Source organism: Sorex araneus, chromosome 3 (genome assembly GCF_027595985.1).
Source record: "Sorex araneus isolate mSorAra2 chromosome 3, mSorAra2.pri, whole genome shotgun sequence".
Taxonomy (NCBI): Eukaryota; Metazoa; Chordata; class Mammalia; order Eulipotyphla; family Soricidae; genus Sorex; species Sorex araneus.
Window position 1 is genome coordinate 110190024 of NC_073304.1, and position 72089 is coordinate 110262112.

Below are 72089 nucleotides of genomic sequence, written 5' to 3' on the forward strand. Positions count from 1 at the left end.
TTTAAGATAAAAGGATGAAAGTGAAGAGTACAACTACAAAATAAAGGGAAAGTTGTGGGGCCATGCTTCAGACAGCGGTTCAGAAGGACAGAAACTGCCTCCGGAGCCTCAGCAGCCCGGTAGCAGCAGTGTAACGGGACTCGGAGGGGGAGCGTTGCTCCGTGGGGGATGCAGGTCCTGCAGCTGACGGGGGAGCCAGAGAGGGCTCCTGCACCCTGAGTCTTCCACAGTAATTATGAGATTGCCAAAGAGGCAGTGTTGTCTTTTAAGGTTTGGCCACAAAAAGAAAAAAGCAGTGAATTTCTGAGGCTCCTTTCCTTTTTCTTTTCTTTTTTTCCTTTTTGAGTCAGACCCGGCGATGCACAGGGGTTACTCCTGGCTCAAGCACTCAGGAATTATTCCTGGCGGTGCTCAGGGGACCATGTGGGATGCTGGGGATTTAACTTCAGTTGGCCACATGCAAGGCAAACGCCCTATCACTCCAGCCTCTCCTTTCCTTTTTCAATTAATTTTTGAGAGGAGGGGGTAGGTCACACCCAATAGTGCTCCAGGGGATGCTCCATGCTCAGGAATGAGTCTTGACCATGCATGGGAGACCAGACACACTGGGCATGAGTCAGGATTGGCTGCATGCAAGACAAAGGCCCTAACCCCTAGACTATCTCTCCGGCCCATTATTTGGGCTCCCCAGACCTTTGACCTTGGAAACCGTTTGTGCTATCATGTGTGCTCTCAGGAAGCCCTGGGGAGAGACAGGCAGAAAGATTAGGCTGAATTGGATATGTTTTCCCAAATACATGCCCTTCTCTGTGCCTTTATTTGGACAGAGGGTCCTTGCAGATAGATAGATAGATAGATAGATAGATAGATAGATAGATAGATAGATAGATAGATAGATCTCATCTATTTAAGATGAGATCTTTGCAGAGAAGGGTAGGACCTGGCCGCAGCGATTGGGGTGCTTAAAAGAGGAGGCACACAGAAGGAAACGGGCACAGAATGATGTCTCTTCATATGTGGAATATAAAGAATATAGTCAGAGAATAACAAATGGCCAAAAGCAACAGGTCCTGGAACTTGTCTACAGAACTTGGCTGATCACAGCAGTGAGATTGGGGTGCGAAAGGGGAGAGGAGACAGCTGAGGGGTATGGTGGGAGGGAACCCTGGGACAATGGGGGAGGAGAAAGGGCACTCTTGTGGGGAGTGTTGTGCTGGAATGTTATGTGCATGAAGCCCTAACACTGATGCTGAAAAACTTGTAAAAATTGAAAAAAATTAAAACTGTAAACAGGACTGGAGAGAATACAGCAGGGAAAGTGCCTGCCTTGCATATAGCCAGTTGGGGTTTGATCCCTGCACCTCCTCTGGTTCTGAGCCTTCCCAGGAGTGGCCCTTGAGCACAGAGCCAGGAGTAAGCCTGAAGATCCCCAGGTGTGGCCAAAATAAAAACAAAACAAAACAACAACAACACCAACAACAAAAACCGAAGGAGCAGAGCCATAGTCCAGCAGGTTTGCCTTGCACATGTCGGCCCAGGTTTGATCCTCGGCATCCAAATGGACGTCAGTACCAGTAGGAGTAATTCCTGAGTGCAGACCCAGGAGTAACCACTGAGCATTTCCAGGTATGACCCAAAAAGCCAAAAATACAAAAACAAAAACCAAAAGAAAGCACTTTCCAGCTCCGTAAGACTTTTCATTCAGCTTCATGAGGCCCCGGAGCTAGAGCTGCCCAGCTCAATTACTTCTGAATTTTCATTCCATGGAAATAGACATGTGTACTGGTATTTCAACTCACATATCACAAGCAGTGTGATAATTTGTTAGGTAGATCACTAATACTGCAAGGGTATTTGGGGAATTCCACAGTAAAATGATGAACAAATTTACTTATTTATGTGCTTTGGTAGGGCTTTGATGTGGTTTTAGATCCTTGACTTAAGATCTCGTTAGAGATTGTCAGTAGACATAGTGCAACCTTGTGTGACTACGAGACATATCCCCCATCAGGGCTGGTCTGAGCATGTCTGGCCCTTGTCCTGGATGCACTGCTTTACTTCCGCTTCTTCCAGGAAATGTGGCTCCTGCCTGCTTTCCCTTCTTGCCTAAGACCCAGTCCTTCCCAGCTGGTTTCCCATCACCCTTTCCAGACTGTTGCCTTTCTTTACCTCCAAACTCAAATTTCCATTAGAGAAAATTTCAAAACTCCAAGAGAACAGAGATTAGGATACTGAGCACTTAAGAGCCAGCAGTGAGCATCAATGAGTTCAGGGAGCAGGGGAGAGGGACTGGGGGTCCTGGCACCACCAGTAGAACAGTGATATTGGCAGTACTGTACAAAAAACAAAACAAAATGTAGTAACTGATCCACAGCTCAATGGAACAGGAAGGGCAAGACAGCTGTTTGAGTTGTACTTGTAAGTTTGCTTCACTCTGACCTGCTGGCTGGGTGCTCACACCATTCAAGTCTCTGTTCTTGAATGATTTTGTGCAAGTGTCACTGCGGCACAGTCTCCCTCCCAGCTTGTTCTTCACAGCAACATTTCTAACCAAGTTCATCTCCTTCTCCCTGGCTTCCCACTATCATCTATCTCTCAATCTTTCCGCTCCCCAGTTGCCCACATCAAGTCACCCCAGCTCAGCCTTGCACCCAGAGCAATGGATGTTCCAGAATCAGATTAGCCTAAGCAGCAGCTGCTCCTATGGTTGCCTCCCAGCCTCTGAGAATGGTGGGGTCACTGACTCCTCACCCCAAATCACAGCTACCTCTGGTGACCTCCAACAATACAAATTCCCCGACCAACCCATTTAAGCAGAGAATGACATCCACCTTCTAAATCTGTGGCTTTGTATGATCGCTTGGTTCCAAGATGATGCTTTTGAAATGGATGGTCCTGGAAAAGAACACGTAAGTAAAATGGGCCCTCAAAGGCCCTGAGATACCGGCCACAGAAAACACTATTCTGTGCACATTCTAAAATGGAAAGCAACTCTAAAATCAGTGTTAATTTTGTTCCTTGTCACATCAAGACTGATAGTCACCTGGTTACTGAAACAGATTTGGAGATGAGAAAATGACCTTCAGGAACATCTGTGTTTCACACCTGAGACTGTGATGGGAACTGTGCTGGGGTGAGGCACCTGCAAACCTGAGACATTTCTGATGATCCTCTGGGTCACAACACGCAGTTAACAGGAGTGTAAAGGCACATGTGTGCCATCTAGAGTGTTGGCTTTGGGTCATGAACTTCTTGGCAACTTAATAAGCATTTCTAAGCTCACAGCCCAGAGAAGTTAGATAACTTCCCCAGGGTCTAATAGTTGACAAATAGAATGGGCTCCAACTCTAATCCAACCAACTCTAAAGCCCATGTTCTAGGCTGTATTTTCACCATGGCATACATCTTACTTAACGTTCTCTTAGTCCATTCATTACTGACTGAACAGCATTGGGAAAAATTTTACACTCTCTTTGTCCCTCAGTTTATTTTTAAAAGTAATAATTATACCTTATTATATTCATTCGGACAAGCCTCACGCGTGAAGGAACCAGCAGAGGAACCCAGGTGTGTGGGACCCGGAACCGAGATCTCCAAGACTGCTCAGATCGGCACTGGGCCTCTTCCACCCAGATTCCCCATTTTCCAGTAGTTGGGCGGTCACAGCCAGAAACTGCCCCCACCCCCCCCCACCTCCCGGCACCGTGTAATCCCATCAATAGCCAATATCCAGAGACTATAAAACCAAGCTCCCAGAAGACATCTTATAGCCTAGTTCTCCCTCTCGGAGAACATGGCAAGCTACCGAGTTTCCTGCCCCCACGGGGGAGAGTCTGGCAAGCTCCCTGTGGCATATTAATATGCCCAATACAGTAACAATGATGGGTCTCATTCCCCTGACCCTGAAGAGCCTCTAATGCAGCACCATTGGAAAGGACGAGTAAAGAGAGGCTGCTAAAATCTCATGACTAGGATGGAGACAATACTGGGCCTACTGAAGCAAATCAATGATCAACAGGATGACAGTGATACAGTGACAGTACAAAAATTATTTTTAAAAACAATAATGATTTTGTGACCAAATTCTGTTTCAGCCTGAGACAGCTCTGTATTCTCAGCCTCTTTCCTGGTCTATTTTGAAGCAAATATGGACATTTCATTTATAATTATTTCAGCAAGTAACATTTCACATTTAATTCAAATTAACCAAAAAAATTGTTTTTAAAAAATGTTTCTCTTTCGACTAGCACACATCCAAAAGAACAAAAGCAACCGCTGTTGGAGAGGATGTGGGGAGAAAGGGACCCTTCTATACTGCTGGTGGGAATGCCGACTGGTTCAGCCCTTCTGGAAAACAATTTGGACGACTCTCAAAAAATTAGAGGTTGAGCTCCCATTTGACCCAGCAATACCACTGCTGGGAATATATCCCAGAGAGGCAAAAAAGTATAATCAAAACAACATCTGCACATGTATGTTCATCGCAGCACTATTTACAATAGCCAGAATCTGGAAAAAACCCGAATGCCCTAGAACGGATGACTGGTTGAGGAAACTTTGGTACATCTATATAATGGAATACTATGCAGCTGTTAGAAAAAAGGAGGTCAAGAATTTTGTAGTTAAGTGGATGGGCATGAAAAGTTTCATGCTGAGTGAAATGAGTCAGAAAGAGAGAGACAGACATAGAAAGATTGCACTCATCTAGGGTATATAGAATAACAGAGTGGGAGACTAACACCCAAGAACTGTAGAAATAAGTACCAGGAGGTTGACTCCATGGCTTCGAGGCTGCCTCACGTTCTGGGGAAAGGGCAACTCAGAGAAGGGATCACCAACTATAATGTAGTCAAAGGCCATGTGGGGGAAGGGAGTTGCGGGCTGAATGAGGGCTAGAGACTGAGCACAGTGGCCACTCAACACCTTTATTGCAAACCACAACAGCTAATTAGAGAGAGAGAACAGAAGGGAATGCCCTGCCACAGTGGCAGGTCGGGGTGGGGGGAGATGGGATCGGGGAGGGTGGGAGGGATGCTGGGTTTACTGGTGGTGGAGAATGGGCACTGGTGAAGCGATGGGTTCCCGAACTTTGTATGAGGGAAGCATAAGCACAAAAGTGTATAAATCTGTAAATGTGCCCTCATGGTGATTCACGAATTAAAAATAAATAAATTAATAAAAAAAATGTTTCTCTTTCCCTGTTTTCTCCCTTCTCTACTCCATCCCCATGACCAGTGATGTCACAGTCTGACACTTGCCGTCTGCATCTCCATCACAAAATTCAATATCTTCTGTTTACATGGACTTCCTATAAGTTGGTAGTTATTAAAGCTTGGTCAAATTCCATTCTTCTACTTTGATTTGAAGGTCATAGGGTATAGCTCATGAAAGTGCTCACAAGAAAGGCCTAGTTGTCACCAGATAGCCAATGATAATCATGACTCGAGCTCACTGCCAAAGTACCATGCTTATTTAAGGTACACACACGAGCACTCTGGCTGCTCAGATTTTGAGCTTATTTTCCCACTGCTGCTTTGCTGTCCCTGTCCATTGAGCTGAGATGACATGCCATCAGTTTGCTGCTCTCTCTGGTGCTTTATCTCTTTATCTTCTCCCACTACCCTCGCCTCTCAGAGAGAATGGAAAACTGTTCTATTTTTATCTTTGACCTTGAAGCCTAGATTCAGGCCTCTGACTCTGTCCAGCATCTTACTGGCACATGGCCTTGGGCATCCTCCCTGGCTGGTCCTCTGCCAGACAGAAGCATGGTGCCTCGGCACAGGCTTTGTGAGAACCACAAAGAATGGAATTCCAGGGTAATCATCAAGAGTTCCTCCCTGTGCCTGTTTCGATAAATGGTTGAAATTATGACTACACCTCAGAAATGAAATGCACTTGAGTGGCTAAACATAGCGAATGTATGAGAACGCAGAGTAAAGAGAATAATGACCCCTGGTGCTCTACCCCCTGATGGGCCACTGGGAACAACGCTGGTGACCAAGAGGAGCTGCAGCGTCTGCTCCCCAGGGCCCCGTGACTCTGGAAGAAACAGCAAAGAGTGACTGGGCCTTGTGGGGCTGGGGGCAGAGCTCAGGAAAGCAGAAAATTGTGTGTGTGTGTGTGTGTGTGAATGTGTGAGTATGTGAGAGTGTGTGTGTGTGTGTGAGTGTGAAAGTGAATGTGTGGAAGTGAGTGTCCGTATGTTGAGTATGTGTGAATGTGTATGTCAGTGTGTGTGTGTGAATGTGTGAAAGTCTGTGTTGAGTGTCTGTGAATGTGTGTGTCTGTGTGTGTGAAAGTGTGAGTGTGTGTGTGAGACAGACTTCATGCAGGGGGACGGGGCTTGTTTCACAGCCCTATAGCAGATCCCAACCCTCTCCCTCTCCTTACTTCCCCAGCGCTCTGACTTCTCACCCTGCTTGCCCTTGGAGTTCTCTTCTTCCAGAGAAGATAGTTAAAACAGTTGAGAAGCTACTATGCCACAAATCCTGACCGTTTTTCATTATGACTTTCTTCCCTTGACAGAAGAGAAGTCAGGCTTTTCATGAGACAAGATCATATGTTAGCAATCTCAGTTGAGTGAGGAAATCTCCCACAAGCAGGGCTGTGAGAGGGCTGGGGGCGGGGGGGGCTCAGTGTTCCTCTATGAGTGCTCCACTTGTCTGTGATGGCAATGGAGGGAAGTGAGGTGTCAGTCCTGCTCTGTCCATGACACGGCGGGCGACACTATCTCCAGAAAATCACCGACATGAAAGGCCCATGGGGCTCAGCAGTATCGGGTCACTCCCTGGCACGGAAGCCCAGCTCAGAGTCCCTCGAATGTGGGTGGAGCCCCATGATAAACAGATACTTGGCGGGGGAACCACATCTGGACGCCAAGCCCTGGACAAGCAGGGCAGAGGGGAGAGGCCAGGTGAGTGTCAGGACCCTGCGCCCCCCGTAGGCAGAGGGCTGGCAGCACCCAGCTCTCCAGGGCCGGCTAGGAGTTGGCAAGAGTCGGGCAGACTAGTCTGCAGAGACCCTCAGCTCCCGCACGCAGCCGCACAGTCCTCCTCTCAGGACAAAACCAGATGCTTCTTTTCTGGAGCGAGCTCTGGTATTAGCTCTAGTTGGTCCAGGCCAGCCGTGAAGGTGATGCCCGGCTCACTGCCTGGCTCTCCAGTGCCACCTGCAGGCGATGCCCACTCCCAGGATCCTTGGTGATCTCGCATCTGCTCCAGGAGGGGATGCGCCGCATCGTTAGTAGGACTGAAATGTGACGGACTGAAAATCAGTTTCGAAGAACAGGGCCGGAGAGGTACAGTTGGAAGGTGCTGGCTTGCACGCAGCCGACCTGGGTTCCATCCCTGACACCCTGGACGATTCCCCGAGCCCTGTCAGGAGTGCTCCCTGAACACAGAGCCAGGAGCACGCCCTGAGCACTACTAGGCGCAGTCCTCGAACAAAACACAAAGCAAAGTCGGGAAGAACAACTTTTTTCCAACTTGCTTTCCAGCGAGCTGGGTGAGCTGGGTGTGGCTGCTGAGCTTCGCCCCCGCGGCCCTCCCTCATGTCCCGGCTCTTCGCGGCCCTGGCGCGGGCAGCAACGCAGGTCCCTGCAGCCAGAAGGGCACCAAAGAGCCAGGGGAGAGCCAACGGTGTGTGCTCCTGCGGGTGGGGACCCTCGCCCCAGAGCATGCGTGCCAGCCCGGACTCGCTGGCAATAAGCCACACTGGGCGGCAGTCTGCTCCCCACGCCCCCACCGGACACGCCTCTGCTCTCCAGCACCCCGCCCCCATCTCCAGCTGGCAGATGCTGCCTCCCTCCCCACTTCACTAGGAAAGAGCAAGAGGCAGGAGAGGAGTCCCACAGCTCCCTACCCCCGCCTCCCACTCGCCAACTCCTGTCCTGGAAGCCCGGGCTCCGGGCTCCCCTGCCCCTTCTAGAGGCGCCTGACAGCACTTTCTCTTCCCTCCCACGGAGGCAAGCCCCTTCACTGGCCATTTGTTCCAAGACAGAATACATAATTTTCTTTCTGGACTTTATTTCCCTGACACCATCTGTTTCTTTTCTTTGGCAAACTCCCTCAAAGTGTGTCATCGCTGCAGACAGTTTCATCAAAGACCTCCAGCTGCTCAATCTCTCAGGCTTCTTTTTGCAGAAACACCATAAAGTGCTGATCCCTCCTTTCTCCTCTCACCTCCGTTTCCAGGAAAACACATCCCTGCCCCAGAGAGGCGTCTGGCGTCTTCTCACCCTCCTTTGCCGACTTCCTGCACCAACACGTTGTCAGCTCGAAAAGGCTCTGCTGTGCCGCCCCCCCCCCCCCAACAGCCTTTATTCTCTCAGCAAACTCAGTGGGTCTGATGCCATTTGCCTGCACTTCAAACTCCCTCCATGTCAGAGCAGCTTAAGACATTAAGACAGATCCATGTGCTGGAGCCGGAGCACACGCACTTAAACCCAACACTGCCAATTCTGGGTTCTCCTCTCAGAGAACTCAGAGAACCCCCAAGGACTGCCAGGAGTGATGGCTGAGAGCAGAGCGCTGAGGAAGCCCTAAAACTGGGTGTGGCCCTGAAATAAAAGAACCCCCTCAAATCCCCCCCCAAAAAGAAAAACTGTCCCTGACCTGTAGGATAACATTGGGTTTGTCCTTTCAGCCTTGCCACAGGGTACTTAGTTTACCTTAGAGCAATGGCCTTTCTGTATGGACACAGGAAGACAGTTATTAATATTATGCTTTGTAACTTTGGAGCTGATTGACTCAATAATATTTACTCCTGGGCATCTCCTTTCTCGACTCAGTTGCCCTTAGTTTCTAGCACCCCAAAAGCAGGGTCCCGATGAGGGATGGAAATGACCCAGGGCAAGCTGTGAGCTACCCTGGAATCGAAATGGGCCAGGCCAAAGCGCCACGATACTCAACTGTAAGTTGAGAGCGTGGTCATAGACAAATGTTGTCATGATCCAAAAGTAACGATGAGACTAGGACCCTGCTGGGGTTAGGAAGACTAACCTGACCTGAGGACTGTGGTCTGGAATATATAGTGAATGTCCTCAGAAAGAACCAAACTTTAAGTTTGATACATCTCTTACTGTGCTCATACAGAATGACGTTGTTAGAAATATTTGAAGTAGATTTACTACAACTAATTAAGTGGATTATTAGCTGAGGAAGGAAGGGACACACCCTGACACACCCTTGTTTGGACCCCACCCTTGAGCGGATCTCCTAGTAATCTGGAGTAATCTCCTTAGATGAGATTTTGTTAATCTCCTGGAGAAATGGTCTTACCCTTCTTTGCTGATTTGTTAATGTTCAACTACCTTTGTGTCACCATCCTATGTAGTTGCTATATAAACTAAGACTGTGGGGTAAGAGAAGGAGACAGCAGAGATAGATGAGGAGACAGCAGAGACAGAAGAGGCAGCAGGACACAGAAAGAAAAAGATACAGCAAGGAGAAGACACAGAAGTGAGGGAGAAAGAGGCAAGACAGAAACAGCAGAGAAGACACAGAGGTGGAGAGAGAAGACACAGAGGCAGAGACAGAGAGAGGTCGGGGGAGACCAGAGGAGAGACTACAGAGACAGAGAGACAGACAGAAGAGAGCACAGCGGCACACACAGAAGCAGATTACAAGGAGGAGCCATCCCGATCCGGTCCATACACGGCAGCTCGAGAGCACGGAATGCAAGTCGTGCACGCGAGAGAGAACCGCCCCGAGAGCCCATGAACAACAGAACACAACAGCACATATCATCACCCCCCCCCCCGCGTGCGCGCTTTTGTAATTTTTACACTGACCCACCCGCCTGACTTGCCCACCCACTCGAGTACTGCCCTTCTGTAAAGGGGTTTCAGCTGCTTTGCCCGTGGCTGGATCTGAAGTGTCGAGGACTGTCTGGTGTAGAATAAGCATTTAGCGGGTTTTTGTTGATTTGTTTTCTGTGTGTAGAGTGCAACAAGAGGCCCTGAACTCACTCACTCCAGCACTGCAGACATACAGGCAGTGACAGGCACTCCAGGCTGTCCCAAGGCACTGCTGGCTGGTTTCAGAGGGAGGGTCTGAGATTTAAACAAAGAGAGAGAAAATATAATAGCACACATGGAGGCCTTCAGTCTGCATCCTGATAAACTGGTTCTAACTGCCTGTTCGCAGCTGCCCCCTTTCAAGTGGGGACGCCATCTTCTGAGAGCGACCGGGGCCCCATGCAGTGCCACTCACGCATCAGGCGAGAGCAAAGGAAGATGCCACAAGCTTCACCACACATAGTCCTTTACTAACAAGACCAAAGCACCTAAAAGATTTTTTTATTGACATCAACTTCTTTCAAATGTCAAAATGTGTAAACTCTGGAACCATTTTGAGGACAAGCAAATCACTGCTGTTCATTCTGAGCATGTCGGCTGTGAGGCTTGGGTCCAGACACCACATTTCTGGACAACTCCTCCTTGGAAGCTCAGTTCAATTTCTCTGCCGGGGGCGGGGTGGGGACTGAGATGGAATGGTGGTTGCTTAGAGCCTGAAACAGACACTAGGAAGCGGGTGAGATCACAGAACTGCACATCTGTTAACACCTGGTGGGGGAGGGAAGGTGCCATGTGGCTGGTTAGAAGAGAAACAACTAGATGACTCCTCCCTTTTCTCTCCTCTCACCAGCCCTTAGTTTCTCCCTGCATGTTAGCTGGGGGCCTGACGAACAGGAAGTGATCTTGCTGCTGCTGGTCTGGAGACAGCTGGCCCACACAGGGTATCCGTGAGCCACCACTGGGGACGGGAAGGACTCAGTGACTCTCTGCAGCACCACTTGCTTCATTTCAGATATTCAGCCTGTGTGGAACCAGGAGGGTGGCAGGCCCGGCCCCGGGGGAAGGGAGGGGAGGGTGAGGCTGGGGGAAGGCGGAGGAGGAGGAAGAGCTGCTGCTGGGCTGTGACACATGAGACCCTCAGCTCATCGAGGGGAATCTGGGCTGTCCAGGCGGGCCTAGACATAACCACTGGGCTCTGTACCTACAGAGATCTCCTGACTTCAGGCAATCGTGACTTAAAAACACACGTCCCACGAAGCGCCATCTCCTAGAAATAGAATGCCAAGGAGAGCCAGCCCTACAAGGAAGGCTCACACAGCCGAGCAAGTTGCATAAAGGAGGGGATTTGTCACCCACATCAATATTTTTCTTTCCCCATTATGGGAGGAGTGAAACCAGCGCTAATAAATGATTAGACAAGAAACAGCTCTGGAGACCTATCTTGTCTCTTTTGACAAAAGCCTGAGCTCCCAGCATGAGAACAAGGTTACCCACGCACCTTGTATGCTGGTAAGAGCCACCATCTCTACAACAGAGAACAGAGAGAGCTACTCCTGATCGATGCCCGTTTTAAAAAATAAGCCGTTAGGTCAGAGACTATTATGACCTTCTTGGTTGGAACGATACATTTCCCATGTAAAACACACTCCAGTATTTCTGTGCTTAAGGCAGTTCATCGTATATGAGATGTATCACCCAAACAGTGGGCAAAAATTAAGAACTCTACAGCCCAAATTTATGCTCTGCTGTGGGTCTAGTTAAGCCACCTTTTTGCTTCCCACCCATCTGGAACTGGATCCACTGAACTCAGGACAACAAATTCAGGGTAGTCTGTTTTCATCGTACATGCCCAGGTATGCATTCTAGAATCATTCAACTTCTTCAGTGCTTTGCTACTCGATCCTGAAAGTCTCCCTGGAATGTCATTTCTCCCAGGCGGCAGCTGCTTAGAATCAGGGAGCCTTTGAACTCACCCCCCAGCTGTAAACATTCTGCTGAGTGCAAACTGCCCCAGGCACGGCAGTGGTTCTGAGAGCCTAAATGACTCCGCTGTGCATAGAGGGGGCATCCAGCTAAGTGCGAGCACCCGTTCTCCCAAAACATCTGCACAAGCCCCTCAACCCTCCAGCTCTCCCCCCAGGTTTGGAACTGTCTTTCTGTCACACGTATCTGAAAGGCAGCCAAAGGAAATTCTGTGAAGGTACTAGACTAGGGTGTTATGGAGAATCTTTCTGACCTGTGAGAGAAGCCACCTGCAGATTCCTGCTGGTCAGCCGTTAAAACGACACTCACCTGGAATATTATGTACAGAGAGGTGGCTGCTGCCGTAACCATGCACGGCTGGCTCCCCTCAGAAAACTGACACTTAACAGACAACACCAAGTCACATGCAAAACGACAGAGGTTCTGAGTGTGATGAATTCCTATTTACACCAGGGGTCACTGTTACAAAAACCGGTCATCACTCATGCTCTGACTGGAAGGTCTCCATAACAAAGGGAGCTAAGAAGGTGTCCACGCTTTCCCCTCTCTTGCAGGATTCAGTTGGTTCTTTGTCAGACACAAAGCATTCTGGTGGTGTCAGGTCCAAATAGGTTTCTCAGTAGTCTTCTGACACCTTTTTGCCTCTCTTTGAACAGCCAAGTTCAAGTGCGGGAAACCGTGATGTCTCTGGGACCAGGATGTCAGAGAGAAAGTGAATTGTTCCAGCCATGCCTGCAATTAAATAAGAATCCTTTATAAACCTGGGGGAGTGTCAGAAATAGTGTCATTTCATAATTTCTGTGCTGTAAAGATTTGGGAAGGGGAGATTTATTTTTTTATTACTTATTAAGGCACCATGATTTATAGTTATTTCCAATATAGATTCAACCATACAATGTTCCAACACCAGTCCTACTACCAGTGTCAATTTATATCCACCAATGTCCCCAGGTTCCTTTCCTGAGAGCTAATAATTTAAAAATAACTCCTGGACGGTACCAAATTAAGAAGTTCTGCACTGTGTGTGTGGGGAGGGGGGTGAGGATGAGAGGGGGGAATGGGGACATTGGTGGTGGTAAATGTACTGAAATCCATCAATAAACAACTCTGTAACTGTGTATCTCACTGTAATTCAATTAAAAAATAATTTTTTTTTTTTTTTTTTTTTTTTTGCTTTTTGGGTCACACCCAGCGATGCTCAGGGGTTACTCCTGGCTTTGCACTCAGGAACTACTCCTGGTGGTGCTTGGGGGACCATATGGGATGCCAGGGATCAAACCCGGGTCGGCCGCGTGCAAGGCAAACGCCCTACCCGCTGTGCTATCGCTCCGGCCCCCTAAAAAATAATTTTTTAAAAAAATTAAAAATTAATGTGTTTGTTTTGCACCACAAAAGAATGACCAGAATGAAAAGACACCCCACAGACTGGGAGAAAATAATTTCCTACCATCCATATGGCAAAGGGTTAGTTGTCAAGATACACAAAGCACTGGTAAACCTTAACAAGAAAGAAAAAACAATCTAGGAAAATATGCAGAGAAAAGATGAACAAAAATTTCCTCAAAGGAGACATACAGATAGTCAAGAGAAAATGAAAACACATTCGCATCACCAGAAAAATGCAAATCAAAGCAATAATGATTTATCACACGAGTGAGCCTGGCAAACATTAAAATGACTGCCGCCTGGGAACATCGGTGGTGCAGAATGGGCACTGGTGGAGGGATGGGTACTTGATCATTGTATGACTGAAACATAAGCACAAAAGTTTGTAAGTCTGAAACTGTATCTCACAGTGATTCATTAAAAAATAAATTAAAGAGTGAAGAATCCTGGCTGGCAGGCACCACTTGACACCAGAGAATGCTCCGGGCCCCTGAGCGAGCCAATATCACCAGGGTGCCCCAGATGGAGCAGGTACAGTCTCCCCATCTACCCCAGATGGAATCCCGGCGACCATGAGCCTCTAAAAACACGGTTCCAGTCTGTGGGGACCAGGACTATTTCTCCAAACTGCATGGGGGCACTGGAACTGGGCAGTTCCGTCCCAGCTTCCAGCTTGCCCCTGACCCACACCCTCAACCCACCCCCAGCACCATCGTGCCGCACTCAGCAGTGAAGAATCCTGGCTGGGGGGCACCACAACGCCAGAGAATGCTCCGAACCCCAAATCGAGCTGTTATCACCAGGGTATCCTAGAAGGAGCAGGCGCAGTCTCCCCGCCTTCTCCCGATGGAATCCTGGCGACTATGAGCCTCTACAAGCATGGCTCCAGTATGTGGGGACCAGGACTATTTCTCCGACCATTCCTGATAAACAAAGTGAGCATGGAAAATAGATGAAAGTATTCAATATTTCAACACCAAACCCACCATTATTGTTTGGGATTTTACCCCAACACTCAGATCTGCCGAAGAGGCAGCATTAGACAATTTGCTTTTTATTGTTGATTATGAATTGCATGTGATGATGTGTGGCCGTTATTGCTCCTAGGAGGCAGGCTTGAATGGTGGTGGGAATATCCAAGCAAATTAAATGCCCCAAACTATAGAGAGAGTATCTGAACAACTGTCTGCCGTAGAGGCAGGGTAAGGACTGAAGTGGAGGAGGGGATAACGGGGATATTGGTGGTGGAAAGTTTGCACTGGTGGAGGGATGGGTGATAGATCATTGTATTGCTGAACACCAAACATGAGGCTTTTGGCAGAAATGCGTCCGAAATATGCATTAGGTTTCTGGCACTGGGCAGCCCAGGTAGGAATGGGTTTTGTGCCTTGGCCAGTTTCCCCTGGTGGTTCGGTTGCCACCACCATTTTCCAGAGGCCTAGAAACAGCCAGTGAGGGGCCCACAGTGATTAGGAATGCAGGGCCTCATGGGATGGGGGGAACCGACTCTTCCCCCACCCCCATCCCTAAGAGACCCCGAGTTGTCACCCACGAACGAGCCCTCTGGCTGCTGATCAAGCTGCTTACCGGCCATGATCCCAGAGACTCAGAAAAAAGCGCTCGGAACACAGCAGCTTTTGGCAGAAATCCCTCCAGATTTAATTATTAAAACTTCTGTCACTGTCACTGTCATCCAGTTGCTCACTGATTTGTTCGAGCGGGCACCAGTAACGTCTCTCATTGTGAGACTTATTGTTACTGTTTTTGGCATATCCAATACGCCACAGCAGCTTGCCAGGCTCTGCCGTGTGGGCTCGATACTCTCGGTAGCTTGCCGGGCTCTCCGAGAGGGGCGGAGGAATCGAACTTGTGTCGGCTGTGTGAAAGGCTAAGGCCCAACCGCTGTGCTATCGCTCCAGCCCATTAAAACGTCAGAATTCCAAAATCACACAGCCACAATAATGGCCACGCATCATCAAATTGTCTAATATTGCCTTTTTTGGCAGATCTGAGTGTTGGGGTAAAGTCCCAAATAATAATGGTGGGTTTGGTGTTGAAATATTGAATATAATCAAAGTAGAGAGAGAGTAATGTAGAAATCATCTGCCACACAGGTAGGGGGAGGGTGTGGGATGGGGAGGGAATACTGGGGCTTTTGGTGGTGGAAAATGTGCACTGGTGAACGGTTGGATGTTTCATCATTGTATGAATGAGACTTAAACCAAAAACTTTGTAACTGCTGTCATGGTGTTTCAATAAAATTAATAAATAAATTTTTAAAAGTAAGTAAGTTAAAAAAAAAAGAGAGACATTATAAAAATAAAACCTAGAAAAAAATTAATAAAATGATTGCCAGTGCTGGCATGGATATAGGGAAAAAGGAATCCTTATCCAGAGCTCGTAGGAACGGCTACTGGTTCAACCTCTTTAGAAAACAACATGGCACTTCTGAAAAAGCTATCAGTTGAGTTTCTGCAGCACCCAGCAATCCTACTTCTGCACATCTACCCGAGGGCACCAAAACTCCATTCGGAAATGGCCCCCCACACTCCTCTGCTCACTGCAGCACGTGCACAATAGCCCAAATCTGGAAACAACCCAAGAGCCCAAGAAAGATGGTAAGAAAGCATGGTATGTCTACATGAGAGCACAAGCTGGCTGTAAGATGAAGTCCCACAGTCTGCTGCTGCCGGAGTGGAGCTGGCGGCGAGCCGGGCGGAGGGGCACAGCGTGCTTCCTCTCACAGATGGGACTTAAAAACCTGGCACGGGAACGAGAAATGGTGCAAGTCACCAGCATCTAAGCTCTACAGAATGGAGCTTACCAGGGCATGGGGCTGGGGGTGTGGGATGAGGAGGGGGGGTGGGACAGGAGGGCTCTGAGCCAAGGATGGAGGGACTCGGGCACCAGGGTGTGGGTCTGCTTCGGAGACACTGTCTGCAGGAATTCCTACTGCTGACAGGACGGTAAAACTTCCAATCACTGGGGCTAAAAATACTCTCCCCCCACCCAATTTTTGTTTTATAATTTCATTAGCAAACAAATTCTTATATTAGTACCAAGCAGGTTTTCAAATCACTCTTTTATTCCTGGTTCATTGCTGGCGAGTGTCCGGGGGGCTGAGTGTACACCGTACACTGGACCCCGTCTGGAGATCCCTGGGTGTCCCCACCCCCCACCAGGAGGGGCTCCTGAGCACTTCCAACAACAGCCCCAAACAACAACAAAAGCAAACTTTTTTTTGTTATTTGGTGTTGGTTTTTACATCTTTAAGATGATCTCACATTTTCACCATCAAAAGTTATGGATGCTGCTATTACAGCATTTCAGCATATAAAATTTCTTCTCTCTGAGCCTTTCTATCTCATCCTTATTGCAAAGCCATAGTTCGTATTTTCTTGAAGTTTTAAGAATGTTACTTTGAGGCAGCATTATTTGCCTTGGCTAAAACCCCTCCCGCAGTTCACAGCAGTAATGGGGCTTCTGGCTGCTGAGAGCCAGGAGTTTCTGAAGAGGGGGCAATGCAGACTGCTCCCAGCCCACCTCCCCCCTCAGCTCCTTCCGAGAAGGCTGTGTGGTTACAGCGTTCATTTGGATGTACGACTTACATAAAACAAAACACACCTATTTTCAGTGCACTTCTCTGAGTTCTGACAAATGTCTACGCCTGTATAAACCAGGCCTCCCAACTGCCTCCTCCAGAAGCCCCATCTGCCTCTCCCTCAGCAAGGGTGCAGCACAAGAACGAGCCAATCACAGAACGGTGGCTCGACCTGTGGCTTCTTCCTTTGGGTTTTCATGATCCATTTACGTTCTTTTTCTTTCCCCTCTGGCATTTTGGGTCACACCCAGCCATGCTCAGGGGTCACTCTTGGCTCTTGGGGGACCATATGGGACACCGGGGATTGAACCTGGGTCAGCTGAATGGAAGGCAAGTGCTCTCACCGCTGTGCTACTGCTCCGGCCATTGATTACATCTGACGTGTGCTAGTGGCTGTTCTCCTATCCGTGCTATCCCCACTCTACTCTTCTGCATTTTCAAAAAGGTCCCAGGCACTTATTTGAAAGCCACAGTGCATTCCGGAAGGGCAGCAGCTGTAATGCTCTCAGAGGGCTCTAGCCAAGGGTAGCAGCATCTTCTGATCCAGAGAGCCTCGGTCCCTCTGGGTGGAGGGAGGAAGGGGGCAAAGCTCCTCTGAAGGCAGCACACGTGAAATTCGCTCTTCAATTCTCACATGGAATAAGCCAAGCTGTCACTCCCATGGGTGTTCTGTTAACGGCCCTCTGTCCAGCCAGCCGGAATCGAGTCAGTGCCCGCTGCCGTTTCATTCTGCCAGGCACCCACAAGGCACCCACGAGGCACAGCAGAGCCGCCACATCTGAGAACTGTCCAGCCCACAGGGAATGCTAGGGTCAAAGGGCTCTGAAGTTGATACTATGAACTTGAAATAATTCCATTTAATTTATGTATTAATAGTTACGCCTGATGAAAATACATTGTTTTTATGAATGCAAAGAATAAAGTATTTCATCTATCTATACACAATATAAACATCAAAGAATAAAAGAAAAAAGATCCTATATATGAAACAGAAGAGTCTCTCAAAAAATGCAAAGTGCTTAAACTCACTTGAAAGTAAAGAGATAACCTGAACAGTCTTAGAACCTATCACATGGGCCGGAGCAATAGCACAATGGATAGAACATTTGTTTTGCACACAGCTGACTGGGGTTCAATTCCCAGTATCCCATATGGTCCCCTGAACAGCGCCAGGAGTGATTCCTTGGTACAGAGCCAGGAGGAACCCCTGAGCATTGCTAGGTGTGACCTAAAAAGCTGAAAAACAAACAAAAGCCCTATCACATATTGAGTGTGTAATTTAAAAATTCCTGAAAAAGGCATCTTTTAGCCCCAAAGGCTAGAGAAGTCTTTCAAACACTCTCTCTCTCTCTCTCTCCATAAAAACACAAGAAAGGAGGATACTTCCCAGTACAGTCGATTAAGTTAGTATTACCCTAGTGCCAAAAGGACATAGAAACAAACAAAAACAAAAGGGGGAAGTTTTGAGCACAGATGTAAATATACTCAAAAGTTTAGCCACTACATTTCTGCAATACATAGAAAGAACTGTATGTCGTAACTGTATGAACACAGAAAAACAGTTAAAAGATAAGTTTGAAACTGGATCTTCTCTTCCTCTTACCTTCAAAGAGCGAATACGGCCTGTCAGGGATACGGCATCCGTGAGTGCCATAGTCTAGACACCACTCTGCAAACTGAGAAGAGAGACATTTCTTTACAGGGTGAACGTTTCACTTGGTGAAAGGGCAACAAATAAGACACTGCGATCAATTCACCATGCATCAGAGAAAGAAGATTCTGGACAAGAGAGAAGCTAGGAAATGGCTTAGCCGAGTGTCTCCTGCAGCAAGGGGTGTCACCGCCCTCCACCGCCTGCTCCGCTACCCTGCAGCTGCTTGGAGGGAGATGGAAGTACAAAACCAACAATTTCACAACCTCTGTCCTTCCCAGGCCCAGGCCTCTTGCTCCTCCAGCTGACAATTCCAGCTTCAAACAAACGGTTCTATCAGCCCTCAAAGCCTACCTCCCTCCCTCCCTCCCTCCCTCCCTCCCTCACTCACTCACTCACTCACTCACTCACTCACCCACTCACTCACACAATCATCATTCACTCACTCATCATTCAGTAACTCAGCACTCACATTTACACACTCACCGCTCACTTACTCTTGCACATGACACACATTCATCACCATCCGTTTCCTCATCATGCCCATCCTTACATACTCACACTCACTCATCCACTCACACTCACCTATTCCTAACTGCCCTCCTGAGCACTGTCTGTACCTCCGCCTCCTCACTCTCCCCTTCCTTCCTCAGAGCTCCCAGATCCCTGGCCACACAGTGGTGCTTCAATGGGGCCTTTTTTGTCTAAGCTAATTGTCATCCGTAAACAAGCACAGGTGGGGAATAAGCAAATGGAATACCACATCTGGCACGCAGAAGACACTCTACTGTCTATCCTCCAAAACCAGCTCACTCTCACAGCATGTCACGGACTTAGTCTTCTCAAGAAAATAGGGAGACATTCAGGGACTTATGTCTTCTCCACATCCACGAAACATTCCATTTCACGGGTGTGACATCCTAAGTCTTTCTTAGTCTCTTTATTGTCACACTCAATAAAGCAAATACCTTGCTCTATAACCCACCATTTCACTGAGCAACAAGCTGGGGAAATTCAACTGCAACCGCATCTGTCCCTGGCACCAGAGACTGTTTTCTAAGAAAGGAGACTGTGGATTATAACCCTCTCATCTCCCTCTGGCAGATCAGAACCAACACAGGCCAGTGAGCACCATCTGAGGAGTCCAGAAAACAGTGCCAGCTCTCATCCTTGTGGGTTACTCTGACGTCATGGCCAGAGCCAGGTTGTGGTGTGGCCCTCCACCATATTACTGGAATACTAGAAAGACATCAGCAATTTAAACCATCATCAAGGCGGCCAACCGCTCACTCAAAGGGAAGGACTTCCTTTGGTCTTTGCCCTCCGACCTCACAGGTCACCATATCTGAGGCATTCCCCCAACACTGTCCCACTGCAGGAACACACTTGCTATCTGTGTCAGTGTCCTCATCGGGATGCACCCACGGCCACACCAACCCTGCCTGGGCTACCTGAAGGGTTTCGTATCCAAGAAGCCAGCTGACTCTCAGTCTTCAGTCTCCCCAGTCCCACTCGTAAGGATCCTCTAGTTATCAAAAGCCCAGCAGCCCCCACTCCCGGGTCTCTCCGGCTCTGCTCTGACAGTGAATGTCACAAAACTGGGCCTTTGTGTGCAGTTTCCTCCTTGTAACATAACATCTCCCCAACCCTATGAGTTTCCTCCTGGTAACACCCCCGACCCCCGACCTTTCATTTCCTGTCCAGTTGCCCAGCAGGTCTTGGCCCAGACATCATGCATGCGCTCTCCGTGCCTCACACACCCTCAGTGCACCCCGGCTCCTGTGTATGTCTGGCTGCCAGCAGGGAAGAACTCTACTGTGTCTGGATTGAGAAAACATTTCCTAACAACAGTAGATGTTCATTTTCCAAAAAAATGAAAAGATGTTATCAACTTGAATGCTGCCATCTAGAAAATGTCATTGTAAGCATTTTTGTATATTTCTTTCCAATTTTGTCATCCATCTCTTTTGCAGCATATATACAGTAATCACAAACATTAGAAAACCATTTTTTATCAAGGCTGGCTTTGTGTCATTCAGGTATATTAATTTTTATCCTCGGAATTATAGTTTCTGCTCAGTTCCAGTTGGAGGTGCTGGTGCACGGCAGCGCAGCCCAGTGAGGAAGGTCCTACCTTGCAAGCACGGTAGAGGTACTTTTTATCCTGTGTCAGACGGTAAAGGGACAGGAAAGAATAGCCGTTTCCTGCAGTCCCATGGCAAATGCCATAGCCTTTACGGAGTAAGCCCCGCTGCCAAATCACATCGCTACACTCCATGGCATCTTTTAAGTATTTTTCCTCCTTAAATACCTGGGTAATGAAAAACACAACAATGTTAAAAATATATTTCAAGTGAAAATAGCAAAATATTTTCCACTGTGGGTTAGACTATTACATGATATTAGAGAACCTCAAGAAGCATTAGAGTAAAAAACAAACACAACTGTTTTTCATTTGGGGCTTGGAGGCTCTATCTGGCAGTGCTCAGAGTTTATTCCCGGGATTATCCGGGTAATGCTTGGGAAACCACATGTGGGCCAGACCGAGCCCGGGTTGGCTGTGTGCGAGGCCAGTGCCTTGCCCACTGTACTATTTCTCTGTACCCTACTATATATTTTTATAAAAAAATTCAAATTACTGCACAGACCCTTATAGATCCTGTCTATTTGTTTTGCTCTCTTTCTACTTTGTGGTTCTACAAAATAAATTCTAAACCTTACTTATTTGAAGAGCTATAATTAAATTTACCAGATCTCTTTAGTAAGAAGTCTTGTCACAAAAAAACTATCCTATGACTCTTGAGAAAACCTTAACATTTCTGTGCATGTGAAGATATGCGACGGATTGAGTATTGCACAGACCACTGATGTAGGCAGGCAGATGGGGAAGGCGCTTTCCCCAGGCAGTGGCAGTAAATCTCCTGGGAAGTGGTAGCCCTGACCTCATGGAGAACTGGTGCCTGTCGGTAACAGACCCTGAGGAGGCTGGACCAACCCCCTCCAACAGAAGCTCCTGCAGAAAAGGAATTTCAAAGAAGACCATTACCACACCCTAGCAACAGACTTTTACCTAGGTAGAAGCCCCTCATGAGGAAGGGTGGAGAAACCCTATAAAGGGCACCTGGAAACAAAGGGAGCAGCATATATGCTGCCCGAGCCCATGTGCTACCGGAGCCTACGTGGCTGAGCACAAGTGTCGCCCGCATCTCCCCTCTTAAGGTGTGTACTTTCATTATTTCGTTTCTAATGCTGGAATGTCTAATGCTGGGGTGTGTGTAGGCGCTCTCTCCGCCCTTGGGGAAGCCAGGATTTCTCTTGAGCAGGCTACTCTCCACACTTTTCCTCTTTCTCGCCCTCCTTCCCTTCAAAACTTCCAAATAAAAACTTGTAATTTCACTGCTCGTCTACTCCTAAAATTTCTTTCTGCGAGGCAAGAACCCAGTAACCCTGGGTCCTGGGTGGCAGAGGCGGATTGGGAGAAAGTGACTGACTTTCTCCTCCCCACTTCACATGAGCCACCTCTAGCTCCCTGCCACGCCCCCAACATCAAAATGAGAACAAATTGTTGTCACTGAACCTAGACTCTAAGAAAAGCAGAACTGTAGGACAGAGACGGCTCAATGACAAAGCTCAGCACCCGGGGCCTCCAGCGCAGACCACGGCTGTCAATCATGACAGCTTACAGTCTGGGATCCCTGGACAGGGAGATCAACTGCAACAACAAAAAGATGCTCAAGGAACTATTTGGGATTAAGCAAAACTCATCACATAGAAATCGAGAGAACAATGAAACCAAGACAGGTGGCAGAGGCGGGTTGAGAGAAAGTGACCGTCTTTCTCTCCTCCTAGAAACAAATGTATAAACAATGTATGGACAAGGGCCAGAGAAATCTCGAAAGGGCTGCAGTCCATGCCGAACTTGGCACTGCATGTTCCTCTGATCGCTGTATCACTGTCATCATTGATTTCCTCGAGTGGGCACCAGTAACGTCTCCATTGTGAGACTTGCTGTTACTGTTTTTGGCATACCGAATACACCACGGGTAGCTTGCCAGGCTCTGCCATGCGGGTGAGATAATCTTGGTAGCTTGCCAGGCTCTCCGAGAGGAGCGGAGGAATCGAACCCAGGTTGGCGGTGTGCAAGGCAAATACCCTACCCGCTGTACTGTAACTTTCTCAATTAGCTTTATTGAATGGCCAACCTTGACTTTTCTATGAAGTTTTGGGTGTTAATTTCCAGAAAAACTATTTTAAAGATCTGAAAATAATCCTAAATCATGAGATTATTCAGAGAATTTATAGTAGTTGAACAAGGAAAACTAAATGGATACAGACCTTCTATTATTTTCCAGTAGAAATCTGATTTTTTAGCCATTAAAACCATCTGCTACTATAAAACTCAGAGACACTGCCGAGACAGGGTGGAATCACTATAATGGCTGTGTAATGTCAGGGCTGTATAATGCCATATATAAGAGATGACCTTCAACAGCAACCATTACCAGTAAAGAGGCACCCACTGAAGAATTAAGTCGAAAAAGGAGCACTACTTGCTTACACCTTAATGATAAAGTTTAGCCCATGAAAGAAATCACTAGAATTCTTAATACTGTTCCTAAATAAATCTAGAGTCTTTTGCACTAAATCTGTGACAATAACATCAGTTTCCTGTACTACTCTCTGTTTGCAAAAATTTGACACTACACCCACCTCCTGTGAATAATTTTATAGCCATTTTATTGAAAATGTGCTATTATTATTACTATTGCTGGATCAAACCAGGTGTCATGCACACAGGGCATGAATACGATTTACCACTGAGCCACAAGTCTGGCATCAAAATGACATTTCTAATTTAGTTTAGGTTTCAGAGCCAAACCCAGAGGCACCGAGGAGCAACTCTCTGCAATGCCTTGGGGACTAGATGCAGTTCCAGGGACTAAACTGTGGCAACTATACCTTATCCCTTAGGTATCTCTCCAGCCCTGCAAAGACGCTTGGCTTGGGGTTCTGTTTGTTTGGGGGCCACACCCAGCAGCATGCATGACGAGGCTCTGTGCTACAGGCTCATCCTGAAGAGACTCGGGGAACCGTATGTAGTTTGGAGAATCAAACAGGGGTCGACCACACTCGAGAGAAGCGCTTTAATCTCTGTACTGTCCTAGTTCTTACAATTTTAAATTCAAATTTAAGTTTCTGAATCACGATTATCCAACAACAAAAGCAAATTTAATCCAGCAAGAAAATAAAATGATGATGCCAAGTCAAACAAAAAGCAGTAGCTTATAATCCTGTTGACCGCACCAGATATTTACAGCCTTTAGAATTAAAATCTTTATGATGCTTTCATTGAAATTTTCCTTTATACATAAATAAAATTTCTGTCAAAACACACTTATAATCAACTGCAGTGGTTGCAGTTGAAAAATACTGAAACGCCTTTCCCTTATAAAGAAACATGCTTCAAACTGCTTCACATGATCCAGCTGAAGTGTGGAGGTGAGGCCCGAGCCCCGAGCAGGTGCGGGCACAGTTGGAGCACTGACCTTGTACGCCTGCATCAGCATGTGGCTGACACCCGGGGCGCCGTGGCACCAGTGCACCAGCCGGTCTGTTTCGTTGCTTAATGATGAGGGGTAATTTCCAGATCGGAATCTTTTGTGGCGCACATAATCAATACTAGGTTTCACCAGTTCTGTCAAGGTTTCTTGGTCCACTTTTGCTTCTGGCTTTAGACAAAATCAATAAATTAAGTTATTTATTAACTTTTCCTTAGATTAAAAAAAAAACTCCATAATATTGTGGCCATAAATCCCTGGGGAGCAGAACAACAGAATAAGTTTTACTGTTCCTTATTTAGACCTAAGACCTTTTTGTGTTTCAATTCTTGGATACTTGCAGAGAAGGCCAAAGGCCATACACTGGATTTCCTCTTGCTCAGGAGGCCTTTCAACATATCAGCTGTGGCCCCCCCCACCCTGTTTATTTTTATAGAAAGATCACCTATTTAAATGTAAATTTCACACAAAATCCCTTCACAGGAACATTCACAATCATGCTTGTCAGAATCTGAGTCCTTTTTTCTGTCAAATAAGCCATTAATCACCACAGCCTCATAAAATACTTTTTTCACTACAAAGATTCCTTGATTTGTAAGGAGGTATGTTCTGTTGGAACCATCCTAAATTTCAAACAGCCTAAAATATATTCAATCCACATAATTTCCTGAACATTGGGGCTTAGGCTAGACTTCCCTCAGTGGCTCGGAACATACACCAGTCTGGAGTCAGGAGAATCAAACACTGTTCACTGTCACAGGAATACTCCCTGTCCTTAGCTCAGAGAAATATCCAAGTCCCACAAATTTGAAATACCAAAATTTAAAGAATGGCTTCTACCTAGTGTGCATGGTTTTTGTAATATTGTACAAAAAACATTCCAGGGGCCTGAGAGATACTGCGACAGGGAGGGCTCTTGCCTTGCATGTGGTGGACCGGGTTTGACTCTCGAATCCCATATGGTCCCCTGAGCACCAAGCCAGGAGTAAGTCCTGGGCACAGTTGGGTGTTGCCCAAAAACAAAAAGAAAAAAATCATATGCAAGTTGTCTGAAGCTCTGTTTTATCTGGGCTGTTTCTCAAAAGAAATAAAAATAAAATAAAAGGAGACTTCAGTGCTCCTACAAGGCAGAAGCACTACTCAGAACGGGTGGCGTGAGCAGAGCTGGGTGGGGAGAATATCCCCTGTGCCCTGGGCCCGAAGGCAGCCTTCACCTCCTCCCTCTGCTCCTGGCTGTCTGAGGTTCCACAGACCAGCAGCTCCAGCCCGGCCCCTGGTCTCCGTCAGAGTTAGGGAGGCCCGGCCTTCTAATGCCGGCGGGCCTACTGACAGGTCTGTGCCTCACCTCAGCCTTGGACACGCTGCACTGCAGTCGCAGCACTTGGTACTTTAAGTTCTGGACTTCTAAGGTCGAACTGAGTTGCTGGAATGGCATGCTCCTTCTCGGGTACTCTGACTCTGCTCTGCTCTTCCTCAATTGCTCACCTTTCTCTCACTAGTGCTCCATTCCATACACAGCTGGGAGCCCCAGATGACTCTTCCTCATTTCAACACTGATGTTTTGTATCTGTGAGGTTTTTCAGAGGGAGGAATTCCATACTGTGAAATTCCATCAGGAAAGTGGAGCTGTTTGAGGGACAGATGAGCCTTTGTGTACTGTTCTGCATCTCCCAGAGGAATCTGACCAGTGGGACCTTCCTCTGCACAGTGATCAGTGCCCGGTTACAGGATCCCTGTTTGGGTTCTGCACTCCCACAGGTATTCTACAGCATGACACTACTTCATACTGCTGTACCACTGCATGCTGGTATTGTTATGCTGCAGTACCTTTATGTGAGTACCCATTATACTGCTACAAAATTATAGTTACACTGTTAAAAGGCAGCTATACACATGGCATACCCCACATATTGTACTATTGCTTGATTCTGTTGTTATCCTTGAATTCTCATAGGCACTGTTACTCTTCTGACACTGACACAGTGCTCACTGTTGGCTGTCACTCACTCTCAATGTCACAGTGTCCCTCTGTCCCACTGCTAGACCGGACTTAGCATGGAGCAAGCAAGAACATTTCTGCCTAGGTTTCTGTTCCCTGCAGGTGCTCCTCATTGGAAAAGTGATAGCTCCGGTCAGCAGGAGGACAAGGACAGAAGGAGAGTGGGCAACAGATGTCCAGTGTGGTCTAAGCTGCACAAGAAATGCACTCGGGCTAATTTGGCAAGAGCTGCAGAAGGAATGGGCTCTCCACCAAGTAGAGGGGGCTTTCGAAGGGGAGCCCAAGGATCTGTCATCCCAGTAGGGTCTGTGTCTCATTCCCATCTGGCTGGTCCGTATGATCATTTCATCTCCCACTCCTACTGCCATACCCTAGTGTGCTACTGTGCCGGCCATCCGGAGAGCTTCCACTCACCTGCATTAACATGTAGTAGATTCCTGTCATGCCGTGTGCTGCCCCCACATACTGCTTCCCGTGCCACTGGTATAACAGGGGACACCGTTCAGTCTTCCTCTCCTCCCTTGACAAACTCTTGCCTGATTCAATAATAGCAGTGACCACCTACAGCCATAATGAGATAGCCTCAGGATGAAAAATATACCTTATGGGTATCTTGTTTTAGTCTAATTAACACTGACAACTGAGAACCTAATTGAAAAATTTCTGAGTTAGCAGTTAGCATGGTTGCCGTTCTTAATGTACATCAAAATACAGAGAGAAATCAAAAGAAAATGTCAAAATAGAAAGAAGCCTTCAAAAGCTGAAGGAGAGGCCAGAGACAGAACAGGGTTTGGGCATATGGTCTGCACACTGCTGATGCCATAGCTTAGCACCAAGTAGGGGCTCTGCTGGCCCAGCACTCAGGGCTGGATTCCTGCACTGAAGAGCTGGCGTGAGTGGTGGGAGACCTGAGCCTCCTGAGCAACGATGAGTCCAGGCCCCCTCAGAGAAGGGAACTATCCAAATTTTCTGGACGAGCGGATTACTAATATCTAGGGAAAGCACTGCGTAAAAAATCGCCTAGACTATTTTCTTCTGAGCTGTAATATTTCCCCTGAAAGACTGGCGAGTCCGTCTTCCAGGAAGACTGGAGGGACTGCACTTATGAAAGTCTAGGGAAGGGAGGTCTGTGGGGGAGCACAGGCTTTAAATCAGACAGGAAGAGGAACATATTCAGAAGGCTGTTACTGGGCTGGAGTGATAGCACAGTGGGTAGGGTGTTTGCCTAGCATGCAGACAACCCAGGTTTGATTCCTCTGCCCCTCTCGGAGAGCCTGGCAAGCTACCGAGAGTATCTCGCCCCCCATGGCAGAGCCTGGCAAGCTACCCGTGGCATATTTGATATGCCAAAAACAGTAACAACAAGTCTCACAATGGAGACATTACTGGTGCCCACTCGAGCAAATCAATGAGCAATGGGATGACAGTGACAGTGACAGTGTGTGGTAAGGACACCAGCTGCTTCCTCACATCCATTTTCCCCTCACCCTTTTGGTACCAGGGCTCTGGGACAGGAGCAGAAATGATAAAGGCAGCTGCTAGCCTCTTCTCAAAAGGAAATGCTGGTTTCCACAGCTGTCCTCACCTGTCTTCAGGGCTACAGGCTCAGGGACCTTCGGTCTTCTAGATACAGTAATACAAGGATGCAGGAATAATACAAAGACAGAGCTCCAGTAAACAAAAAGGGCCTGCTCACTAGCTAAGAGTACATGGGCTCTCTACTGGGCCAAGAAATAGAGAAGGAGAAATAATTTGTTTTCTTCCTTTCTTTTAATTAAATGCTGTTTGGTTCTTATGAAAACAGCCAAAGTAACAGAGATTGTGTGTGTATGTGTATGTTTGTGTGTGTGTGTATGTGTGTGTGTGTGTGTCCCTACAAAAGGAAAAGAAGAACCATTTGTTTACCTTATAATAGGCATTAATAAATCACTCCTACCTAGGAGCAGAAATAGCATTTCTACAGTTCCATGCTAACAGACGGCGCAAAAGCAGCAAAGAGGGAGGAACGCCCGGAACCCCACAAACCTCCTTAATGGCTGACTCACCCCACATACCTCCTTAATGGCTGACTCACTCACGGTGCCTGGACCCATCTCGGAGTTGAGATAGAGTAAGGCGTACAGATAACCTGCCCGCCCGTACAGCAGCTCATCAGGAAGGTCCGAGTCTCGGCAGACAACGGCTCTCTGGAGCTGTAAAAGTCTACCCCAACAAGTCAAGTTCTGTTTAGACATACAAAGTCTAAGATAGCCCTCCTGAAACAGTACTTATTGTTATTTTAGGAACCACCTATTATTTCAGATTTAAAACATCTAAAAAAACAAATTTCTTCACTAGCCTTAGATGCCTAAAGTAATAAAAAGACCTCTTTATGGCCAAGCTTTCTACCTTTCTATCTATTCCAAACCATGTGAAGAGGAGATCATCAATTTTTCAGTCCAGAATTAGAGAAGGTGATCTAATGCACTATAAGATAGTACTGGGAATTTGGTGATTATTCAGCCATTCCACAAACAGTAACTCTGTCAGGCACTGATCCAACCTATACCAGGTACTCAAAGAAAACCAAAAGGTGGAATAAAAGTTTATACTACCTAACCATTCATAATTTGCAGGTCTAGTCAGTTCAAGGTTGAATCTATATGGATCTAAGGCATACAGTTTAATTTTTACACCCTGAAGGCAAACAAAAACTTTTACTTAGGAAAAATAAGATGAAAATAAATGAAAGAAACCTGTTTATATTCATCACCCCCAATTAATGCAAGTGCATACTCAGAAAGGGAGCATCTGATGTTAGCATTACGTCCGAGATTAATATACAGACCTCTTCACTTCTTGGACAGATCTGTTTGCAAAGGGTGAATGAATTTAAAACTAATTTCTTTTTAAATCACGTTCAAGAGTCTTGATTGAGCATTTGCAGGAAATGTTTCTGGTTTTAGAAGTCTCACCTTGTGACGCACTCCTGTGCCTCAGTGTCACTTTTGAGTTTGTGATAGGCCACCGCCCCCACAGCCAGGGGCCCAGCATCTCCGCAGAGGAAGGTGACTCGGCGTCCACTCAGATTCCGAAGTGTTCTCTTGACATAGTCCAGGGACCGAAGCAGATAGGTCTGATCAGACGTGACCCGGTGCAGCTGCAGGTACAGAAGGGCTATGCCTGGAATAACCCGCCCCAGAAGAAAAGCATTACTGTACTCTAGATTCCTTGTGAAAGCCTCATTTACATACTTGTTCTAAAGGGACAGAAACAAAATATCTATCACACATTTCTGGAAACACATGGAGCTGAGGAGGGGAAAAGAAAGTAAAAAATTAAAACAAGCTTAAATACACTGCCTTACTAGTACTGTTCTGCTGTTCTAACGGTGATTCAGTACTTCCAAAACAAAAGCTACTTCATTCACACTTAATTCATTCGATTCAAGGTTTTCTTTTTCTCCCAGTTTTAAGCTAAATTGAGACTTTGTTTTTTCCTACATATAATAATTTTTTCTTATCCCAAATTATTTAATTTTTCTGGATTTCATGCCCTCTTTTTTCTAACTTTTTACTTCTCACAACTTTCAAAGTTTCCTTATGACTATCCTATTAAAATGACCAAGTAAGTAGCCACTGAGCCAACTCATCATTTAGAGTAGCTGTCTAGTACACGTAAGGTACAGAATACAAAGCTGGTGTCACTGACCACTGTTTTACTGTACATTAAAGAACTGTTCCTTTAGGGGCTTCCCTTGCATGCACCCCACCCCATTCAGATCTCTGGAACCACACAGGGTCCCCTGAGCACAGAACCAAGAATAGCTCCTGAGCACCACCACCCTTTCCCCCTTATCCCCTACATATTCTTTCTCTCTCTCCCTCCCTCCCTCTCTCTCTCCCTCCCTCTCTCCCTCCCTCCCTCCCTCCCTCCCTCCCTCCCTCCCTCTCTCTCTCTCTCTCTCTCTCTCTCTCTCTCTCTCTCTCTCTCTCTCTCTCTCTCTCTCTCTCTCTCTCTCTCTCCTTCTTCCTTTAATTCAATATCCAGAGCAGTTTCTTCTGACCCTCTCTGGATGGCTCTAAGTGTGGTCTGTGTAAAAATATACTTAATACTAGAGTGGCAGAGAAGTAATGACACAAAAGGGCCAAACAGACATGACCAAAGTTCTCTAATACTCTGCTCTTTGTTTCCTACTTTTACCTTTACTGTTTTTCAGTTTGCTTCTTGCATTTCTCCACTTACGTAGCCCCTTTGTTCACTGATTATCCTATTCAAAGTGTACAACTTCCCTTTCAAGGTAATTCTTGTTCCTCTCACCAGACTCTAGACCAGAGGGCGCCTGGAGCAGGAACTGCAAGTTGAACTCATGCTCCTGAGCTTGTCAGGAAAGTGCTCTAGTGTCCGCCACAGAGCCGCTGTCCAGGGCCTCTTACCAGGAGGCAGAGGGCAGGGTGCTCCTGACATCTGCAGCATGTGGGGGCCTGAACTCAAGACCATGAGCTTGGAATGCAAGTGTGCTAATGCATTTGGCCATCTTCTAGGTCCCTTTCCATCTTTAATGATTTTCAGAAGCCTCTTTTACCATAAATATATTGTTAAAGAGAAAGAGTCAAACGTTTTAAAAAGGAACATATTTTAAATCCTGAAAAAAAATCTTTCCAAATGAATTGTCTATAATCTTGTGTCATACATTAAAAAATTTAAATTAAAAACACAGAAAATAAGTGTATCTACAAATGTCAAGCAGAATAATCACCATAAAAGACTTACAAATACTTTATGATTGACTCAGACACCCTCGAAATAATGTCAAACTGTGAACCTTAATGCCTTTGTACATATTATTTGAGTCCTTTCCTACAAAGTGAGGACAGTATTGTGACTATAAAAACTAATTATTAGTTATGACTGAGTTATTCTCTCATGAACTTTATTGGCTTTGATACCTGTATTATCTTTGTTTCATAAAATAATGTTAATTATTGCTTATTTTTCTATTTTCTGAACTAATTCAAAACTAGCTGAACTAGTTGAACTAAGTTGAAAAGCACTGGGATTTCCTGTTCTTTAAAAAAATATCTTTTTACTAATTTTATTTTCCCTCTATTTTATTGAGCACCACCAGAAGACCCCCAGAAGCAGAGCTGGCAGCATCTCCTGATCACAACAGGTGTATGAGCAAAACTTCCAGAAATATATTTTTAATTTTTTTTACTTTATAAAGTAGTTCACAATATTTGATTACATTTAATATTCAAACACCAATCTCACCACCATTACACTTTTCCATCATCATACTTTAGATGTTTCCATCCCGAACCCCAATCTCTGCCCCAAAGCAGAACTTAAATAATATATTTTGTATTGTTGTGAAAAATCACTGAAAATGCTATAAAAAAGTATCCTTAGAGAAAAGAGTGTAAAGATTGTTGTATTTCACCCAGGGGCCATTAAGACAGTCTATAAGTCTGTGGGAAAAAAAAAAATCCCTCTAAGATTGGTTGCCTCCTACTTTGACATGCAGATGGCACGACCTTGTCTCCCAGAAGGGAGCATAACATGACGCTCGCCATACCTATGCCAGCGGACCCCACGCCAGGCTGTTTCACTCGGGGCGCCCCCCGAGGGACTGGATGAGACCCCTCCCCGCCCCAAGGGACCCAGCCCTGGCAGCCGAAAACCTCCAGAGCTCAACTGCTGCCATCCTCTCCCACGCTGGGGTTGGGCCTCACCCGCGTGAACCTATTCCTGGACCATGTGGCTCCTCCTGGACACACCGTACCCATACTCCAGTGAAATTTTTTAAATAGAACCTTTTAAAAATCATTGGCATAAAGTCCTGATATATCTTAGACTATAATATTCGCTCCTATATTATAAGCCACCTTTCCATTTCACTATTTACACTGAACTTATACATAGGATATATCAATATTTTATAAACTTTCCCTTGTCTTTTTCATCAGTTTCCAGTACAAATGAAGGGGTTTCATACAACTCTGGTAACATCCTCTGGAAAATATGTTCCTCCATCACTAGACTGGAACATATATCTCTACCTCATTCTCACTCCCACTTCTATACCAGTGACACAAAAACTCCTACCTGACAACTTAGATGCCATTGATGTGCCGGGAAGAAAAACTATTAAGAACAGAAGTCACCGAGAGATGAGGATAGAACTGGTCATATAAAGTTGCACACACAGTACATATGAATATACAATTAGAATCTCACTATGAAAATATTCTACAATATCACTTTTAATTTACTTAACTAAAAATTCAAAGAATTAATCACTTTAAATCATTTCAAGTGACTAGTAAGTCAATATTCTATTTTAAAGTGTCAGACATAATCATTACAACTGTTTTAAGAAGTAGGATATTACAAATATCCCATTTTTAATTTATGTTTTTTTTTTTAGGCCACCCCCAGCGCTACTCGGGGCTTACTCCTGGCTCTGTGCTTAGGGCTCATTCCTGGCAGGACTCAGGAGACTGTATGTGGTGTCAGGGATCAAACCCGGGTCAGCTGCAAGCCAGTTAGGTGTCCTATCCACAGCACTATCACTCTGGCCCACAAATATTTCAATCCTTTACAAAAGGACTTTGACAATTACTAACAAAGCACCTGAATGTTAAGTATTCAGAACATATTAGCAAACAGAAAACTGAGAAACATTCATGAAAGAATAGCAAGTCTCTACAATTAAATAAGTATTATGATGCATATCAATACATCATTTAAATAGAAATATTAAATTCATATTTAATATTTAATAGAATTCATTAGGTTTATGAGGACCTATTTATTTATTATTTATTTATTTATTATGAGGACCTATTTATGAGAGACTCCAGAACCCAGCCACGGCCATGCTCAGGGCCACACTCCACACGTTTGGATGAGCCTCACACATGGGGGAGCCGGCAGAGGAACTCAGGTGTGCGGGACACAGGGCCGAGATCTCCAAGGCTATTCGGATCGGCACTGGGCCTCTTCCACCCAGATCTCCCATTTTCCAGTAGCTAGGCAGTCACACCCAGAGACTGCCCACAGCGCCCGTGTAATCCCATCAACAGCCAACATCCAGAAACCATAAAACCAAGCTCCCAGAAAGTGCACGGCCCAAAAGCGGCCATGCAACATCTAATAGCCCAGTTCTTCCTCTTGGAGAACCTGACAAGCTGCTGAGAGTCTACTGCCCACTTGGGAGAGCCTGACAAGCTCCCCATGGTGAATACATATCCAAAATACAGTAACAGATATATACATACCTCTCGGAGAGCCACAAGCTACCAAGAGTATCCCGCCTGCATGGCAGAGCCTGGCAAGCTACCCATGGCATATTCATATCCAAAATACAGTAACAGATATATACATACCTCTTGGAGAGCCTGGCAAGCTACCGAGAGTATCCCACCTGCACGGCAGAGCCTAGAAAGCTACCTGTGGCGTATTTGATATGCCAAAAACAGTAACGATAGGTCTCATTCCCCTGGCCCTGAAAGAGCCTCCAATCATTGAGAAAGACGAGTAAGGAGAGGCTGCTAAAATCTCAGGGCAGAGGGTAATAGAGATGTTACTGGTGCCCGCTTGAGTAAATCGACAAACAATGGGATAACAGTGATACAGTGATGTGTATCAATAAGGATACCAAGCCAAGGAGGGCATGTAGGTACAGATTTTGATAAGGGATTTGGAAAATTCTTTTTATTTTTTGCTTTTTGGGCAATGCACAGGGGTTACTCCTGGTGGTGCTCGGGGAACCATATGGGATGCTGGGAATGGAAGCCAAGTCGGCCGCATGCAAGGCAAACGCCCTACCCGCTGTGCTATCGTAAAGTCTTCAGTGTCTTGGGAAAAAGTCTTTGTATTTAAATGGCAGGATTATACATCCTAAAAAAAAAACAGTTATCTCCCCAGGTTTAAGAAGTTCCTAACAACTTCCATTAAAAACAAATTTTCTATATACTCCTGCTTCTCATTTTCTAGAATGTCAATAATTCTCATTTTTTCTTTTTTGGTAGATTTCTTTTTTGAGACCAATCTCAAAATCCTCTCTCCCTCTCTCGCTCCCTCCTTCCCTCCTCCTTCATCTTAACACAGCTTGGAAGGCCGAAGTGCTCGGCTCCCAGAGCCTCCAGGTCACAGCGCCACACCTGGTGGTGGTGGCCAGGAAGCATGGAGGACTAACCAATGGCATCACAGTGTGAAAACTGTGCCCCCCCCCCACTTTCTCCATATTCTGTGTCTTTAGCCCTTGAAGATTTCTTTAAGTAATACCTCTGTTTGGTTTGGGCCCTAAGGCAATAATTGGCTTCCTAGGAGTTGCTAGGAAAGATTCGTGTTTCTTTTTTTTTTTTTTCAAACCTTAGCATGATCATTTTATTTTTATGATTTTTTTAAAATAATTTATTTATTTTTAATTAGAGAATCACCGTGAGGGTACAGTTACAGATTTATACACTTTTGTGCTTATACTTCCCTCATACAAAGTTCGGGAACCCATTCTTTCACCAGTGCCCATTCTCCACCACCCATAAACCCAGTGTCCCTCCCACCCTCCCCAATCCCATCTCCCCCCCACCCCACCCTGCCACTGTGGCAGGGCATTCCCTTCTGTTCTCTCTCTCTAATTAGCTGTTGTGGTTTGCAATAAAGGTGTTGAGTGGCCGCTGTGCTCAGTCTCTAGCCCTCATTCAGCCCGCAACTCCCTTCCCCCACATGGCCTTCGACTACAATGTAGTTGGTGATCGCTTCTCTGAGTTGCCCTTTCCCCGGAACGTGAGGCCAGCCTCGAAGCCATGGGGTCAACCTCCTGGTACTTATTTCTACAGTTCTTGGGTATTAGTCTCCCACTCTGATATTCTATAGATGAGTGCAGTCTTTCTATATCTGTCTCTCTCTTTCTGACTCATTTCACTCAGCATGAAACTTTTCATGCCCATCCACTTAACTACAAAATTCTTGACTTCCTTTTTTCTAACAGCTGCATAGTATTCCATTGTATAGATGTACCAAAGTTTCCTCAACCAGTCATCCGTTTTGGGGCATTCGGGTTTTTTCCAGATTCTGGCTATTGTAAACAGTGCTGCGATGAAAATACATGTGCAGATGTTGTTTCGATTGTACTTTTTTGCCTCTCTGGGATATATTCCCAGCAGTGGTATTGCTGGGTCAAATGGGAATTCAATATCTAATTTTTTGAGAATCGTCCAAATTGTTTTCCAGAAGGGCTGAACCAGTCGGCATTCCCACCAGCAGTGAAGAAGGGTCCCTTTCTCCCCACATCCTCTCCAACAGCGGTTGCTTTTGTTCTTTTGGATGTGTGCTAAAGATTCGTGTTTCTTAAGTATTTTGGAAGAGACTGAGAAGTGTAGGCATTCATCTTCTCTGAAGGTCCAGTGGATTTTCCTCGCGAACCAGCAGGTTCTGGGCTTTTCTTCTTGGGAAGAACTTAGTAAGTTTCAACATCCTTACTTATGACTGGACTAGTAAGGTTTTCTGCTTCCTCCTGAATCAACCTGGGGAGGCTGTATGATTCTAAGAATTCATCCATTTCTCCTAGGGTTTCTAGTTTAGTGACAGAGAAGTGCTCATAATAATCTCTTATGATCTTTTGTATTTCTGAGGTGTCTATAGTAAGTTCTCCTCTCACCCAATTTATCTGGTATTTTCTCTTTTGTTCCTCAGGAGTCTAGCCAAACACTGTCAATCTGTTTTATCCTTCTGAAAATCCAGTTGATTCATTGATACTTGTATTGTTTCCTTGATTTCTTGATTTGGATTTCTGCTCTAATATTAATTTTCTTCCTTCTGCTTACTTAGGGGTTCTGTTTTTATGTTTCAAGCTTGAGGCTAAGTTATGATTTTCTTTTTCTTCTTTCCTGATACAAGGCTGTATTGCTATTAACTTCCCCTTAGAAATGTTTTTGTCCTGTCCCATAGGTTCTGATAGTTTATATCTTTATTCTATCTCATTTTCAGGAATCTTTATTTATTGTTATCATCTTTGACCCAGGATTTTATTTAACAGTATGTTGTTTGGTTTCCAAATGTTGGAATTTTCCCTTTGTTCTTATAATTATTTTCTACCTTCATGCCAAGGTATGAGAAAATACAAGATTTGTTATTTTCTTAAATTTATGGATATTTCAATTATTCCCCAACAGGTGGTCCACACTGGAAAATGTTCCAAATGCAAAGGAAGTACATGAATTCCTCTTTTTTATGAAGGAGGGTCCCGTACACGCCTATCAACCCCAGTCCTTCCAAGTCCTCATTTAGGACTGAGGACAACAAATGTCTTCAACTGTTTGTCCAGGATTTTTTTTTTATCACACCCTCAAATCTCAGGTTAAAACCTTGCAGAGTAAAGCATTCTTAATTAAAGGCTCTTTCCATTCAATGTTATTATAAAATCTCAATCCATTCCCTTCTTGTTTGAGGAAACTTATTTTAGAAATCTGATGTGAATTTTATGTTATTTTTCTTGTGTTTGATTCTTTGCTTTTCTCTTGCCACTTGAAGTCACATTTTTGTTCTTGCGCTGGTGATTATAAAGCGCCTTGGTGTGCTCAAGTTTGAGTTTATTTCACTTGGCGTTCTTTGGGCTTTCTAGATCAGTGCACGAGTCTCTCTCCACAGACTGGGGGAGTTCTCTGTACTATCTCTCCTGCCAGCCATTCTTCCCTCTTCTCTTCTTCCTCTCTTTCTGGAATTCTTAGAATACTGAGGTTATTCCTATTCCTATCTTAAATTTTTTTCATTAAAAAGAAAACTATCTTTTCTATGAACTCTTCTCTAAATGATGTATATGCCTTGTCCCCGAGGCTCTGATTCAATTTCTGGCTTCTTCCATCTGTTGGCTCCTGCTACTATATTCTTGCTCATTCAACTCCATTTGAATGACATTTTATATTTTTTCCAACAATATTTGAATTTATTGACCTTTCCAATGATTTCTTCAGTTCAGCGGGCATTAATAGGATTGTTGCTCTTAAGTTATCTTTGCACAGTGTTGAAAGTTTTAAAATACCTGATGACATACCTGGACGTCTGTCCCCAGTAGAAGAGGCTAAATTCCATAATTTTACTTCATTATTCCTAGTACCCGGTGGGTGCTAAGGACAGAACTCTAAGTCTGAGATGGCCTTGGAAGGGAATACTCTTATTCACAGTATCACACTGCTTATGTTTCTACATACTTCTGGCAACCAGCTCTCCCTCACGAGGATTTGTTGGTTAAATTTGTTGGTGGAAGTGGAATTAAGTCTCTAGCACTAACCAGTCAGAGATCAGGAACCAGGCAAAGACACAGAACATGTGGGCTCACAGCAGGGGGCATTTGGAGACAAATGAAAGCATAGGTGGAGTCAGTCCAACCACCATGAAGTTGATCAGTGATTACAAAGGAGGGCAACAACACTACTTATTGAAGCTAAGAAAACTTATCACATAGTTCTCTGGATGATTCTGAGGCACTGTCAATTTGGGACCTAATAAACATGGAGTTAAAAGCACCTTTGTTCAACAAGAACAAATGCCATTGTGTTAAAGACTTTTAATCTATGCTAAGAGCCAACCTATTTTACCCTCAAAATATACTTACTCTTTTTATTTTACTTCAGGTTAGTAACAACAATCTAAGTTTATGTTTAGGGCAAATTTCTCTGTCCTTAACTAAACTTCCTCCATCTGTCTGGATTTTCAAATTCAAAATACTCAATTCTAATGTCATTATGTAAATATTTCATTCACTACAGGAAATGAAATATCATAGAAACAAACAGAAATATTATCAGGGAAGTATTATCAAAGAAAAAATTATGAAGGTCACTAAATTGTTGTGTAGCAAAAATCAGGTATCCATGCAGTGTCTATACCAAGCAAACTGTATCTATGCTGTTCACTACTTAAGTTTTTAAAATGTATCACAAAATGGCTATAAACTTGTACGTGAACTGGTATCAGTAATGACCATCCTGCAGCCCAATCCCTCACATCATAGTCTGTCTTCAATTTCCTTGACATACCCAGATAACTTACCTGGTCTGGCTATGTGGTAAATAAAATGTAAAAATTGATTACAGTAAGCTAATTCTTAAATTAATTATTTGACGTGAAGGGTCTTGTGGGTTGCTTTTTAAATTGTTGACATCATCTGTGGCTGGAGAGACATAGTGGGCAGGGTCCTTGTCTTGCATGCAGGTAACCCACGTACAACCCCTGAAGCCCTATATGATTCTCTGAGCTGTGCTATGAGTGATCGAGTGATCGCTGAGTACCGAGTCAAGAGCACCACTAGGTATGGCCCCCAAAATCAAACAAGACAAAAACAACCTTAAAAATTGTTAACATCGATCTCAGCACATCAACAGCCTTGACCCAGAGACACAGTAGTGAATTCTGGAAGATAGCAGCTGGCCAGAGATCTCTCCAGACCCTGTACCAAGACAATTCCACTGGGGCACCTCAGATGGAGCGGTTGTGCCCCCCTCTCTGCCTGCTCCAGATGAAACCCTGGTGGCCTTGAGCTTCCAGAAGAAAAACCCAGGCACAAGGATTGAAGGACAAGACCCCAGGCCACATGGTGGCAGCAGAGACAGGCCATCCCTTCCGGTCTCCATGCCAGTTGGGTCTCAGCTGTCACGCCCACAGAATGTCTTTGGGCGCCATCTCAGCGCATCAATGGCCTTGGTGCAGAGGCTCCCAAATGAATCTCAAATGGATTAGCTCCCTACAGAGATGTCTCTGAACCCAACCTTTACAATTTTAGAATTCAGGACCACGTGGCCACAAGTAACCTCTCGTGATATTCATAATAAGCAACAGAAAATAAATTACCTAGCATCTGCCCCTGCCCCTTCACCAGGCTTGAATAGTGGTAAGAAAATTCAAAATAATAGTGATGGGAAGGTGTAATGGTGGTGGGATTGGTGTTGAAACAATGAATGTAATTAACTAATGTGAACAACCTTCTGAAAACAAAATTAAACAAAAAATAAATAAAAATCGTTAACATCAATATTAAAAATATAAACCAAATATTATGTACACATGAGTCATAAGCAATAGCATAAATAGTTGACAAGCAAACAATCATGGAAATCAAATTGCCACAGAGCCCAAATCAACATAAATGTCAAATAAGTAGCACTGCATTGCATTGTCGTCCTGTTGTTCACCGATTTGCTCGAGTGGGCACCAGTAACGTCTCCACTGTGAGACTTGCTACTGTTTTTGGCATATTGAATACTCGGGTAGCTTGCCAGGCTCTGCCATGAGGGTGGGATACTCTCGGTAGCTTCCTAGGCTCTTTGAGAGGGATAGAGGAATCAAACCCAGGTCAGCCGCATGCAAGGCAAATGCCCTACCCACTGTGCTATGGCTCCAGTCCGTCAAATAAGTAAAGATATAAAATAGACTACATTTTAAAGTTAAAATTTCAGGCATTTATGAAAAAATTTCTTTAGAAACAAAATTACTAAACATGTCATCAAAGACACCAATTCCAGACTTCATTTAAAAAGAAAGAAAACACAACTTCAAAGGCAAGCCTGAGGTGTGAATGCAGACAGAAGCACACCAGGCCCTGGCTGCCAGGCTCACCTGTCCAGCCGGTGTAAGCAGAGCAGTCGTGCGGGTCTGCTGTCTTCAGCCCTTCTTCCATCTGCTGCAGAAGATCTTTGATTTTATTCTGGATCCGCCTTGTGAAACTCTGAATGATCTGAGACCATTAGAAGAAATAACATATAAAATTGCTCAGAGTAAGACAGTGCAATAGTAATTATTTTAGCTATGTCTAAATTTAGGTATATAAGACACAAATTACTGTACATAGTTGACCTAATTCAATGTTTCATTGGTTAGATTTTTCTTCACTTTAGTTTTTTAATAAGATATGGTAAATATGAATTATAAGTTGGATCACAGCAGGTAGGGTGTTTGCCTTGCACGCGGCTGACCAGGGTTCGATTCCTCCGTCCTCTCAGAGAGCCCGGCAAGCTACTGAGAGTATCCTGCCCGCACGGCAGAGCCTGGCAAGCTACCCGTGACATATTCGATATGCCAAAAACAGAGGGCTCAGGCAATATTTAGAGTCCATGAACATTAATGACATGCAATTTCACATCAAATGTTGACAAGAATGGAACCATATCAGTTCACATCTAGTCTTGCTTCTCTGCTGCTGATAAATGTAGAATAGAAGTTACATACACTATTGCTTTTACTCAGAATTCTAAGTGAGCAAATACTAGACACTCCATCTTGTTTTCCACAGCATTTTTAGACCTCTCTCTCACCCCTGCTTCTGCTTTCTCTCTAAAAGCTATGTTTAGTGTGGAACTAAGGCAAGAAGAAATAAGCAAATGACCGATGTCTCATCCCCTGCTGGCATGGCAGCAGGCTAAGGGCAGACCTTTCTCCATTGTGTTTTCTCGAGACTTTTGAAGAACAGGTCATGCCCCAGTTATTTCATCAAATTCCTCAGATTAGTCACTGCAGAACTAGGCCCTTCTCCCCAGCAAGCCCACGGCCCTCATCCACCTCCACCCACTCGGCCAACAGCCCTTTATAAAACGCAGCCAGCCCCGGCCCCTGCACCAGAGCCAGCCTCAGGCTAAGGTGGTCTTCTGGAACAAGCCTACTCATGTTGTTAGTCCCTGGAAAAGATGTGCTTTCCTCGCGCCAATCCCTGTCCCTCAAGTACTGGCCTTGGATTCGATGACAGGAAAACACTGAGAGTGGAAGGGCAGGGTGAGGAGGGGGATTCTCTGCACAGATCCAGGTAAGGACCATTCCCACTGCTCTTCATTCTTCACCTTGAGCTCCCATTGGACACCACCTCCACAGACTTTCCTGCAGTATCAGTCCCTTAGGACATGTCCTCCTAAGTACTTTCTTCAACCTCAAAGGTTTTCCCTTCCTTATTATTGTAACTACTACCATCATACACCTAGAGTAATGCTCACGGCTTTGACACAAGCCCCAGCCACCATCACCGTGTCCCCACGTGCCCCACTGTGCTTGCTGCTTCTCTCACCTCTCCAGCCTGCACACCTGCACCCCACTGTCCAGGAACAGTCCTAGGATTCGAGGTCACGGGTTTTTCATCATTCAATACTGTGGAGCTCCAGGAATTGTTTCTCCACATACCCAGAGTTTGTTCTTGAGAGATCAGCCACTGAATAAAATAGTCTGTCTTTTTCTAGTCTCATCTGTCCCTGTGGTTACTGATGAAAAGCCCACTAATCAGATTCCCTACATACAGTGTGTGTTGTTTTCTCCTTGCTCCTTTCAAGAGTTCCTCTTTATCCGCCTTAATTTGGGCTTTTTCTTGTGTTTATTCTGCTTGATGTGTGTTGGATATTTGTTCTGTAAACCACTATTTTTCAGAGAATTTCATCCAGTTTGTTCAAATACTGTAATCTCCCTCATTTTTTCTATTTTCTGTAACTGATGTTGCACAAAAATTGGGGATTATTTTTATAGCATTATTACAGTATTATTAAATAGGTGCTGAAATCCAGTACTTAATTTTATTTTTTATTTCATGTTGGTTAATTCCTATTTATCTATTTTTAAATTCTCTCATTTTACTGGATTCCATACCTCTGAATTCAACCAACTCACTTCTGTGACTGATTAAGCATGAGAATGGGGTCACGTGAATAGAGAAACATCCAAGTATAACTAACCCTTGCAGCCAAATGATGTCCAAGGCCATCTATGGTTCTCTCATATTTTCTGTTTTCTTGCTAAGATTTCCTAATTTCCAATCATTGAAAACATTTTCTTTTCCACAGAAACCAGTTAAAATAGTCACAAAAACATTCTTGTGATTTCACCACCAGTCTAACCAGAAAGTAGTTCTGAATGGAACTTGGCTAAATCTTTTAACTCTTGAGAATGTTTCCATTTTCTGTGTTCTCCACAGATCAGGGGGCTATGTGCTTCCTAAGGAATGCTAATCTAGAAGCTGCTTCTTTGCCTGCCCTATTTGCAAATTTAAATTTGGGGACAGCAACTCTGGCATTATATATATCTTTTTCTTTTAGCTGACCTTCTCTGAATCTTTTCTCATCGTGCATATTTCAAAAGCCTGCTAAATGGGCTGGAGAGACGGGGTGTAAGGCGTTTGCCTTGCAATCAACCAACCTTAGTTTGATCCCTAACCCCTCATATGGTCCCCTTAGTACCAGGCTGATACCTGAGCACAGAACCAGTTAAGTGGGACCCAAACAGACAGACAGACACATACACACACACAGAGCCCCCTCGCCCCCACTATCAGAAGTACAATCAGGCACAGCAGAGAGTTTTGTGTCCAGATCATCTTTCTTCTTCATCCCCTTCGTCATTCACCCAGCTACTCTCCCTCTAGTCTTCATTTCTGATTTCCGGCTCACCGAGCACCGAACCAGGTAAACCGCACTGAGCTTTAGGCCAGAAAGTGCTTCGAATGGTCCCTCTCTTCCAATGACACAACACAGCGGTATACAGAATCAGACACTACAGACTTTGAATACAATAAGCAAATATATTCTGGTCTTCTTCCTCTCTAATGCATTTGAGTAGTGGCTGTTTTACTTGATTTCCTAGTTCTATGGTTATTTTGTAAAGGGTCTTCCAATACCGCCTCATCCCATCCCTCCGGGAAGTCTGACCAGTCCAGGTTTAATTCCTGGTGTCTTTCAGGATGCCCCAAGCATTGCCAGAAGTGATCTATGGACACAGGTGGGGGTGGCCCCCACACAACAACAGATCTGGTGTGTGCAACATCTCGTGCTGCCAGGTTCCACAGGACTCTGACTGGCCTCCCTCAACCGCTCCCATGTTTTAGATCCATCGGATTACTCGAGCACTGCAATTAATAGTTCAGCACTCAGATACCCATTTTAAGATAAGTCATTTATTTCACAGAGAACTTAAATGTGGACATTTATAAAAAGTCATGTCATTGTATGGGAATTAAAGATCACGTTTCCCCTTATCTTTATCTAGTGAGCAAGATTATAATGGGCAGCCCCAACAATAGGTTCTATTAAGTGACTAAAACATAGCATTAACTTTCTAGATAGTATCTTGTGCTAAGTGTTATTCAAAATAATGTGAATTATAGTAATTCCTACTCAACTGTGATGGTGGATTTTATCTTTATGGAAAAAGTTGATTTAGAGTTCTAAAGCCACAGATAACTTTATGAAAATCTTTTAAAATGTACTTATTTTACAGACACATACAGAACAACCATAGAAGCAAGATATTTTACCCATCACAAAGGTGATGTAATTTCTACATACAAATAATTTTATTTTACCAATCTTGATCACTAGCAATGTTTTCAGGATTTGATTCCCAATTTTGATGATATAAATGTTTTCACTTTACATTGCTGTTAATGAATTGCCCAAAAGAATAACTGTGATTCTCCTAACCATTCAATGAGTTCTAATTCTAAGTTAATTAATGCCTCCTAAGTGCTACCTTTGGGTTTCTATCATTCATCAGAAGTGCAAAATAATCTACATGAGAAAAAAGAATACTGAAATACCGCCTTAATACCAGGTACAGCAGAACCCATAAGGTGGAAGATATCCCTCCTACATCCTTTTCCATCTTATCTGAGTCCTGCTTCTACTCTGAACAGCAATGCATTATGTCCCCAAAGGCAACACTGCTTTGTTCCCAAGTGACCCACGTGTGCCTCCTACTGGTTCTGACCAATGACACCTAAGTGAGGCTGTCAGGAGATCCTCACAGACAGCACCTCACCCCCACCCTTTTCTCCTGTCTATTATAAAACTGTACATGAAATCAGAAGCTGCAGGGAGCAACTTGACTTTCATACCAAAGACAGACAACCAAAAAATATACAAAAACTAATTGTTGAAACAATTAAGATTAACTGAAATGAATCAACCTAATAGGGACAGCTGTGTTTGGAAATTAATCAACCTTGTTGAAATAAATCAACCTAATAGTTGCTGCCTCTAGGCTTCCTATGTGGGACTAATGATTGAACTGATCCTTCCAAGTGGAGTTTTCTGCTTATTACAGTTAAACTCACATCTGAAAACATATCATCTTAGCTCTATCCTGATAACCTGGATTCAAAGCACATGCTCTATTCATCATAAATGCCACTAAAATACATTTCTATGATTTGTGGTTATTTATGCAAAACCCTTTTAATATCTGGCAGTTTTATTTTTAAAATATTTCTTTGCGAGGTAAAGGACCTATACAAGGAAAATTACAAAACACTACTTCAAGAAATAAAAGAGAACACTAGGAAATGGAGACACATCCCGTGTTCACGGTAAGGAGGGCTAACATTATCAAAATGGCAGTACTGCACAAAGCACTACACAAACTTAATGCAGTATCCTATCAGGATACCCACGACATTTTTCAAAGAAATAGACACAATACTCCTGAAATTCATATAGAACAATAAACCCCCACAAATAGCTAAAGCAATCCTTGGGAAAAAGAAGATGGGTGGCATCACCTTCCCCAACTTCAAACTGTACTACACAGCAGTAGTAATTAAAACAGCATGGTATTGGGTTAGAAACAGACCCACAGACCAATGGAACAGAGTTGATATCCAGTCACTGACCCCCAAATATATGGCTACTTAATCTTTGACAAAGGATCAAGAAATGTGAAGTGGAACAAGGAAAGCCTCTTCAACAAGTGGTACTGGCAAAACTGGATAGTTACCTGCAAAAAAATGAACTCTGACCTCTGTCTAATGCCAGGCACAAAAGTCAGATCAAAGTGGATTAAAGACCTCAATATCAGACATGAATCCATAAGATACACAGAGGAAAATATAGACAGAACCCTCCATAGCATTGAAGCTAAAAGCATCTTTATGGATGAAGCAGCACTGACCAAACAAGTGGAAACAAACATAAATAAATGGGATTATATCAAACTAAGAAGCTTCTGCACTTCAAAAAAAACAGTGACCAAAATACAGAGAGAGCCCACAGAATGGAAAAGATACCCACCTGATCACTGTATCACTGTCATCCGGTTGCTCATCGATTTGCTCGAATGGGCACCAGAAACATCTCTATTGTGAGACTTCTTGTTACTGTTTTTGGCATACTGAATATGCCACAGCTACCCATCTGATAAGGGATTAATATCCAGGATATACAAGACACTAGAAGAATTGTAGCACTGTAGCACTGTCGTCCCATTGTTCATCAATTTGCTCGAGTGGGCACTAGTAACGCCTCCATTGTGAGACTTGTTGTTACTGGTTTTGGCATATCGAATACAACACGGGTAGCTTGCCAGGCTCTGCCGGGTGGGCGGGATACTCTTCATAGCTTGCCGGGCTCTCCGAAAGGGATGGAGGAATCGAACCCCAATCAGCCGCATGCAAGGCAAATGCCCTACCTGCTGTGCTATCGCTCCAGCCCTAGTAGAATTGTACAAGAAAAAACTTTCACCCCCATCAAAAAATGGGAAGAAGAAATGAACAGAAGCTTCTTCAAAAAAGAAATACAAATGACCAAAGGCACATGAAAACTGCTCCACATCCCTAGTCATCAGGGAGATGCAAATCAAAACAACAATGAGATATCATCTCACACCACAGAGACTGGCACACATTCAAAAGAACAAAAGCAACCAGAGCTGATGTGGATGTGAGGAAAAAGGGACACTCCTTTACTGTTGTGGGAATGCCAACTGGTCCAGCCTTTCTGGAAAACAATATGTACAGTCCTTCAAAAACTAGAAATTGAGCTTCTATATAACTCTGCAATACCACTTCTGGAAATATATCTTGAGGGTGCAAAAAAGCACAGTAGAAATGACAGGTGTACCTATATATTCATTGCAGCACTGTTCACAATAGCCAAAATCTGGGAACAACCCAAGTGCCCTAGAACAGATGACTGGCTAAAGAAACTTTGGTACATCTACACAATGGAATACTATGCAGATGTTAGAAGGGATGAAGTCATAAAATTTGTTTATAAGTGGACAGACATGGAGAGTATCATGCTAAGTGAAATGAGTCAGAAAGAAAGGGACAGATATAGAAGGACTGCACTCATTTGTGGAGTATAGAATAACATCACATGAAGCTGACAGTAGGTACATGGGCCAGGAATATTGCCCCATAGTTGGAAGCCTGCTTCATGAGCTGGGGGAGAAGGGATCAGTAAGACAATGATGGTTGGAGGAATTGGTCGGGATGGGAGTTGTGTGCGAAAAGTAGATAAATGACTAAACATGATGACCTCTCAGTGTCTGTGTTGCAAGCCATAATGCCCAAAAGTAGAGAGAGAGTATGGGGAATATTGTCTGCCATGTAGACAGGGGGAGGGTGGGAAAAGAGGGGTTATACCAGGGATATTGTTGGTGGGGAATGTGCACTGGTGGAGGAATGGGTGTTTGATCATTGTGTGATTGTAACTCAAACATGAAAGTTTGTAACTATATCCAGGTGATTCAATTTAAAATATGTATTTAGTTCTTTGCACTTTTTAAATTGAATCACAGCAAACTACGATGTTGCAAATTTATCCATTACTGAGTTTCAGGTTTACAATGTTCAGGCACCCTTTACCAGCATTCACTTCCCTCCACCAATGTCTGCAGTTTCTCTGCCTCTTCCCACCTTGTTTTTGTGGTAGAACTTGGACCAGTTCTCCTGCCCTTAGCTTTTTATTGTTTTTTTTTTTTTTTTGGTCACATGCATCAATGTGCATGGGTTAGTCCTGGTTCTGCAGTCAGGAACTGCTCCTGGCAGTGCTTGGGGGACCATATGGGATGCAAATCTGTGTCAGCCGGCCCTGTGCCAGGCAAAGGCAAACACCCTACCTGCTGTACTATCGTTTCGGCCCCATTTTCCCTTTTCTTTATAGGAGCTTTCTAGTTCATCATGTTATAAGAATCTCACATAAAACAAAGTGTTTCATTTATACTAAAGCCAGAGTCTCTGAAAGAGGAAAATTTATTATGCTATAATTTATTTGCATTTGGTAAATATTTCTATACCAGAAGAAATTTTAGTTGGTTCTTTCACTTAAACAATATTACATTATAAGGGTAACACTTACTGAGCGTTTATATGCTTGGCACAGAGTGCTTTACCTTGTTTTCTAATCAGTCTTAACGTGATTATCTGGCTTTCCTGTGAGAAAACGGACACCCACGGTGACACTAACACTGAGAGTCTGAACTCCTCCTCATCTTTATTAGCCTACTAAATCCAAAGGCCCTGACTCCAACAGAACGTGCTTTTTGTGAAAATTGTTGCTTCATTCCACGTTTAACTTTTACCTTTAGATTTTCAAAGCACAAGTGTACACCCAATGATGCCATATGAACAATCTATCTACCTGCCAGAAACAATGGAACCGGATGGCTAAAGAATTCTGGAGGGTTCAACTCTGATGCTGGGATTTACTTTTTGTAAGGCCACTGCAACCAGAAAGAAAAAGTTATTTTCCTCCAAGCCAAGCAATTTATCCAAACAAGCCTGTCCAAGAGCATCACAAAACAAAACAATATTGCACTGAATAGTAACCATTAGCTACGCTTGTGAAGTGGACTCTATTCTTCCAAATAATGTGCAACTCATGATGGTAGCAGAGATAATTTCTCTTCTTCATTGTATTTTTCATAGTAATAAATGATAGACTAAGAACAAACTCTCTGGGTGAAAAGGCACAGGTGGACAAAAATACATTGGGTGATATTTAAGCACAAAAATTCTCAATTCTGTTCTTTAAAAAAAGTTTTAGGAAGTTAAATCACTCATTAATCACAACATTCTTTCTATAGAATAATTAGGGGAATAATTCCTCATCTCTCATTTCCTTTTTATTTTTTGTATGTAAAACAGTTTCATGCAGAGAAATATGAGGAGAGGGAAAGGAATAAGGAATGGGGGCTGGGGGAGAGAGAGAGAGAGAGAGAGAGAGAGAGAGAGAGAGAGAGAGAGAGAGAGAGAGAGAGAGAGAGAGAGAGAGAAAAACTTGCTAGGGACCATGGGCCTCTCCAGAGGGGAAAAGCCATCCTGTCATTTCTTCACACAAACACACATGATGAAGCTCCTCTGCCTTCACTGTAAGTCTTAACTTAAACAAGGTGTATAGATTCAGGTCAGCATATTCACAAGCTTTCTGTAAAACATTTGGAAAAAAAACTGAAAGTAGACATAATTTCAAGACTAATAACTGAAAGAGTAGGGAGAGAAAGTAATTTAGTAAAGATCATGACTAAGTTTTGTGGCTAATGTTTCATTACTTTATTGTCTGTTGAAAGCAAACAGTCCAGGCTCTCTGTGGTCAGACACTGCTGAGACAAAAATTGAATATAACTGGGTTCCCAGCCTCAAGAGTTCCAGATCTATGATACACATGCAACCTAACTATGCCGTAAATGAAGAATACCAATGTACAATAGATATATGAGGGTAAATGTAGATGGAGACTAACAGAAGAAGACACCTGTCTACATCTTCCAGATGACAAGCATGGCACAGAAGTGAGGGAAAGCATCTTCACCAAAAGCGATACAAGGAGTAACAGGTTTAATTGGACCAAGCTTCAAAGACTAACAGGCTAAGCAGCTGAAGAGACAGTACAGCAGGTAAGGCACTCACCCTGCATGCAGCCGACCTTTGTTTGATCCCCAGCCCCGCATATGGTCCCACATAAGCAGTTAGGAATGATCCCTGAACACAAAGTTAGGTATGACTAGAAGTAATCCCTGAACACAGATAGGTATGACCCCAAAACAAAAACAGAAAAGAAAGCATTACAAAGTACAAGTATGGTTAGCACAATGGCAATAAAATGTTTATAACCCAATCCTAGAGTCTGAAATGGAGAGTATTGTGAATTCTCTATATGATACTTATCCAATCACATGAACCTATAAAGCAGAGAACTTCTTCCACACTGGAATCGAAGGGATGTGGCAGAAGGTGAAGTCAAGCGAGGTATGCAGTGTTAGAGATACCAACTTGCTATTGTTGAAGGAAATACGAGTAGGAGCAAAACTCAGGTATGTACAAGCAGTATATAACCCTTGGCGGACAGCAACAAGAAAATATGGATGACACACCAACCACTGTAGCACTGTCGGCCCTTTGTTCATCAATTTGTTCGAGCAGGTACCAGTAATGTCTCCATTGTAAGACTTTTGTTACTGTTTTTGGTATATCAAATACATCATGGGTAACCTGCCAGGCTTGCCGTGTGGGCGGGATACTCTCAGTAGCTTGCCGGGCTCTCGAGAGGGATGGAGGAATCGAACCCGGATCAGCCGCATGCAAGGCAAATGTCCTACCCACTGTGCTATCGCTCCAGTTCACAAAGAAGTGAACTTGGCAACAATACAAATGACACTGGAAGCCAGGATCACCCCAGAACCTCCAGAAAGCACAGTCCTGCCTCACCTTATCAAACTAGAAGCACATTAGTCAGCCCACACTAGACATGACTTGTGTTTTGGACATATTATATTCTAGCACCAATCCTACCACCAGTATCAACTTCCCTCCACCAGTGTTCTCAAGCTCCCTCCCCTGCTACCCGCCTGCCACCCTGCCAGGCACATTTTATAAAGTTTGATTGTCTAATACAACTTTTTAATTAGCCCTTTCCAAGGTGAGGGACTACACAACTGTGATAGGAATCTTAGAAGAGGCCCAAAGAAGTTATCTCTGCATGAGGAGATACCAAGGGTGGTTTTGCAAAGGTGTCCACTGTCCCACAGTGGGGAGTGAGCAGATATCCCAACTGGGTCCAAGCCTGACAGTTCATATATGCAGGTGCAGTCTACTGGCTGGATCTAGCAGGCGCAGGCCAAAGATTGGTAGCCAAATGATAAGTTTGTTTAGGGGCAAAAGGAATTCGGGACATGTAGGATGAAAGAAGAAGGTAGTAGGGGAAATGGAGGAGAGGAGTTAAAAGCTATGAGAGGTCTTTGAACTCTCTAAGTACTAATAAAGCTGAGTAGTGAAGCTGTCTATATCTAGTCAGCCCCATCTGGTGGCAGTCCTTTGTGTGAGTACCCCACCAGGAGATGTCAGGTCCCTGCTGTCTGGATTAGGCATGGGGATGGGGCTTGGGGTAAGGTGTGGGGGCTTTGCCCACATGGCTATTCCTGGATTTTTCTCCCAGGTCATCTAATCCAGATGGTTTGGGAGCTGAGCCAGCAAGAACTCCAATAGTATGAAATTCAAAACCATTTTTTCTAACGCTGCTTTTGAGGAACTAGAAGTGCAAGAATATTTCAGAGATATTTTTAAATGCTTTTTTTAAACCATGATCTTAACTTCAAATAGGTGTTTAACATGCACTACTCCTACAAAACAACAGCTAAGCTTTGAAGTTATGTATAAATCATACTTCTGAATATATTTTAAATGCAGCGAGAGGCTGAAGGGACTGTATAGGGGGGTAGCTTGCCTTGTATGCTGCCAACCCTGGTGTAATTTCTGGCCGCTCATATGGCACCCTGTGCACTGCTATTAGTGTTCTCTCGGCATAGAACCCCTGAATATAGTCCAAATAGCAACCGGCCCCAAATAATAATAATAATAATAATATAATAATAATAAATAATAATAATAGGACCAGGAAAGCTTATGAATTTATTACATGCCTAATGAAAACTAGATTCCTGGAACTCATCATCTAAATTTTATAACCCAGACACTGTGACATTATCATACCACACTATAGTTGTGTGGGTGGGTGAGGGTTTCTCAAGGTTCTGGCTCCATGTCCAGGGATCACTCTTGACAGGGACTGAGGGCCATATGTAGCACTGAAGATCTAATTTGGGTTGGCCATGTATAAGGCAAATACCTTAACCCAAGTATTATGTATCAGCTAAGAAAACTCCTTCTCCACCTCCCCCCACCCCCCATAACTAGCAATACTCAGGCTCAGGGTTTACTCCCGATTGTCCACTCAGAAGTCACTCCTGGCGATGCTCAAGGGGACCATATGGGATGTTGGAATGAATGTGGGTTGTACTGTATCTGGCCCCAAGAAACAATTTTTCACCATCAAATATAGTACCAAAGCTCTCATGATTAAGTTTCAGTCATACAATGTTCCAACACCCATCCCTCTCCTCTTTCCTCCTCCCTCCTCTCTCTGTGTCTCTCTCTGTCCCTCCGTCCTTCCCCCCACTTTTGGGTTTTATACTTTGCAATGAAGATCCTGGGAGGCCATCATGTTTGGTCCTTTGCTCACTGTCAGCACACAACTCCCATCCAGAGCAATTCTTTCCAACCTTTATTGTCATAATGGTCTCTTTTCCGTCCCGACTAGCCTCTCTCCTGCCCTTGAGGCAGGCCTCTAACAGTGGACCATTGTCCTGACCCTTGTTTCTACTGCCTGTGGGGTTAGTCTCTATGTTTTGAAAAACAACATCAAAGAATAACTTGCCATTTTTTAAAATAAAAATAGCTTTATGACATGTTGTAATGATATACAAAAGCCATTCCCCCCCAATAATTCTTTCTTAGTTGAATAAGCCCTTTCCCTTTGGAGGTATGGGCTGAGAAAAGCCTATCTAATACTCTCAGACATCCTAATGTAAAATGCTGTGATGATTTATATAAATGAAGCTCTGGTCTGATTTTTAAATGAAGGGACTGATTTCCTAACAGTACATTCAACAAATAAAAATAAATGAAAGTAGCCCAATTATTACCTCAAAGTGAATTAGTAAAGAAGAAATGGTATTAGTAAAGAATAATATACCATTTACTGAAACAAATTTTTCAATAAATGGAGAAGGGTCCTTACCTAATTTAATCTGTGTGAAACAGTTTGCTTAAACATCTAAAAACAGCCCTTTCTGGGAGCAGGAGAGGCTCAATGGGTTAATGTGCGGTTTGCATGTGAGAGCCTGTGTTCAGTCCCTAGTACAAGGTAACCCGACCACCACTGCGACAACCTGGAGCATGGCCCAGACCCCGAGCACAGCCTGGAGTGGCTCCAAAAGAAAAAAAACAAAACATTCTTTCAAAAACAGATATTATGCCAGAGTGAGAATAGTGTGGGTAGTGTTTGCCTTGCATGTGGCTGACCAGGGTTCAATTCCGTGTGGTCCTCCAAGCACTGCCAGGAGTGATTCCTGAGAGAAGAGCCTGGAGTAAGCCCTGAGCATCACTGAGTATGACGCCCCAAAAGCCAGCAAAAATAAAATAAAATAAAAGCAGGTCGGGTATTAAGCAGGCGGGTTTTGCCTTGCACATGGTTGATTGCAGCATCGCATATGGCACAGGAGCAGCGCCAGAAGTAATCCCTGAGCACAAAACCTGAGCACTGCTGAGTGCGGCCCAATATTTACATTACCTGATCTGCTTGGGTTGTGCGAAACTAAGTAGCAATATAACCTAGATTATATATCCTGAACAGATCTACTCAATTCTGATGCAGTTACATCATTTAAATTAGCTGGTGATCCGTTCTATATCTGCAGGGGATATAGATCATAACCACGAGGAAGTTATTATAACTGCAATAAAATACATGGTCGAGGCGCAGGGTTCACAAACCCTTCACACACACACACACACACACACACACACACACACGAAGGGCGCAGGGTTCACAATACACAAACACACACACGAAGGGCGCAGGGTTCACAATACACACACACACACACACACACACACACACGTGCAGCGGCCCTCAGGTGCGGGGTGCCGCAATCCCCTCCTCGAGTGCCCACGGCCCGGCCCGCCTCCCGGGATCGCGGCAGCCGGGGACGGCGCGCGCGGAGGGCCTGCGCCGCGAGGCAGGGGGGGAGGCCGGGTCAGCGCCACAGACGGAGCCCCCGCAGCCCGCCTTGCCCGAGTGCGGCCGCGGCCTGATCCCCGGCCCCGCGCACGCGAGCCCAGGAAGTCTCGCGGAAGTCACCGCCGAGACCCTCCGCTCGCAGCGCGCGGCCTGGAAGTCTCGCGAGCACGCCCGGCGCGGCGTCGCGTGGCGCAGGCGGGTGACGTTACGCGGCGGCCCGGCCGGTGGGCGCTACCACCGCCAGCGCCCCCGCCTGGCGCAGCCGCCTCACCTGGCCGTCGTCCCGGAACGGCAGGCCGAGCGGGTCGGGGGCGGACGCGGGCCGAGCGCAGCCCGTGTCGTCGGCCGCCCCGGTGGCGAGCCCGGCGCCCGCCGCCTCGTAGTCCGGGAACGGGTTGGCGAAGGCGCGCTCCTCCATGGCCGCCTCCCCGCCCAGCTGCAACCTGAGCCGCTTGGACATGGTCTCGCCCATCGCCGCCGCGCGCCGCCGCCGCCGCTACGGCGCGCGCGCGGGGACAAACCTCCGCGGGAGCGCGCGCCCGGGCTCCGCGGCCCCGCGCCCGTCCGTGCCCGTTTCGCCGCCGCCGGCCCGCGGGCCACCGCGCCGCGCCGCGCCGCGCCGCCTCCTCCAGGCCGCCCTCCGCCCGGACGAGCGCCGGCGCCTCTGCCGGGCCCGCGGAGGGGGCGAGGGAGGAGGAGCCACCAGCGTCTGTCTTTTTGATTCCGATTGTCGTGTTTTCCTTGGAGCCGCCTAGGTCGCTTGAACAGGCACCCGGGAGCGGGGGTCGTGACAGCAGGTTTGGGCATCGCAGCCGGCCCAGAAGACCCCTCCCGTGGTCAGCCACCCAAAGCGCAGTAAAGAGGCAGGAGGCACACAGGCGGGGGCCCGTTAGTCTTGACCCTTCCATTCCTTTCCCTGGAGCTTTGAAGCCCAGGAGACGGAGCCCGTGGCCCCGCGAGGACCCCCAGCCTGCGAGCTCTGCTGCGTGGTGCAGAACCCTGCGGCCTGCAGCCCAGCCGAGCCCAGCCCGCCGCCTTTCCCTGCTGCAGGAATCCCCGCAGCGCCCTCTGCGCTCTGGCCCCAGGAGAGCCTAGAAGCTGATGCAGGGTCTGCTCAGTAAACTCCTCGAGCTCGGGCCGGAGTCGAAAACAGGGCTTTGCTCCGTGTCTGCTTTGTGCTCTTGTCCTGCGGGCCTTTCCTCCCTCCTCACTGACCGCAGCTGCCGTCCACTGAATCTGGGTCTCACCTGCCTGGCAGCACCTATCTACCTCTCAGGTGCTTCCGGCTGTAGCCACAAAGGGCACTGCGCAAACTCAGCTCCAAATTCTTCGCTGCAGCAGCACTGTTGGAGTCAGGAGGGGTGGCACCTGTCAGGCTTGGGTTCCCGGGTACATAGCAGTCGCGAATCCTATCAAGAGTTGCTCTCTGACTGGCCTTAGGAGAGGGACCAAAGAGCAATACCAGGCTGGGGGGTCTTCCATCTTGTAGCTCCCATCCCAGCCATCCCATTTTCTATTTTGACTGGATACCTTTCTGGCAGGTGAGATTTTAAATGACCAGTTAAACTAACTAGTTTATCTAGGTCTACTCCCTTTTACGTAAAACATAACACTGTGAGCACTGACACCACGTAGGGGCTGATTCCATCAGCCCCACCAGGCAGTGTAGAGGTGCGCGGGAAGTTCATTTGGTCTGTTCAGCACAGTTAATACTGGTACCCACCACCCAAATTCTCAGAGAACTGTGGACTCAGATTAGAGCAAGGATTGCTCTTAACAGGAAAAAGGAAGTGAGTCCTAACCTTGGTTTAGAAATGTCACCTTTACTCACAGAAAAGTTTCAGAGGAGTCAAAACAGTGAACTGAAATCATCTTTTCTAAAGAAATGAAGGAAATAGAGTGAGTGGGAGAGATGTCTTAGAACATGGCTTCTCCAGAACGGAAGCTTTTGGGAGATGGATATATACAACTTTTCCAAGTTGTCTTGGCCTGGAGTTCCCCACATACATAAAGGTTAATCTAGGTATTGTGACAAAGCCTTGGACTTCGGGTGGTTTTTCAAATTATTCTCATTACCTTTAGATTCTCCTGCAGCTTCTTTTTGAGGGAGCTCACCCTTCTTTGAGTGGTAATTCGTTTCTGATTCCAAGTAGTGGCTCATTTTCTTCCAAAGAGCTCATTATTACATCTCAAAACAATATTTGAGATGGTAGCCTTTGGGCTACTTCAGGTCTACGGTCCGCTTTCAGCTTGTATCTCCCATCCCGAGCGGGTCCTCTAAGCTTTACTTGGTGTTCCCTTCTCTATCTGAGCTGTCTTTTCCCCCAGCATGTAATGCCAGCTTTCAAGCTATGGAGTAATCCTCCTGGTGCTTATCTCTACTATTCTTGGGTGTTAGTCTCCCATTCTGTTACTTTATAATTCACAGATGAGTGCAATCTTTCTATGTCTGCCCCTCTCTTTCTGATTCATTTCACTACTCAAGATACTCTCCATGTTAACACCCACTTAATATGCAAATTTTATGACTTCATCTTTTCTAACAGCTGCATAGTATTCCACTGTGTAGATGTACCAAAGTTTCTTTAGCCAGTTATCTGTTTTGGGCACTAGGGTTTTTTTCCCCAGATTCTGGCTATTGTAAACAGTGCTGCAATGAACATACTAGAGCAGATGTCATTTCTACTATACTTTTGTGCATCTCCGGGATATATTCCTAGAAGTGATATTGTTGAGTCAAATGGGAGCTCAGCTTCTAAGTTTTTGAGAATTACCCATACTGTTTTCCAAAAGGGCTGAGCCAGTTGGCATTCCCACCAGCAGTGAAGGAGCCACTTTTGCACCAACACAGGTTGCTTTTGTTTCCATTTTGATATCTCATTGTTTTGATCTACATCTCCCTGATGATTAGTGATGAAGAGCATTTTTTCATATGGCTTTTTGCCATTTGGATATCTTCTTTGACAAAATATGTTCATTTCATCGTCTCATTTTCTGATGGAGTTGAATGTTTTCTTCTTGTAGAGTTCAACCGGGCTGGAGTGATAGCACAGCGGGTAGGGCATTTGCTTTGCATGTGGCCGACCCGAGTTTGATTCTTCCGACCCTCTCGGAGAGCCTGGCAAGCTACTAAGAGTATCCTGCCCACACGGCAAAGCCTGGAAAGCTGCCCGTGGTGTATTCGATATGTCAAAAACAGTAACAAGTCTCACAATAGAGATGTTATTGGTGCCCACTTGAGCAAATCAATGGGACTATAGTGCTACAGAGTTCAACCAGTGCCCTGTATATCCTTGGTATTAACCCCTTATCAGATGGGTATTGGGTGAATATTCTTTCCCATTCTGTAGATTGTCATTGTATTCTGGTCACTGTTTCTTTTGAGGTACAGAAGCATCTTAGTTTAAGATAGTCCCATTTGTTTATCTCTTTCCACTTGCCTGGTCAGTGGCGAGTCATCTTTGAAGACACCTTCAGCTTCACTGTCGTGGAGGGTTTCACCGACCTTATCTTCAATGTACCTTATGGATTCTGGTCTGATGTTGAGGTCTTTAATTCATTTTGATCTGTGTTTTGATCTGACATCTGCATGGTGTTAGGTAGATGTCTGAGCCCATTTTCTTTTTGCATGTACCTGTCCAGTTTTTCCAGCACCATTTGTAAAAAAAGGCTTTTCTTACTCCACTTTTCTTGCTCCCTTATCAAAGATTAGATGATCATATATTTGAGGGTGTGTGTAAGGATATTCCACCCTGTTCCATTGGTCTGTGACTCTGCCTTTGTTCTAGTACCATGCTTTTTTAATTATTACCACTTTGTAGTGGAGTTTGAGGTTGGGGAAGGTTATGCCTCCCATCTTCTTTTTCCGCAAAATTGTTTTAGCTATTCGTGGGGGTTTATTGTTCCATATGAATTTCAGGAGTGTTTGGTCCACTTCTTTGAAGAATTTTATTGGTATCCTTATAAGGATTGCATTGAATCTGTATAATGCTTTGGGGAATATTGCCATTTTGACAATATCAATTCTCCCAATCCGTGAGCAGGGGATATGTTTCCATTTCCTCATGTCCTCTTTCGTTTCATGAAGTAACATTTTGTAGTTTTCTTTGTATAGGTCCTTTATATCCTTAGTTAAGCTGATTCCGAGGTACTTGATTTTCTGAGGCAAGATTGTGAATGAAATTGCTTTTTTTTCTTATTTTTTTTATTCTTTTATAGAATCACCATGTGGAAAGTGTCAAAGCTTTCAGGTTTAAGTCTCAGTTATACAATGCTCAAACACCCATCCCTTCACCAGTGCACATATTTCACCACCAAGAATCACAGTATACCTCCCCCCTACCCCCCCACCTCCCCAGCCCCCCACCCCGCATGTGTAACTGGTAAATTTCACTTTACTTTCACTTTACTTTGATTGCATTCAATATTTCAACAAAAAATTCACTATTATTGATTTGGAGTTTTTCCCCCCTAAAGTTGACCTGCTGAAAAGAAAGCATTTGATAATTTGTTTTCCATTGCTGAGAATAAAGAGATAAGAGGTCGAGAGGCCACACTAGCGGCCGCACAGGTTTAGATTTCTGTATTTTAGTATTTTAGTAACTAAGTCCAGAGAAATATCTGCCAGAAATCGCAATATTGTAAGCTTGTACCTCTCAGCTACTTTCCACATATGAGTGCAATCTTTCTATGTCTGTCTCTTTCTTTCTGACTCATTTCACTCAACATGATACTTTCCATGTTGATCCACTTATATGCAAATTTCATGACTTCATGTTTTCTGACTGCTATGTAGTATTCCATTGTGTAGATATACCAGAGTTTCTTTAGCCAATCATCTGTTTTTGGGCACTCTGTTTTTTTTCCATATTTGTAAACAGTGCAGCAGTGAACATGGAAATGCAGATATAATCTCTACTATACCTTTTTGCCTCTCCGGGATATATTGCCAGGAGTGGTATTGCTGGGTCAAATGGGAGCTCAATTTCTAACTTTTTGAGAATCGTCCATATTGTTTTCCAAAAGGGCTGAACCAGTCAGCATTCCCACCAGCAATGAAGGAGAGTCCCTTTCTCCCCACATCCATGCCAACACCGGTTGCTTTTGTTTTTTGGGCTGTGGGCCAGCCTCTGTGGTGTGAGATGATATCTCATTGTTTTGATCTACATCTCCCTGATGATTAGTGATGTTGAACATTTTCTCATGTGCCTCTCAGCCATTTGGATTTCTTCTTTGGAAAAGTTTCTGTTCATTTCATCACCCCATTTTTTGATCGGGTTGGCAGTTTTCTTCTTGTGGAGTTCAACCAGTGCATTGTATATCCTTGTCATCAACCCTTTGTCAGATGAGTACTGTGTAAATATCCTTTCCCATTCTTAGATTGTCTTTGTATTTTGGTCACTGTTTCTTTTGAGGTGCAGAAGCTTCTTAGTTTGAGATAGTCCCATTTATTTATCTCTGTTTTCACATGCTTGGCCAGTGGCGTGTCAGCTTTGAAGATACCATTGGCTTCAATGTCATGGAAGGTTTTGCCGACCTTGTCTTCAATGTACCTTAGGGATTCTGGTCTGATGTTGAGGTCTTTAATCCATTTTTCATCTGACTTTTGTACATGGTAATAGGTGGAGGTCTAAGCCTTTTTTTTTTGCATGTAGCCGTCCAGTTTTGCCAGCACAATTTGTTAAACATGCTTTCCTTGCTCCACTTCACATTTCTTGCTCCCTTATCAAAGATTAGATGATTATATATTTGGGGGGGCGGTGTCAGAGTATTCAACCCTGTTCCATTGGTCTGCAGCTCTGCCTTTGTTCTAGTACCATGCTGTTTTAATGACTACCACTTTGTAGTAGAATTGGAAGTTGGGGAGGTGGATTCCTCCCATTTTCTTTTTCCCAAGAATTGCTTTAGCTATTCGTGGGGGTTTATTGTTCCATATGAATTTCAGGAGAACTTGCTCCATTTCTTTGAAGAATGTCAAGGGTATCCCTATAGGGATCGCATTGAATTTGTACAATGCTTTGGAGAGAATTGCCATTTTGACAATGTTAATTCTTCCAATCCATGAGCAGGGGATGTCTTTCCATTTCCTCGTGTCCTCTTTTATTTCCTGAAGTAGCGTTTTGTAGTTTTCATTATACAAGTCCTTTACCTCCTTTGTTAAGCTGATTCCAAGGTACTTGATTTTTTGAGGCGCGAAATTGCTTTTTTAATGTCACTTTCTTTTCTCTCATTATTTGCGTTTAGGAAAGCCATGAACTTTTGGGTATTGATTTTATAGCCTCTGACATTACTTACAAGTCTATTTTTTTCTCGGAGCTTCTTGGTAGAGGCTTTGGGGTTTTCTATAGTGTCATATGACCTGCAAATAGTGAGAACTTGATTTCTTCCTTTTTTTATCTGGATGCCCTTAATATCTTTTTTCTTGCCTAGTCACTATTGCATATACTTCCAGTATTATATTGAACAGAAGTGGTGAGTGTGGGCATCCTTGCCTTGTCCCTGATCTTAGAGGGAAGACTCTTAGTTTTTCCCCATTGAGAATAATGCTTGCCATAGGCTTGTGGTAGATGGTTTTGACTATATTGAGGAAAGTCCCTTCACCTATTTTGGTGAGAGTTTTCATCATAAATGGGTGCTGGATCTTGTCAAACATTTTCTCTGCATCTATTGATATGATCTATTTATCTTTTGTAGATATGATGCATTATGTTGATTGACTTCTGAATTGTAAATCATCCTTGCATCCCTGGGATAAATCTCACTTTGTCGTGGTGTATGATCTTTTTGATGAGTTATTGGATTCTATTTGCTAATATTTTGTTGAGGATCTTCGCATCTGTGTTCATCAGAGATATTGGCCTGTAATTTTTCTTTTTTTGTGGTGTCTCTGTTTGTTTTTGGTATTAGGGTGATATGTGCCTCATAGAAAGAAAAGCCCAGGTCAGATGGATTCACTAGCGAATTCTTCCTAACTTTAAAGAGGACCTATTGCCAGTTCTTCTCAAGCTTTTCCAGAAAATTGAGGAAACATGAAATTCTTATGCAGACCTGAAGGTCTACAAAAAGGAGACATCCTTTAATATTTTATGACCTAGTTCTTTCATTTATCATACCAGATTGCATTTTGCCACAAAGTTATGTTTAGAATGAACCCCCAACCATGTCTTACCTTTACCGAAGAAGGTTAGACATTATCAGATAAATGATTCTAAAAGAAATACCTTGTTACAGAATAATAGTGATTTTCCTATAGTCGACAAAAATTACCTAAATTGCCATATTCCTCAGGAGGGTAGGTACAGAATGCGCCCTCTTCCTGTCTCTGGGGAAACTTCATCTTTGATTCTATAAACAGGCTCTTTTATTTATCACTTATCATCACAGCACGATTGTTACTTCAGTCAGCAGTTTCCACATTCACTTTAATCATTTGTTTTTCAGGGAATTTAACAATATAAAAATAATTTCAAATTCCCCTGCACCAGGCAGCCGCTGAAAATCTCTGCCTATTTTTTTTCCTTTTCTGGTAGGCTGCTGGTGTGTGTGTGTGGTGTCGCCCCTTGCAAAAAGCTTGGGCGAAGTTAACATTAGGCTTGAAGGGTAATGCCCTTTGTGGTCCCTCCTTCCAGAAATTTACCCCTAAGACTGCACTGATTCTCCAGCTCCTAAGTTCATCATCTTACAGTTCAAAAGAGTAAGACTGAGACTTTGAACAGCTTTGAACTACCTGGGAATTGGAGAGAAACTCCAGGTTCAAAGCTGCATTACTGTAAATCTTACCCATGGGAGTATCTGATGTTTGATACTGACCACATTCCCGGGTCTGCCTGCTTTGAATCATGCTCTAGTGCCTATATATTGTTGTCTTTTAAACTTTTGGTTCAAATTTTATACATGGTGCTTATAGAAAATTCAGGACTCCTGTGTCTGGTTTGACTAAATCGTTATCCCTAAAATACCCAAACATGCTGCACACAGGGTCCGGGCAGGAATCTGATCGTGGGCGAAAGAGGGAAGGCGTGGAAAGAAACCCCTCCGGGAGCAGAGTCAGTGATCACAGCTCAATTTTATTGCCAAATACACATTTATAGAGCGTCTTGGCTTCTAGGAGGTCCAATCACAAAGAGTTTAACACTATTGTCCTATGACTTCTTTCTTTCAACTTTTCCCCCCCTTCCCGCCCGGTCCAATCCCCTCCAAGGCTATATGTGTTGGTTACAATGACTTGCTTAAGGCCTCCATGATGGTTTCTGCGTTTTATCTGTGTTTTAGGTGTAAGTAACTAAGGGGTCGGGTGAGACTCACTCACATTGTTATTATAAATGTGGCATCCCTTGGTTCACAGCCTGGATTATATCTGGTGTATTCTAGAGAGGTGGTCATGTCTAGGAGCTTTGGGGACCCTGTCAGGAAGACCTGAATTGATATCAGAGTTTCTTGCAGGTGACTTATACGAGTAGGAAGAGAGGTAGTAGTTTTGAGAGGGAAGAATACCACCTTCCTCTTCATTCAGGGAAGGTCCTGGAAGAAGCAGGACTGATAAAGTCTACCATGTAGCATAGAATGTGCATCTTATCAGCCCTGTGTGGTAGTCTGCTTTATCTTCATGGAGTAGGAATTGATCTCCACCACTGACTATCAGGGTGACAATTGCTTAGACTGTGGTGAGGAGTTGCTCTTTCTAGGAAATGGAAAATCAGTACTACACCTCATTATTTTTCTTCTCCTCTCCAGTCTGTGACCAACCCTCTTGGAAAATAATTTCATCCAAAGAAAAAAGAATCAGTGCAGACCTGGTTTAAAGGGAGTAAGTAACTTTGTTTCTAGCAAAGAGGATTAAAAGCAAAAGTACACATTTCTATAGTTAGTGTGGTCATATTCTAAAGAAAGTAGCAATATTTCTACACTAATTTCTAGGTTATGTAGGCACAGAATTGGTGTAAACTAAATAGGTAGCAGGATATGTATGGAATTTCAGAGAATAGGATAGATAGCAGCATGGGGATTTCCCAGAGTCAAAGTAGCATCCAGGATCCTAAAGAATGTTTTTTTTAAAATGTAGTTTACTATCATTATGAGGGTTTAAAGTTTTTGATTTTACGTACGAAGTTACTGCGTGCCACTGCCCGTGACCATCTACGACTGTCCTTGTGCCTCTGCTGTTCCAATTTGTACTCCCCTCATGCCTTCCCTCTTTGCTTGTTAGTTTTAAAATACAAAATACTGTCGACTCCCTTGTTTTTTCTCCCTACATTCCACATATGAGTGAGGTCACCTGCTGTTTGTTCTTTTCCCACTGATTTATTTCACTTACTGTGATATCCTCCAATTCTGTTACATTGCAACAAAGTGCTTGATTTCATATTTGCTTATAACTGTATCATATAACCGCATAGTATCCCATGATGTGCATATACTACAACTTCATTATTCATTCTTCTGTCATTAGACATTTGTATTGTTTCCATATCCTACTATATTGAACTAGGTGTTATAAAGTAGCTCATTCTGCATACATCTTTTCAAATTAACGTTTTTATGTGTTGAGAGAAGTTGCCAATGAATGAATTTTTGGGGTCATATGTAGCTTTATTTGTGCTTTTAAAAGTTATATCTATACTGTTGTACAAAGAGGCTAAACTAGACAACATTTCTACATAAGGTTTTCAACAAACAGTGGCAGGAAAAATGTATAGCAACATAAAAAAAGGAAAGCTGGCACCATATTACACTATTCACGAAAGTTAACTTAAAGTGGATTAAATACCTCAAGATTACGCTAGTACTCATAAAATTCATTGAGTACAGCCATGTAAAACTCTTCGGGATTTGCCCCTCAGAGGTTTTTTCAATAAGTTACACATGGGGGGGTCAGGGGTGTGGGGGGGCTAGGAATGGGGGGGTGGGGTGGAACTATACTGTGATTCTTGGTGGTGGAATATGTGCACTGGTGAAGGGATGGGTGTTCGAGCATTGTATAACTGAGACTTAAACCTGAAAACTTTGTAACTTTCCACATAATGACTCAATAAAAAAATTTTAAAAAATAATAATTTTATTCCATTTACAAAGCTATCAAAACAAAAATAAGCAAATGAACTATATTCAGTTAAGTATTTGTATGACAAAAATCTTCAACTAATATAGAAGATACCTTATTGGTGGGAGAAAATATTTTCACACCATACATTACATGAAAGGCTAATATTCAAGATATATAAAATACTCTTAAAGTTTAGCAACCAAAAACTTATCCAGTAATCCCTTCAAAAATGGGGAGAATAGATGCACAGAAACTTTTCTGCAGAAGACATATGGCTGGCCAGTAGGCATTGTAAATGTGTTTATAATCACTTATTTTCAGGGACATGCAAATCAAAACATCAATGAGATATTGAATCACACAAGTGGCATGACACACACCAGATTGAAAATTATCAGTGTAAAAGGAACCATCATTCACCACTGAGATTCTAACTGCATTTGGTCAGCTCGGAGGTTGCCATGAAAATGACGAAGCTGCCATATTATGAATAAATATGATTTTTATTAAGTAAATGTACAATAATGACTGCATAATGAGGTTGGGTGATATCTATCACTTTGTTCTAACTTGTCTTAGGTCTTAGTGTTTTCAACCTTAGTTACCCAGAATTTGTAGTTCATTAACTCTGTTGGCAGAAATTTACTAGGCTTCCTACTTTGTGTGCATGCTTACAATAAAATCCTGATCAAAGGCAGAAAGGTGCATATGTGATCAATACTGACATGTTAAAAGGATAGGGTGAAGCAGTCTCTGGTCTTCGTATGTGTATACATGTTTGGGTAAACCAAATTGTAGCCATTTAACTTTGCAGTGTCAGCACAAGCGGAAGTTTTCCACAGAAAGCAAAGTTTTATGATTTCTTACCAAGTAGGACAAATATATACCATATTTAGACTACTTGTTAAACTGCCTCAGGAATGAAGAAAAAGGGAGAGATGGGGGACAGAAGGAAGAAAAAGATAAATCTTGTTATCTTTTTTATTTACTCTTTTGTGGAAAGGAACCACAAGGAAGGAAGTCCTTGTGTGAATGTCTTGAATTTCTCAGTTATTTCTTCTGGATGAAGGTTACTGGCACTTCATAAGCAAAACCTTAGCCTTGTTTTCTTTCAAATGAGTGTTAGTATTATTTTCCTACTAGTGACTAATTTTTTATGATTAGTCCTACAATAAGCATATTTTAAATTCTTTCATCCATCTGTCAGGGAAGAATTGGCAAGGGTATCAATGACTCATAGTGGAAACTTTTGGCTCTCATCATGAACACTCTATCTGCTTGTCCTTTATGTTCTTTTGTTGTTGTAGACCATATTACTCAGTGTTCATATCACAGATGGAGGCTTCAGTTCTTAAAATATCAGGTTAGTTCATATATATTGGGTCAGATCAAGTGTAGGCTTTATCCTCCTCTTAGAACCTGGTTCAACATGACCAACCAGATTAGCATAGTAACATCACTGTATCACTGTATCACTGTCATCCCATTGTTCGTCAATTTATTCTAGTGGGTACCAGTAAAGTCTCTATTCCTCTTAGCCCTGAGATTTTAGCAGCCTCTCCTTACTCGTCTTTCCCAACAATTGGAGGCTCTTTCAGGGTCAGGGAATGAGACCTATTGTTACTGTTTTTGGCATATCGAATACTCCACAGGTAGCTTGCTGGGCTTTCCAAGAGGTATGTCAACGATTTGCTCGAGTGGGCCCAGTAACTTCTCCATTCATCCTAGCCCTGAGATTTTAGCAGCCTTTCTTTACTCGTCCTTCCCAATGGTACCGCATTAGAGGATCTTCAGGGTCAGGGGAATGAGACCCATCATTGTTACTGTATTTGGCATATGAATACGCCATGGGGAGCTTGCCAGGTAACATATAAAATAATATAGTAACATCCTAGTTTTTAACCGGCCTAGTTAACAACAATAGCTTTTGTGAAACAGTGCAGAGATAAAATTAGTTCTGGTGTTTTCTTATGCTGCTGTTTAAAACTTTAGTGAGTGCCAATGACTTGTGTGTATGTATTTGAAAGCGTGTTTGTAGTGTGAAATTGTTAGTGTCCAGGTCTGGTGTGAATATTTTATGATTTAAGGTAATTAAGAACTTTTTGAAGTCAAAATAAAAAAAATGGTCAACTTTGTCACCTTAGGTTTACGATAACTCATAATTTATTTTACTGGCTTTATAGTAACAAAAATATATATTGCAGCCGCGCGATATCTTATAGCCTTCTTCTCCCTCTGGGAGAAATTGGCAAGCTTCTGAGAGTTTCCTGCCCACATGGGACAGCCTTGCAAGCTTCCCATGGTGTATTCATATACTAAATCCAGTAACAAGCTGGATCTCATTCCCCTGACCCTGAAAGAGCCTCCAGAGTGACACTGAATGAGAGGTTACTGAGCCTGCTCGAGAAATCGACAATTAACAGGATTTCGTGATTGTGATCATGAACATATAAAACAATAAATAAAAAAATATATTTTATATAACAAAATAGCATAGTAACAAAATAAAATTTATAGAAGGAATATCTTATTTTTTTTTAATTTATTTATTTTTAATTAGAGAATCACCGTGAGGGTACAGTTACAGATTTATACACTTTTGTGCTTATACTTCCCTCATACAAAGTTTGGAACCCATCCCTTCACCAGTGCCCATTCTCCACCACCCGTAAACCCAGTGTCCCTCCCACCCTCCCCAATCCCATCTCCCCCCCACCCCACCCTGCCACTGTGGCAAGGCATTCCCTTCTGTTTTCTCTCTCTAATTAGCTGTTGTGGTTTGCAATAAAGGTGTTGAGTGGCCGCTGTGCTCAGTCTCTAGCCCTCATTCAGCCCGCAACTCCCTTCCCCCACATGGCCTTCGACTACAATGTAGTTGGTGATCGCTTCTCTGAGTTGACCTTTCCCCGGAACGTGAGGCCAGCCTCGAAGCCATGGAGTCAACCTCCTGGTACTTATTTCTACAGTTCTTGAGTGTTAGTCTCCCACTCTGTTATTCTATATACCATAGATGAGTGCAATCTTTCTATGTCTGTCTCTCTCTTTCTGACTCATTTCACTCAGCATGAAACTTTTCATGCCCATCCACTTGACTACAAAATTCTTGACCTCCTTTTTTCTAACAGCTGCATAGTATTCCATTGTATAGATGTACCAAAGTTTCCTCAACCAGTCATCCGTTCTGGGGCATTTGGGTTTTTTCCAGATTCTGGCTATTGTAAACAGTGCTGCGATGAACATACATGTGCAGATGTTGTTTCGATTGTACTTTTTTGCCTCTCTGGGATATATTCCCAGCAGTGGTATTGCTGGGTCAAATGGGAATTCAATATCTAATTTTTTGAGAGTCGTCCAAATTGTTTTCCAGAAGGGCTGAACCAGTCGGCATTCCCACCAGCAGTGAAGAAGGGTCCCTTTCTCCCCACATCCTCTCCAACAGCGGTTGCTTTTGTTCTTTTGGATGTGTGCTAGTCTCTGTGGTGTGAGGTGGTATCTCAAAGTTGTTTTGATTTGCATCTCTCTGATGATTAGTGATGCAGAGCACTTTTTCATGTGCCTTTTGGCCATTCGTATTTCTTCCTTGGTAAAGTTTCTGTTCATTTCTTCGCCCCATTTTTTGATGGGGTTGGATGTTTTCTTCTTGTAGAGTTCAACCAGTGCTTTATATACCATTGATATCAACCCCTTATCTGATGGGTATTGTGTAAATATCCTTTCCCATTCTGTGGATAGTCTTTGGATTCTGGTCACTGTATCTCTTGCGGTGCAGAAGCTTTTTAGTTTAATGTAGTCCCATTTGTTGATCTCTGTTTTTACTAGATTGCTTAGTTCCGTGTCACCTTTGAAGATACCTTTGTCTTCAATATCGTGGAGGGTTTCGCCGACCTTGTCTTCAATGTACCTTATGGTTTGTGGTCTAATGTTGAGGTCTTTAATCCATTTTGATCTGACTTTTGTGCATGGTGTCAGGTCAAGGTCTAAACCCATTTTTTTGCATGTGGTTGTCCAGTTGTGCCAGCACCATTTGTTAAAGAGGCTTTCCTTGCTCTACTTCACATCTCTTGCTCCCTTATCAAAGATTAGATGGTCATACATTTGGGGTTGTGTGTAGGGATATTCCACCCTGTTCCATTGGTCTACGGCTCTGCCTTTGTTCCAGTACCATGCTGTTTTAATTGTTACTGCTTTGTAGTAAAGTTTGAGGTTGGGGATGGTGATGCCTCCCATCATCTTTTTCCCAAGAATTGTTTTAGCTATCCTTGGACGTTTGTTATTCCATATGAATTTTAGGATTGCTTGATCCATTTCTTTGAAGAATGTCATGGGTATACTTATAGGGATCGCATTGAATCTGTATAATGCTTTAGGGAGTATTGCCATTTTGACAACATTGATTCTCCCTATCCACGAGCAGGGTATATGTTTCCATTTCCTCATGTCCTCTTTGATTTCATGGAGTAGCGTTATGTAGTTTTCTTTGTAAAGGTCTTTTACTTCCTTGGTTAAGCTGATTCCGAGGTACCTGATTTTCTGGGGCACGATTGTGAATGGGATTGCTTTTTTCATGTTAGAAGGAATATCTTATAAATGTAAGGTTTACTATTTATACAACAAAAGGGTAACTTTGAATTGCTTTGGTTCAGAGATATATTCGATGATTTTTTGGGTAATAATGACAAGCCATCTGCTGCTGCGATTGGACCAGTTAGTGCAATGGACCAACACTAGTTAAAAATGTACATTCTTCCAAGAGGTTATTTAAATATTAAAACATTCCCTTAATCTAATGTCTACAAAAGTCTCTTACTGTCAACGTAACATACATCTTATGGACAAATTGTAATAACATGAATAATGGAGATTGCTTATGTTGGTAAGATGTTGACTTCATTTCTTTATTTTTACGATATAGATGTACTTGAGCCAGTACATTTTAATATGCTTAACATCTTCTAGAATTCTGTAATATGGAGCTCTGAGAAATATCTAGATATATCCAGGAGCTCTTGGCATAGTTGCACAAAGATGCACATGTTGCATAGTTGCACAAAGTTGCACATGTCTTCTTTCAGCATCATATATCAGCTAAAAGCAGTATTAAAAACCCCCGACTTACATCGGGCCAGGTGTAATCACCAAAAGCATAGTTCTAAAAGAAGATTGACTGATATAAATAGCAACCCTACCCATTCTAATAGAACACTTGGTCATGTACTGAAACTGTTCAGTCTTCTTACCTGTAAAACACAGTGATTGAATCAGCTAAATGAGGAAAGGTGCTTGAAACTTGGTAGGGTACATAGGAATAATATTGATATTATTAGCAAACTACTACCTGGTCCATTAACTTTTTAAATAATCTCCGTAGATTAGAGAAATCCAAATATGAAAATCATCTTATTATGGTGCTATTTGGGCTGTTTGGTCAAGTCAATGATAGCCTTGCATGTGTGACGTTCTGGGTTTGTTCCCTTATACATAATTTTTTTAAAGTATTGTCTATCTTGACTATAAAATATTATTTGTTGCAACATGAAGGCTTTTACCATTTACCTTTATTCTTTATTACCTTTCCATTTATATTATAACCCACCTGGATAATGTGGATATAGGGATTGGAGAGACTAATTTTCTTTTGTCCTCTTTGAGCAACAAATTGGCCCAGAGTGATTCCCTTGGTTCATTGTTCTCCACTACCAAATTTGTTATAAATCGAGTAAGTGTGCATGTGGGTCTGCTCCTACACTGTACTCTTTTCCTTTGGTTAATTTTTCTCTTTCCCCCAAACATTATTCAATTTTATATTAAGTTTTACTGACTCTTGATATTTAGTGAAAAGTACTATCACTTGGTTTTATTTTATTTTATTTTGGGGTCTCTCAAAAGTTTGGAGGGTTCTGGGGGGCACTTCTCACAGTGCTCTGTGTGGGAGGATTGTTCCTTGCTCAGGCTGGCAATGTGGGGTACTCTTCTCTCCTGTGATGGGAAACCAGAAGAGCCCTTTGAGCTCTCCCTGGTTTTTATTAGTTGGTTATTCTTTCAGATTTTCTTGGTTTGTCAGGACATTTGCAGTAATGTGGGCATTTCAAAATCTAACTGTCCATTACAAAATTTCATGTGGTATTTGTTTTGCTTTTTGGGTCACACCCAGCAATGCTCAGGGGTTACTCCTGGCTTTTCCACTCAGGAATTACTCCTGGCAGTGATCAGGGGACCGTATGGGATGCTGGGAATTGAACCCGGGTCGGCCGCTTGCAAGGCAAATGCCCTACCTGCTGTGCTATCGCTCCAGCTCCTCATGTGGGATTTTGATATAGATTGTTTTTATTCCACAGATCATTCTGGGGATAACTGTTGCCTTTTAGACACAAGACTCAAATCTATTACATACTCCTATACATTTATTTAGATTTTTAAAAGTTTTTCTTGATACTACCTATGATTTTCTTCATTGAGGTTTTATATATTTTTTATTAGATTTATTCTCAGGAACTTGAAATTTTGATGATGATGTTTTAAAATTCTTGTTGCAGGTATATAGAAATAAAACTGGCATATGTTAGTGACACCAAAAGACATTATTAATAAATAATGTAAAGTTAGGTACTAGAGCTAAATACAGTATAGCAGGTAGCTACCTTCCTTCTTTCCAAGCTGCTGACTGGGATTTGATTCCTGGCACCCTATATGGTTTCCTGAGCCTGCTAGGAGTGATCCCTGAGTACAGAGCCAAGAGTAAGCCCTGAGCACTGCTGGGTGTGGTCCAGAAAACAATAATTAAAAAATGGAGCTCACCTATGCTTTTAGATGTCAGTATGGCACACAGGCGAGTGACTGGAAAGGTAGGGGATTTTCTGAGGCCTTGGTCAGCTCCATCTTTGAAAATGTAAGCATGTTCACTTTGTGATGACTCAATAAGCTATAATCTTATAATATATGCAGTGTCTATATGTGTGCTTCACTCACATTTTATTTTTAAAAACTAAATTAAATCTGGTCTTGTATCTAATGTAAGACTTCCATCATCCCCCCATATGGATGGTGTTTCAGGGCACTGTGGGCGTGTACATCTCTCCCACATATTCCCTTTTGAACTCCCCTGCTTCAGATTGTTTTAGTCAGCTTCTGGCAGCTTCTCTGCTAATTTTCTCTTGATATGTGTTTTATTTAGAAGGGGATGACATTTTGCTTCACCTGATATACCCTCTGTCATGGAGTATTCACTCAAAATAAGCCTCAGAGACACCCCTTGGCCATACCCTCGGTTGAGGCATACAAATTTAAATTTATGCTGTCACTTATCCACCTCATCTTGTTGGATAAGGGAGAGACCTGCGACATCCCCAGGTCTCTGCCATCCACTCCTGTATGTGGTTCACTTCCATTACAATTTCCCTTCATCTTCCCTTACAATTTCCAACTGATCAGGTATGGATGGACTATCCTCTGGAACACCCAAACTGAGTCCTCTCCTTCCTCATTGGTTTACATTGGCAATATTTCTACAGACAGGAAGCATTAGCCAGGGAGAATAGGACTATCTATTTTTTTCCTTAGGTACTTACAATTCCCATAAAAAATTATTCCAGCCACTCCTTGCTATCAGCTTTGGGTGGGGAGAGATGTACTCCCTTTTCTAGAAGAATAAAGACACCTCCCACTGCTAATGTTGGTGATACCAAGACAACTTAGTGACTGCTTGTTTATCTCATCTCAGTCCACACTTCTGGTGTGGCCAGTGGAGGGTAGAGGGATATAGCTGAGAGTTTCATTTTTATCCTAAGACAAGAGGAACTATCTTTGATTCTGATTCGAGTGGGTGAAAGTGAATACACTCAGCACCTTTCTGCTCCTGACATTGGACCTTACTCACTAACTCTAGGAAAAATGTGAAAGCCCCACTTTATCTATCCCACATCCACTGCCTCAATCTTTGCAGATAAAAGGATGCTGGAAAGATAGATTCAAGAAAAGCATACAGGCAACATTTCCCCCCATGAAATACCAATGATACCTAGAAAATTAGCAATGATTGGCAACTTCTAAATTTTTTAAACTTGTGCATATATTTTGACCTGTATTATCTCAATTGATGGTATAACTGGAGGACAATCTATATTTCCAAAAAGTTAAATTGAAAATGAATTGTTTTTCATTTGAATTTCTAAATTGCAATGCATAAAGTTTACTCCTGGCTCTGCAGTCAGGAATTACTCCTGGCATTGCTCAGGGGACCATATTAGATGCTGGGAATCGAACCCAGGTTGGCCGCATGCAGGGCAAACACCCTACCTGCTGTGCTATCACTCCAGCCCCAGATTCCACATTTCTTCTCTCCTCTATTACCCAGAAATCTTCACCCTCCGAGGCTCTTCGGTTGCTTCCTACTGCTGTTCTTCTAGACTGCATTATTTCTGTTTTATGTGGTTGAAGAAAATCATCAACAACCACTTTCCTAATCTTTTAGTATCATATTTTAAAATTTTACATAGCAGTATATCCTGAGTCTCTTGCCCCCATGCCTGGCTGTCTTCCCTGTGGCCCCTCGGAAGGGATGGGCTTCAGTTTTCCTCCCCACCCCAAACAGAGCTCCTGTGGCTGATGACCTCCAGAGCCTAGCCACAGCCATGCTCAAGGCCCCTCTCCACATGTTTGGATAAGCCTCACACATGAAGGTACTGGCAGAGGAACCCAGGTATGTGGGACCTGGGGCCGAGATTTCCTCTGCTGCTAGGATCAGGACTGGGCCTCTTCCACCAAGATTCCCCATTTTTTAGTAGCTAGGCGGTCACACCCAGGGACTGCCCCTGGTGCCATGTAATCCCACCAGTAGCGAACATCCAGAGACTATGAAATCAAGCTCCCGGAAGGGCCATGCTACATCTTGTAGTCTAGTTCTCCCTCGAGGAGAACCTGGCAAGCTACTGAAAGTTTTCTGCCCACATGGGAGAGCCTTGCAAGCTCCCCATGGCATATTCATATGCCAAAACGAGTGACAATAATGGGTCTCATTCCCCTGACCTGAAAGAGCCTCCAATGCGGCACCATTGGAAAGGATGTGTAAAGAGAGGCTTCTAAAATCTCAGGGCTAGGACAAATGGAGACGTTACTGAGACCGCTTGAGAAATTTGACTATCAATGGGATGATGATGATGAGTATATCCTGATTTTTTTACTGTTAAGCTTTTATTATGCATATTCTCCCAAATTTTGCAGTCGTATGTAATGCAAAATGTCGTGTGCAGCCAAATTTTAAATTTGGTAGTTAGTTG

General features: G+C 43.9%; 1 protein-coding gene across 1 annotated transcript; it reads right to left on the minus strand.

The window, feature by feature from the left end:
- Positions 1 to 10245: 10245 nt before the first annotated feature.
- Positions 10246 to 53367, minus strand: LANCL2 (LanC like glutathione S-transferase 2). Its single transcript, XM_055130607.1, has 9 exons — positions 53047 to 53367; positions 39574 to 39691; positions 28929 to 29136; positions 28029 to 28176; positions 26389 to 26535; positions 23964 to 24146; positions 20552 to 20728; positions 18370 to 18442; positions 10246 to 12511 (listed from the first exon to the last, which is right to left on the minus strand). Exons 1-9 carry the CDS (start codon positions 53245 to 53247, stop codon positions 12396 to 12398), a joined length of 1371 nt encoding a protein of 456 aa, XP_054986582.1. The 5' UTR covers positions 53248 to 53367; the 3' UTR covers positions 10246 to 12395.
- Between the last annotated feature and the right edge of the window lie 18722 nt (positions 53368 to 72089).

Bases quoted from the DNA above. Each gene is read 5' to 3' on its own strand.
- LANCL2 (XM_055130607.1), bottom strand. From the start codon at position 53,247: ATGGGCGAGACCATGTCCAAGCGGCTCAGGTTGCAGCTGGGCGGGGAG. The intron at 24,147-26,388 runs GTGAGTGGAAGC...TTTTGTCTAAAG, and splicing joins TCTACTACATGTTAATGCAG to CCAGAAGCAAAAGTGGACCA. The intron at 12,512-18,369 runs GTAAGAGGAAGA...ATTTAATTGCAG, and splicing joins GCCGTATTCGCTCTTTGAAG to GCATGGCTGGAACAATTCAC.